Source organism: Meleagris gallopavo, chromosome 22 (genome assembly GCF_905368555.1).
Source record: "Meleagris gallopavo chromosome 22, MGAL_WU_HG_1.1, whole genome shotgun sequence".
NCBI lineage: Eukaryota > Metazoa > Chordata > Aves > Galliformes > Phasianidae > Meleagris > Meleagris gallopavo.
In genome coordinates this window covers 13,920,855-13,991,573 of record NC_139425.1, presented here as the reverse complement: position 1 = coordinate 13,991,573, position 70,719 = coordinate 13,920,855, and the positions used below count along the sequence as shown (strand labels likewise).

The 70,719-nt window shown below is 47.5% G+C and overlaps 3 protein-coding genes across 11 annotated transcripts; 1 reads left to right on the top strand and 2 right to left on the bottom strand.

Moving 5' to 3' along the window:
• Positions 1–21,310: 21,310 nt before the first annotated feature.
• On the bottom strand, positions 21,311–37,713 carry UBE2V1 (ubiquitin conjugating enzyme E2 V1). 4 transcript variants are annotated; one of them, XM_085241889.1, is made up of 4 exons: positions 37,567–37,713; positions 26,664–26,812; positions 23,450–23,575; positions 21,311–23,073 (listed from the first exon to the last, which is right to left on the bottom strand). In XM_085241889.1, the coding sequence occupies exons 2-4, from the start codon at positions 26,706–26,708 to the stop codon at positions 22,927–22,929; spliced, it is 318 nt and encodes a 105-aa protein (XP_085098015.1). In that variant the 5' UTR covers positions 26,709–26,812; positions 37,567–37,713; the 3' UTR covers positions 21,311–22,926. The 4 variants fall into 4 exon arrangements, with proteins under 4 accessions (XP_085098015.1, XP_085098013.1, XP_085098014.1 ...); XM_085241887.1 differs by lacking the exon at positions 37,567–37,713 and adding an exon at positions 35,388–35,543; XM_085241888.1 differs by lacking the exon at positions 37,567–37,713 and adding an exon at positions 35,394–35,490.
• Positions 35,819–57,656, bottom strand: PEDS1 (plasmanylethanolamine desaturase 1). 6 transcript variants are annotated; one of them, XR_014887794.1, is made up of 8 exons: positions 57,331–57,655; positions 54,492–54,611; positions 44,667–44,758; positions 43,451–43,595; positions 42,645–42,857; positions 39,751–40,163; positions 37,567–37,713; positions 35,819–36,256 (listed from the first exon to the last, which is right to left on the bottom strand). XR_014887794.1 is itself a non-coding variant. In XM_085241884.1 (6 exons), exons 1-6 carry the CDS (start codon positions 57,584–57,586, stop codon positions 40,042–40,044), a joined length of 942 nt encoding a protein of 313 aa, XP_085098010.1. In that variant the 5' UTR covers positions 57,587–57,656; the 3' UTR covers positions 38,995–40,041. The 6 variants fall into 6 exon arrangements, 3 of the variants coding, with proteins under 3 accessions (XP_085098010.1, XP_085098009.1, XP_085098011.1); XR_014887795.1 differs by having other exon boundaries at positions 35,819–36,210; XR_014887796.1 differs by having other exon boundaries at positions 35,819–36,126.
• Positions 57,657–64,667: 7,011 nt separating this feature from the next.
• CEBPB (CCAAT enhancer binding protein beta) lies at positions 64,668–66,434 on the top strand. The gene has a single exon (XM_003212165.3). The coding sequence runs from the start codon at positions 64,938–64,940 to the stop codon at positions 65,922–65,924; it is 987 nt and encodes a 328-aa protein (XP_003212213.1). The 5' UTR covers positions 64,668–64,937; the 3' UTR covers positions 65,925–66,434.
• Positions 66,435–70,719: the final 4,285 nt, after the last annotated feature.

The following is a 70,719-nucleotide window of genomic DNA, read 5'->3' as shown; positions in this document are numbered from 1 at the left end:
CCTCCTGTGCTGTGCAGCACCTGCCAAACTCCAGCCCACACCTCCCCACCAACAGCCACAGTCAGGGAAACACATTGCGTGTTCTTCAAGGGAAACTCTCCTGTTTTGCACAAATATTTATTCCACCTGCTTCCTGCCTGTGGCCGCTTGGCCCCAGGGACTCAGCAGGTCACGGGTAGCAGAGTACGGGGAACAGTGCACAAGGGTCTCCATGTGCAGCAGGCCTGCAGTCTGCACATTTCTTGATGCTGTGTTTTCACTCACAGATGGCTTAGGGTGCAATATCTGGTACGTGTCCCAGTGCCTTTAGGAGAAGGGCAAAGTGTGGGCTTCGGTCTACTCAAAGGCTTTGCTGTTCTTTTGTTCAGATGGTACAGGCACCAAGCAGTGCAGAAGGATGCAGTGCTTCGATCCCACCAGAAACAAGCATGGCACTGCACCCATCTGCATGCTCCAAGCACTGCTGTGGGCTTCAGCATGCCTGTTGCATCCCATAGGGCCAAATCCCTCCAGGGGTGCTTCAGCGCCCACATTCCTGTGCGTCCCCACTCTTGCTGTGCTTTTCCCCTCTCCTTGGCACCGCTGAGAGCAATATGCTGTACTGCAGCCCACAAACACCTGCGGCATGTTCCTGCGCTGCCATACAGGGATGCTGGCAGGAAGAGCCCAACTCACACCACAGGTCATGACAACACAGCTCTGCAGATTGGCAGTGCTCTCACCGTTTCCTCGCTGCGGTAGGCTCCTGCTTCCCACACAGGGCAGATTTCACTCCTTGTGCTGCAGTGCTCCTCATAGTGCTTCATACACAGAGACTGACCTACAGCCATGGAGCTGCCTGACCTTCTCATGTCTGCAGCAGTGCCAGCACCGCAATGGCCTTTCCCAGCCTTTCCCTATGCTTCCTAAGGGGCTCTCTTACCCCCTGCATGAGGCTGACTGTCCATCAACATGACCTGCAACTCAGAAAATCCCTTTGTGGGATGTGAAAGCCAGCACAGTCAGCAGGGAGATTCTGCTCCTGGAGATCCCTTTTGTCTCACCTCAAATGAGAAACCAAGCAATGGGCTGTGGGTCTACCACAACTGCTGCAAGTAAACCACACTGTGGGGGAGAAATCAGATCCACAGATGCCCAGTGGACACATCTCTGCAGTGTGGGGGTCCTGTGGGGGAACTAGGCACAGGGACACGTTGGGCATCGTGCACAGCTGGTGCTGGGGGGTGCTGGGGGAGTGCTGGGTCCCCACATTCTGCTGGTTTCCCACATCCCATTTGGTCCCCATGTCCTTCTGGCTCCCCAGGAACTATTGGGTCCCCCCGTCCCACTTGGCTGAGCTCGGCACAGGACTCACTTCCTGCTGAGGCAGCGCATTCACCAGGGGAGGAAAAGTTGCGCTGAGGGGCTGGGGCTGCCCCCACTTCCTTCCCCACGCCCAGCACTGCTTATCGGCAGCTGTGGTTTCCTCCAGTTCCTGTCCGGACTTTGCAAGGTGCAAACCAAGACCCGACGTGGGCACCCACCTGCTCCTCTCACGTGTGAACTCTGCTGTTCCCCCAGCAGAGCACTGGTGTCTCCCTAGGGCAAATGCTCAATGGAAGCATGGTTGAGCCAGGAACATCCCCCTCTGCATCCCCTCATTCTGTTCATCACATGCAGCAGACATGAGAGTGCTCCAGAGAGGGAAGGAACATCCCAAAAATTGCAGGCTGATGTGGGCCAACTCCATGGGCCCCTGCTTGCCCATGTGGGGAATGTGCTTGGCTGAGGGGTCTGCAGGTGACCTCTGTCTATGCCTACTTTGTGGTGTGTTGCTGGGGACTTGCTCAGGAAGACACGCTGCCCAGCACCCTGGTGTCATACCAATGACTTTTCCTGTTTATATCCTGTCCTGAGGATGAATCCGGCTGGAAGCAAGTTCCCGCAGCCGGAGAGCAAAGATAATCCCACAGGAAGTGGAGCAGCAGGATGGGGAGAATGGCTTTGCTGTCACCATCCCTGCCACCCGGTGCTGTTACCAACCCTCTCCCTGCTTTCTGTTTGGCAGCGAATCCCTGCCACCATCACCATTTCCTCTTGCACTGTGAGGTGAGGCTAGATGCTGGGGAGCAGAAGGGATGAGGAGCTCTGTGCAGAGTAGCACAGACGCTTAGCTTGGAGGGAGCCACGTGGTGCCTGGGCTAAATGCTATAACACAAAAGTGTACATCACGGTGCTTAGCGGAAAAACTGAACAAAACTTAACCAGACAATCATGTGGAAATGAAACTTCTAACTTTCTAAAAAAAAATCAGGCACGGGCATCATCACAGCAAAAATCCCCACCAGGAGCCAATGGGCTTTCTCCCAGGGAACATGATCAGAATAGCCACATCCAAGCACTGCACTTTGCTCTGAGCTCACTGGGAAGCTGCTTCCAGCAGCACCTGCAGGACAGGGCTATGGGAAGCCCAGAGCATGCTGAGGTAGCATTTGCATGGGGTGATGGCAAGGAAATGCCCCAGGTTATACTAATCTAGGCGCAGTATGGGGTGGGGGACAGTAGGCTGCTGACACTGCAGGGCTGTATGCTGCAGTTCCCTGTCTGTTTTGCTGTCCCTGGGTTTATCACTGGCTCTTTCTTTCACAAATGGTGGGGTTCTAATTTAACAACCTGGACAGGCAGAGCATGCCATGGCTCACACACATGCAGACTCACGTGAGGTCTCACGTTGGCTGCCCACATGCCCATCTTCCCCTGGCACATTACAGCATCAGGGACTGCTTGGCTCTGCCTGGGGCTTTGTCTTTGGATTCCCAGGAGAGGGAAAAAGACTTATCTGAACTTCTTCAACACTCACTATGTGTTTGCTTTGGTTAATATGTATTGGTTTACTGATCAGATAGGGAGATCAATGGACAGAGTGTTGACAGGTCTATTTTCTGCCCATTTCAAAGCCTCCATCTGAGCAGCAGCACAGGACTCCCCAGCCTTATCAGTAGCCAATTAAAGTACCTAAAATTCAGGCTAAACATTTTAGCATGCTCTTCCATCAGAATTTCTCATCATGGAGGGGACAATGAGAATACTGTTGGTAAAACTGTAGAGACAGAGCCTCGCCCTGGGCATCCCGTGCCAGCTGTGTCTAGGACACCCATGCCACATTCAAGCTGTTGAATGCAGGCTTCTTGCAGCCCAGCTATCCCTTCCTCTTCCCCATCCCCATCATCTGCTCGTCTTCCTCTGACAGAACAGGGAATAATTGGGGCATTGCTCAGTGCACCTGGGCAGTGAGAGCCTGGACAGGTAGAGCAGAGCTGTAAAGCAGGGCAGGCAAAGCAGATTATATAGAGCAGAGCAGGTAACAGAGCAGTAGAGCAAGGCGGGAAAGAAGACAAACACCATAGAAGCGGCTCCTCCCAGCCCAAGACTAGGGTCCTTTCAGGGATTAAGTCCCTCTGTGCTGGATGAAGCAAGTGTTTACTGAAGCTGCTGCTATAAACATCAGCAGCCCATTGGCAAGAGGATCTGTGTGCACCCCAAATGTGCCGATGACCATGGGACCATGGCTCCAGCATTGCACCTGGAACAGCGCAGCCTGGATCCTTCCCCCTTCCCTTTGCACACAGCTCACTGACGTCTCGCAAAAAAAGAAGCGGGTTGATGTGATTTTTCTACAGATGTCTTGGAGTCACAGATAATTCATTGTTCACACCTCTTTCATTAAACTGCTGCCCAGAGGCTGAGTGAGTCTCCATTGGCTGTGCAGGTCATCCAGCTTCTGCGCAGTCACAGGGCCAGGTTGCCATTCTGGGGTAAGGGCAGTGCTGGGGGGGACTTCTCCAAAATCAGGGCCGACGCAAAGCATGGTCAGAGCCTCTCTGCACAAGGTGAGCATTTGGATGAGCTCTATGCTGTGGAGCCTCACAGTGCATTTATCTCAAAACACACTCAACAGGAGGAGCTTGCCACACTTGTGGCCAGCTTTCTGTGCATTTGGCGCTGAAGCTTTGTCTCTAATTCCCACTGAAAGCCTCGCCAGCATGATTTCACTAATTCTGGCATAATTTCACTTTTTCATGCCAGTTTACTACAAACCAGGTTGGCAGTGTGGTTGCCCAGGGCAGCAGAGACCTAAGGCCCCTACAGTGCTGGCACTCTGGGGCTGCTGCCTGGGGCACCTCCCACTCCACATCCCATTTGCACACATTGCATCCCTCAGCATCATCCCTCTCCCAGAAGAGCTTCCCAGCTCTGCCCGCTGCCATTCCCACACTTCGCTCTGAGTTTCCATGCAGGGCAGAGGCACCCTGGAGGACAGCACTATGTTTCCAGCCCAGCTAATGAGAACTCCAAATGTCTTTGGTGGGCTGCTCTCTGCAGGCAGCGCTCAGCAGCGAAGACAACCAGGGCCATTTTAATCATTTCCAGATTTGTGTGGGAGGTCAGGGCCCTGGGGTGCTGCTCCATGTCAGTTTTATAAACACGGCAGTTTTTCCAGATGGTCTCTGGCTCCAGCCTGGCTAGCAGGTTGATTGGGCCAGACCGAAATAACAACAGGTGGAGAACAGGCCACGACTGCCTGACGCTATCTCCTTTTTCCATCTACTCCCCAAATGATTTTTTTTTCCTTTGCAGAAAACTTGCACTGGGCCAGGAAAGGTGCAGGGGCTGAGGCCCCACACCTTCACTGCTGCATGAAAGCAGAACTGCTGCATTCTGGCCCTACTCCATGCTTCCACCCAAGGCTTGTAACTCTGCTGAGACACGATGCACAATGCAGGCTGGGAGGTCCCTCCCACTGCTCTTTGGCTGCAGGCATGGAACATTGCAGCACTCTAGGACGAAAGGCAGGAACCCTCTGTGCTTGGCACAGCCATGGCTCCACACTGCAGCAGTGCCCTTGTACTGCCCAAACACAAAACCCAGTGAAAATGGGAAGCCATGGACACCTGGCTCTAAAAGAGGAGCAGATTACATTGAGCTGGGGCCATCCTGACTCAGTGTCAGAGTTCAGTGCCGCCAACTGAAGGCAGTGCTCGTGGCTGGGAGTCATCTCCCTGCACAGACCCAAAGGATGGAAAAAACACTGCACTGTGTTGGAGGTGGGTTGCAGTGCATCCCACACAGAGGCCTTTTCATATTTCCCATTTGCCTTTGAGTTCAAATTCCAGCACAGGCCAAATCTCCATGTACAGAAGATGAAGTCTTGGCCAGACATTACAAATTGATTGTGGGTGTATGGCATATTTAGCACTGCTGCTGCCAAGGTCAGCGCGTGTCCCTTCAGCACACAAGGACCCTGCACATGGCCCTGTGCTCCAGCTGGCACAAGCTGAGGTCAGGGAAGCTCCCAGGGACCCTCTGCTCCCTGAGATGTTGCCAAGGGCCAAGGGAAGGTGGATGCGTATGGGAATCCCAGGGATGGGACATCATCCACTCCAGCGGGCACCGCCACAGCCCTCATCATGCCCCAAGTAGCCCCCATGATGTGTCAGGGGCAGGGGCAGGCTGCCAACACACACCTTTATTTCTAAACCTGAGCCAAAGCTGAATCAGACCTAGCATGTGGCTGTTCTCAGCCCCAACACTGACATCTTGATTTCTTTCATAGTTTGTGGCCCTTTTTGCTCTGAGCACTCTGACTTTCAGAGAATTGCATGGCCCCTGCTATTAATTACACAGTCCCAAGGTAAATATATCTCTGTCCCTGCCTGCAATTTGTATAAATTGCTCACAATGCTTCAATTTAGCATTTAAGTTCAATTTATTTTCTGTTGATTAATGAAAAAGAGACTTCCCCTGTGACTAATAAAAGGCGCTGGCAGGCAAGGAGCCCCCATCCTGGCAAGCTGCACAGGCTGGTTCAGCTGCATCACATCCAGCACTGTGCACAGCACCATCCATAGCATCATGCACAGCACCATGCACAGTGTGCCAGCCCCAGCTGGATCCCACAGTAGACACTCAGTCCTGACCCCACCTTGCCACTGTGGAAGGAGGGGCAGGAGCTGCAGCACCCGCCTCTGTTTGCACAACCTCCTAAAATGGAAATTATGAGTGCTGGGTGCCGGGGTCTGGACAGCTTTACCCATACAGGCAGGTAGCAGAGCAAAGCTGGAAATGCTCTCAGGTCTGAGACAGGCTGCACCAAGCCCCTCCTTCCTTTGGCCCTTTGTTGAGGGATCCCATTTATGCCATGTCTAAATAGGCCCTAATCCTACAAACACTTCTCCAGAAAAAGGAGCAAGCCTTTCACTAGTTTTTCTGTGCAGCACTGTGTGCACCCGAAGCTTTGAAATAATGAAGACGGCTTTGGCTCTGATAAAGTCCTGCTGCACCTGCAATGTTATCACCCTTTTAGAGTTTGTAAACGTGACCATTCCCAACCCACATGAGGAATCACTGGAGTGTGCTTCCAGACTGGAGGAAATGTGGTTTCAGTGCTTCCCAAGTGCTGTCCCCATGTGATACTGAGGGCTGACACAGTGGCATGCATCTTGCAGAGCTCAGTGTCAGCCCAGCACCCACCTGCTGATGCACCTGGATGCAACTCATGTGCACACAGCATCTGCCCCTGATTTCAGGAGCCCATAACGAATTCTCCCCTCCGAACATTATCTAGCAAATGCTATGCTTTCAGGCATAAAGGCATTGATCATGTGAAATCACTGAGTTTCTTTTGAGGGCTCAGCACTGTTGACGCTGCAGACATGAAGCATGCTCCAGGAGAGTGATGCCTTCTTTCTGGACAGTCTCTCTCCCCAGCACCAATTTTTTATCATTGTTTAAGAAGATGGTGTGCTTCTAAAATTAATGCAGTGAAACCCCACACGTATATACTGGGGGATGGAAATGGGTTTAATCACTGGCAGCTGTGTTTGGAAGTGCCAGGATGGAAAAATATCTCGGAGTAGCATATGAGAGGCGCCACAAGAGCCTGGAGAAGTCCTTCTGGCCCTGACAGCACAGCCATGGCACGTACCTGCATGGACGGACCTGTGTGTGCACAACATGCATGCTGCATTACACATGTGTAAGAACACACGCATGGTTCTGCGTGCACAAACAGCCCTGCGTTGATGCACATGCAATCTTGAGAATCATGTGTGCACTTCCCTCTCTGAATGAGGCAGGGAGGAAAAAAAGGCTGAGGGCTGCAGATGAAAGGGAGCAGAGGAAGGGCATGAGCGGCCCACACACTGAGCGATGCTCATGCCGTTGCCTGCATGTTCCCATGCTGCTTCCAGAGCACAGGCAAGCATCCCTTATTGGCTGCACCTGGCTGCTATTAAGCATTCAATCTTAAAGGGATCACTATCCAGATACAACTAATTTGGAGGAAATTTTTTACACAACAAGCCCCTCTCTATTTGTTTGTTTAGTTTAATATCTAAAACTAACTCTGGCTGGTTTGACACTGAACAGGGCTCTTGGCTGTCCCAGGAACCAGGAGGGGACACAGACATATTTCTCACAAATGCAGGGGAGCTCTCCTTTGGTGGTTTAAAAATAGTATTACAAAGGGTAGCTGCTGGATGCTGGTGGACACTGATGCTGGTGGTGCTGCTGGTGCTAGTGATGCTGGTGGATGCTGGTGATGCTGCTGGTGGCGGTGCTGGTGGATGGCAGTGGTTCTGCTGGTTCTGCTAGTGATTCTGGTGGTGCTGGTGGATGTTGGTTTTGCTGGTGGTGATGGTGGTAGTGGATGCTGGTGGTGGTGCTGCTGGATGTTGGTGATGCTGGTGGATACTGGAAGCCCAGTTCCTGCAAACCCTTATGGAGTCCCCAGAAGCTGCTCTCTGTGTCCCATGTGCCTCTCTTCCATGCCCATGAAGGTAACCTGGCACCCAGACTGACACTGGATGAGGCACCAGGGGAATCTGTAGGACACCTGGAACAGGGATGCATCACTTCCATGTCCCTGGGGCAGCCCCAGCCAGCAGAACGTGCCACAAGCATTTTCTACTCGACCGTTTGAACCATAGTTCTGGCAGTGCAGAACACCAACGATCACCTATGACACTTCCTTCCCCTGTGACTGGGGAGTGCTGCCTTTTTGTTTCAGTACCAAAAAGCCCACATGAAAACCTCACTTTTATTCCATCCTTACAGAGACCCAGCAGCAAAGCCCACAGGCTCCTGCATGACCTCTTCTAAACCCCTTCCTAAGGGCAGCCAAATTGTGAAATGCAAAAAATGAAAGGGAGAGAACCACAACGTTCATCCCTTGGCTGCTGTCTGTGAAGACCCCATCACTGCAGATGCCTACCGTGGAGCCCTCCAGCAGCACCAGCACCAGGGATACAACCTACTCAGTGGGACCTGGCCACCTGCCCTGGGATGACAGTGCAGTGACACGGCTCTGGATGTGGCATCACTCTCCATTTCACATCATCTCAATGCATCAAATCACTGTTTCCCTCCTCACTTCCTCCCCCTGAGAAGAGCCCAGCATGAGAAACTCCCAGTGAGTGGGTGTCTCAGGCTTTACGCAAACGCAGAAACCAAAGGCTTCTTGCAGATTAGATGCTTCCCGTCCCATCAGCCTGGAGAAATTTATCAAGCACTTGCTCACGGGGACCATACACAATGCATCCCACGCATTCCACCACACATCGGCACTTTCAGATGTTTGCTGATGTGCACTAGCTTTTAAGAAGGCTCCAAGGAGCTTTTAATTTAACATTGGCAACTGCCCTGGGAAGAATTTTACAAGTTGGGGGAAATTCATTATCCCAATCAGCATGGGAACAAATGAGAAGCAGGGAATGCATAGATTTCAGTGTTAATATTCCTCTTTTTGGGAATGGTTTCAGGTGCTATTCCCCAGATGATGACATTCTCCTTTCCCAAGAATTTGGCTGTTTTAAACATTTTGTTCACCATTTGCATATTATTCACAGTGACTTCTGCATTCCCATACTGCCGAGCTCATGTGGACAAAGGGACCAGAGGAACAGAGAAGCTTTCTGAGGCTGTAGAGGGGAAATCAGCCATGGGCAGCCACCATTGTTGCTGCTGAGGTCCTCCTGGAGGCCCAACGCCACCGTCCCGCTGCTCAGTGGCCCAGAGAGAATGGGGTTTCCCAGCTCCACCATCTCCCCTCTCACTGGCCCCAGCCCTGATGGAGGGAATTAGCGAGCGGACTTGGCTGGGAACAGCCCCCAGGTTGTTCTCACAGGGAAATGGGGGAAGTCAGATGTAAAGGAAGGACATTACAGAGCTTGCCCTGGAGAATCACCACATCTTTGGGTTGTGGCCTGCGTGACTAATCCTCTTCCCCTCGCCTCACCCCTTTGTCTACAATGCCAAGATTCTTCCAAATGTACCTTCCATTTTGCAATGCTTTTGCTCAGGCCATTATTCAGGCTGAGCTAGCCCTGTTTCCTTGCCAAATGCTGTATTCTCTGTCTGATAAGATAAGCTCCTTAAAGGAGGATTTTTGGGACCCTGACTCACTGGAGAATTTTTTTTCTGTGGGGCAGTCATATGGCCTATAACACACTTAACTATTTGATGAGCTTATCGCTGAAATTCAAATGTCCATCCTTCTTGTCCCATAGGACAGTCCCTTATCTAGGAGCAAGGTCATCTCAATCAGGCGTTAAGTATGGAGAATCTCCCTATCATCTCCACGCCTTCAGCCCAGCTGCATATTCATGATCACTCCTGCTCCTGTCCCAAGACCTTCTGGGCAGCGATGAAGGCGATGCTGGGGAAGCAAACCCACCTGGCCACCACAAAACCCTTCCTGGTGGTTGCACAAACCCAGCTCTCAACGCCTGTAACGTCAGCCTAATCTTACTCCACACTCACTTTGTGCCTGATGCCCCAAACAAAGCACTCTTGGTGCCCCTTTGAAGAAGGCAGCCCCACTGCCCCTGCTCAGGGCCTGTCACTGTGCCCCCCAGTACAGGAAACCCTCATGCTTGGCAGATGGGGTTGGGTTTGATTTCTCTGCTGCAGGAGATCCTCTGTGTCTTGCCCACGGAAGATGCAATCAGCAAAGCCTCATATTTAATTAGCACTGCTTCTTCTCTCCCATATGTTTCCAGTTAGAGGCCCTGCCCGGTGCCAGCAGTGCTGTCCTGCTCAGCTTTGACGGGTGCAGTGTTAAGCCTAGCAGCTGGGCAACATCTCCAGCAGCCCCCAACAACCTGCTGCACCGCTGCTGTCCCCAGACACAGCTGCCAGCATGCCCCTGTGCATGGGCAGGACCCAGCCCCGCTTACAGCTCTGCTGCTTCTGCCTGCATGTGCTTGGCCATGCCTTGAGCAATGCTTCACCAAGGAGCAGCTGCAGGGCATGATCCAGCTGCTCAAAATCCACTCCAGGCTCTGTTTGCCCCCCCTGAAGGCATCATCATTTCTCTTGTCCAGGAACACAAAGATCTCACCCCAAGCAAAAACAGCAAAGGGACCCCTGGGTACACCGACTCCCCCAGGCTCAGCACTGTGGGGACCCTGTACCCATCTCGGGCCCCACAGGTTGACAGGCTTGGTAAGCCCCAACAACTGCAAATGATCAACCCCAGGGGGATTTTTTCCTCCCCTCAGCTCTGGAGTCAATTGTCAGCACTGCTTTTAAAGACACTCTTGTAGGCAGCCTGGCTATGCTTTTCTGCTTTGGAGGAATTCCTCTAAAACAATAATAGTGACATTGTTCCTCACTTTGCTGGCGGTTTTATAGGGCTCACGTTGGAGAAAGGTGACCGTGGCTGCCTTTTGGCCACATGTGTTTACACAAGGAAATGCATGTGGGTTTTGGGGTGGCGCCTGGAGTCAGCAGCCGCTCTCTGTACTCCTGACCCTTACAGAGCTGCTTTCTTGCTTCTGGGTACGTTTACTGCACTCCAGATGTGAGCTGGCTCCAGCAAGGCTGCGGAGCGCCAGGGATCTGGCATCCCCAGACTCATCAGTCCGTGGGGTAGAATGCCATGGTGGTTGTTTTAAAAGCTGTAATGCATTCTTGGTAACACATCATGATTTATTCAGTCCTTGTTTGACAGGGTGCCTTTATCAAAAGCTCATGCGAATCCAGGCTGCGTGGCATGCTCTGGCTGCAGCTCAGTCAGGTTCTGCAGACAGATCAGTGTGGGCTCTGTGGAGCACTGTGCTTTGCGCCCCTCTGTTCTGCAAGCTCCAGGCATCAGCGTCCATGGCTGGACCACTAGGAGGGTGCTCTGAAAGACCAAATCTTGTAACATAGATGGGTGTCACTCAAGTGCCCCAAATGATGGGTTAGCCAGGGGGTGACAGTTCCAAGTTCCACCATCATACCTTACAGAGCCCACATGCTGCTGGCCTCACTCCAGCTCGCAAGTCTATAAATGGAGCAGAGAGAATCAAAATCAGAGTGTGCTTGCGGAAAAATAGGGCACAACTGCTGCTGAACGCGGGTCCTGGGGGAGCGGTGTCATCACCCTGTGAGCTGCCCTGTTACTAAAACCACAGTTGGTTCCACTCTTATGCCCTTTAAGCCACCCAGCGCAGTTACAGGGGGCAGCGGCTGGGAGGCCCCTGGCAGGTTTCCATGCACAGCCCCACAGAGTGCTGTCAGCCCTCGGTCCCACTGCTTTGTGGGGCCATTCTAATGGGCACAGACAGACGCAGGAAACCTTAGCCCTGGATTAGAAATGAGCTTTTGGCTTAAAGATATTTATTTGCCTTTTATCATAATGGGAAAAAATGAAACAGCAGATAGGAGAGGAAGAAAAAAAAATCCAATCTAGGTCAGAATCTCACACTGGCTAGTTCACTTCACAGTTTAAGTAAATAATTCTCATCCCAAAACCCTTCAGGGTCACATAAATGTGCCTCTTTGCATGGAAGAGACTATTTTGATAGTGCCTCTTTGCATGGAAGAGACTATTTTGATAGAAGCTGGGTGCCTGACGGATTTGCAGCTTTCACAAACTGGGAAACTTGGTTTTTCACAGTGAGATATAAAATCCTATCAATTAATCTAACTTTTATTGCACCTCTGGGGCACGAACGTGATGTTATTTAAACAAATGGTTCCCATTACCTTCAATTATTTTATAAATGTTTTTCAATGATTTACAGGCTTCTATTAAATGGACAATATAGTTCTGTACTCCTTGAGGGGCAAACAGTGATCTGAAGACTGGGGCTCACTGATCTTTGTTTTTTTCTCCTCTTCCTTTTACTCACACACTGGGCTGGGGGGGGCAGGCACAGCCCAGGTCACGCTGATGGGGCAGCCCGGCCCACACATCACTGAGGTGAAGCCATGGGGGACCCTCATCCCCTTGTTTCTACCCCAAAGCCATCCCTGCACTGTGACAGCCCTAATCAGGGCTCTGCAGGATGGGTGCTCCCAGCTGCACTGACCTCCCCGCGTCCCAAAGCGATGCATCTGGTCCTTGCAGGGCCTTCATCTCAGAGATTACTTGGGATTTGCAGGATCATTCTGTAATGGACAAATGATACAGTACTCTGTGCACTGGGGAAGGGAAGGGAAGGGAAGGGAAGGGAAGGGAAGGGAAGGGAAGGGAAGGGAAGGGAAGGGAAGGGAAGGGAAGGGAAGGGAAGGGAAGGGAAGGAAGGAAGGGAAGGGAAGGGAAGGGAAGGGAAGGGAAGGAAGGAAGGGAAGGGAAGGGAAGGGAAGGGAAGGGAAGGGAAGGAGGGAAGGGAAGGGAAGGGAAGGGAAGGGAAGGGAAGGAAGGAAGGGAAGGGAAGGGAAGGGAAGGGAAGGGAAGGGAAGGGAAGGGAAGGAGGAAGGGAAGGGAAGGGAAGGAAGGGAAGGGAAGGGAAGGGAAGGGAAGGGAAGGGAAGGGAAGGGAAGGGAAGGGAAGGGAAGGGAAGGGAAGGGAAGGGAAGGGAAGGGAAGGAAGGAAGGGAAGGAAGGAAGGAAGGGAAGGAAGGGAAGGAAAGGAAAGGAAAGGAAAGGAAAGGAAAGGAAAGGAAAGGAAAGGAAAGGAAAGGAAAGGAAAGGAAAGGAAAGGAAAGGAAAGGAAGAAAGGAAAGGAAAGGAAAGGAAAGGAAAGGGGGACTCCTATTTTGCTCCTCTTTCTCCCTGCTTGATGCAGAATGCCCCAGAACTCTCCTGCAGGCCCGCTCTGGACCAAACCTGTGCAGCATGGGGTTGTGAGGGGCCGCCAGGCTGCAGCCCACAGCTCTGAGTCCCACTGTGCCCTGAGCTCTCCAGACCCAGGCATAGGGCTTGTCAGTGCAGGACAGAGTAGATCAGATTGTTCCTTCACAGGTTGGAAGTAACCGGGCTCTGCTGCCGTCAGGAAGTGCTTATCTTGGTGGGGATCAAGCGGGGACGTGGTTTCTGTAACGCTGACCCCAGCCCAGCCCTCATCCATCTCCCGTGCCCCGGTGCTCCCCTGCTAACGCTCAGTGCCACACGTTGACAGACAGGATGGCAATTAAGTCCGCACTCCACTCATTCACTTGAGCCTGTCTACATCTCAAGCAGCTACAGAGATAGGCTCTGTTTACAGAGCCTGCTGTCATTTATTATTTTTCAGGGGTGTTGCAAGGAGCAGGGAGGGGGAACATCACTATGGGAAGATAAACCTGGCAGAAGGGCAGAGACATACGGCCATACATCTGCAGCCCTGGGTGCACAAAGCTGGGCACTCATGCTCTGTGCATGGCCAGGAGCCACAGGAGTGCCCAGGGCAGCCAGCAGAAGGGACAGAGCCACGTGAGGCGGCAAGACCAAGCTGAGGTGGCAGCAGGCAGCCAACGCTTTTTTTCCTGAAAGTCAGACCCACGGTATCAGGCACAGGGTAACATTTTTCTCAGCTGGCCCTGCATTTCTGCCTTGAACTGCAGCCATGTACCTGCTTAGGATTCTGGGTGACTCGAAAGATTATTTTTCTTGGCAAACAATGACTCCATCCAAGTTGTTACACCACTGAAAATAGCTAATAACACTTTACTCAATTAAACAGTGCAAGGCTTAACAATGTAGATTGTCACTTTATCAACTTGCATTGTATTGCTACAGCAACCCAGATGGGAATTCTGCATCCATCCCCCAGCTGGGGCCACGTGTACTTGTGAAGGATGTGAGGTGCTGGGTCTACCCACTTGCAGAGCCAATGAAGCACAGCTTGCAGCACAGGCACTTCCCCTTGAAAGGGTAAGCAGAGCCTCAGGACAGAGCTTCATCCCTATCTTCAGCCCCCCCAGAGTCTCCACCCTGCTTGCTCTCTGTCATCTCCAGCTTTTTATGCTCTTCTCAAACTTAAACCTATCATATTAATAAAATTTATTTACCTGACACCCTGTCTTTTATTTGCTTAAATCACGTTATGTTTGAAAGATAAAAGCACTGCATGAAAATGGCTTGCAGTGGCACCGAGGGGAGTCTTGTCTGAAAGGCTGGTGGGGAGTCAGCATGGTGCTCCAATAGCTGCCTTGGGCTGCGTGCACAGCAGTGGCTCTGAAATCATATTTCACTGCAGCGAGAGAGAGTCTTCATCATGTTTCTTCACATTTAGGCTTGGGTCTGTTTCTCACAGCAAGATTATTAAAAACACTCACACCTGAAATGGTTTCATTGTGTCCATGCATTTGCTCTTTATTATTACAAACAAGTGTGTTGAGGGTCATTAAAAATAAATTGGAAGGAGTAAAAAAATAGTGAAAAGTACAAGGAAACTGAATGACTGAAAACACTCATCTTAGTATCCAGGGCAGAAAGCTCCCTCTTGGATCAATGCCTTAGCTTGTGACATAGAGGGAAAAAACTACTCTGCTTTCTTTTCAACCATGCCACATCCTCCTCCTGCACAGAGATGCAGGGAATGGAAACAGAGAACCAGGTCCCAGCCTGGGCCGGACGCCCTGTGCCTGCATGCACTCGCTGATGCCACAGGAATGGGATTTGTCAGGATTTTCCTTGAAGACATGGCTGGTCTCAAGTTGATCTGACAGATGTCAGAAGCCACCAGCAAGTACCTCCTGTCCCAAAGCCCTGTGGCCAGCAATGACAGACAGCCTACTAACCCCACAGCCATCCCACCTTCAGCAGACTGCACGGATGCAGTGTTGCAGAGTTTAGAAGCAGCCCCAGGGCTCAGGATTTGCTTTTCCTCCCAGCAGGAGACAAAGTTAACCTGAAAGGTAAATGGCTTGGGATGGGCTGCTTCTCACATCCCTCTGGGGGCTTCATCACATCTCCATTAATTAACATTACTAAAAGTGGTTTTGTATTTTTTTTAAAACAGAAACGAAAAAACACAGAGGCTTCTAGCCTCATTCACACCAGCTCACATCAAAACTACAGGTGCTATTCTACACAAGTGCTAAAAACCATGTCCTAGTGAAGTTAAAAGTTAGAACTGTTCCCAAAAGCATGACTCTGACCACTCCATGAGAAGACATGCATGTGAGTTACAGGGACGCCCTCCCCCATTGGGAAGGGCTGGGCTGCTGATGAGCTGGGTCTCAGCTCACTGCCAGGGCATACGAGGAACTGCATGAGTTCTGGCACATTGCACCAGTACTGCTGCCCTACCAGCTGAGCCAGTCATTTCATTAAGACCTTGGCTCAGCATTATCTCCCAGTCATAAATCCACATCAGCTCATTCACCCCAGCAGCCCTCATTACTCCTGGAGCTGCCTCCTTGTCCCAGGCAGGCTGTCCACATCAGGCCAGGGGGTTCCCAACTCTGTGACTTCTGCAGGCACCGATGGCTCCAAAGCTGATGCTCATTCGCCCTTTGACAGGCCGTGGGACCACGGCTGAATTCTTACTGCCGCACAAGAAGAAAGATGTCCCCAGCTTGGCTGTGCTGTGGGCAGACTGACCACAGGTCCAGGAAAACAGGCACTGCTCTGCTCCAGTGAGACACAGGTGTACAAGAACTTTATGCTGATCGCTCCCTCTGGCTGTATCCCATGTCAGTGTGCTGCCTGCTGCAGCTCCATGCTGTAATGGCAGCACACAGCACAGCAGTGACAGCTGGGGACGTGTGGCCAGGGGAGCCGAGGGCAGAGCACAAACACCTCCTGGACTGCAAAGGAGAAGCAGAGGAGCTGTGGGCAGACACTAACAGCACACAAAGGGCTCGTCTCAGTCATTCTGCTCCAAAACCTGGGATCTTCAGGAAGGCTGAAAGAGCACAATTCTGCCCTACAAAATTTCACTGCTTGTAAACAGAGAGAACTGATCTAAACCACAGCATGTGAACTGATTGGGTGCAACTTCTCCCTGAGAAGATGCTTTCAAATTCTCATTTCCAAATCTTTATTATTATTATTATTATTACTATTACAAGTAGTTACACAACAGGAAGTAATCACCCCGTGAAAGTCTATCATGAGGCCACCAGACAGATGGATCCAGAGTGCGGGGCTGGCAGGGCCCATGTAAACAACACAAAACCTTGCAGGGCCACAGAGAGCAGTGTTCTACCTTTTGCATTGGTAGAACAAGGTGGGCAGCAAGAACTCAGCAGATGACTGAAGCTGGCAGTCATCACCCGGCACTCGAGGACAGACAGCTTGGCAGGGACTTGGCACCTTGCGTTTGGTGACAGCATTCTGAAAGGAAGGGAAACAAGGGCAACTGTGGCACTCGCTGCAGAAAGAATGTGGTCCAACTTGTGCCCCAGCTCCAGCCCATGGTGCTGCCCTGCTCCACGGATGTGTCCCTTCGGGCTGATGGGACCTGGGCTCGGTGCAAAATGGCAATGGGTTTGGGAGTAGTGCAGTCCAGGTCTTGGAGAATGAAGCCCTGAAACTCGATGGAAGTAACGAGGACACTAGGAGCTATTCCTTGCACGTTGACAGGAGAGCAGCATCTTCCAGAGCTCATGTTCGAATTGGTGGGTGGAATAGAGAATATTTCAGAAGAATTCCCCATTAAAAACATTTTTAAAAAATATATAATAATTAAAAACATGGCTCTAACCACTGGGTTTAGTGAAATCTTCCCTTCCTGGCAGGCCTGCGCAAGCTGCAAACAAGCTTAAACCTAGTGGACAGGGGCCCTTCAGAAGAAGGAAAGTTGAAAGCGTTTTTGTTGTACTTGTGGGGTGAGGGGAAGAGACAGGACCCAGGATTGTGTTCTGCTGGGAAGCATGACGACATCCACAGAAGGAACACTCTAAGCCTTCTGGCCTAAATTATCTGCTAACGTAAATAATCAAATTCCAGGGACCACACTGCTCTGGCGCCGCTGGACCAGGGGCGGCCCCGCGCTGCAGCAGGTGGCAGCCTGCCTGCCTGCCTGCCTGCCTGCCTGCCTGCCCTGCTCCCCGCCCTGCCCCTGATGCTCTCCAAGGAAGCCAGCATCGCTCTCGGTACTGTGGGAAGTTTTTAATGGCTCGCTCTAGGCAAGGCCTCTAAAATGTTTATGTTAATACTTACATGTTGGACAGCCACTCATTGGGTCTCAGCTGCAAAGCAGTCCAAGCAGCTGAGAAACATCTGGTTGCTAACCCCAGACAAGGCATAATCTGGTAGCCCAGGGATTTAAGAGGTCTCTTCGGAGGGAAAGAAGTTTGACAAATATCTTACTGAGATCTCTGTTCTTCCACAGTTGTTTCTCAAGTCTCAGTCACTGCCGCAGTGTCAGACACAGTCGTTCTTCATCAAGGCCCTATTTACACAGCATCCAAGCCTCAATGATTACAAAAAGATGTAATTAAGCATTACTCGCAATTTCCTGGAACACTTCTGAAGGTGTGGGACTGTGTGTGTGTTTCCCTGACAGGTGCTCCCCCTGCTCCGTGGAGAGAAAGCAGCTGTTTGTCCATTCACAACCACACTGCTCTCCCAGCATGCTCACACCGGTGCTGCCAGCCCTGCTGCCCTTGGCCCATCCAGCTCCAGCACCACTCACACTGCACGGACACGGACATGCAGGAACCTTCCGTGGGCTCCTCCACCTTGAGGCCACAAACCTCCCTTCTCTGCAGATCTGGAGACCAGGATCAGGAAAACTATGAAACACAAAAAGAGCGGAGACAAGGGAAAATGGACTCATTCTGATCAATATGGCTTAGAATATTGCTTCCTTTCTCTTTCTAGAATTCTTGGTTTTCATTTCCCTCAAAAGCAATTTCGGTTTTGGCTATTCCAAGACTGCCTTCGAAGAGCAGAGAGCTAGCGCGACAAGACAACACAAACGAATAAATGTTCAGCAACCGAGTCAGGAAGGGACTTTTAGGCAGATCATTTGACATTTATTCTCCCTTTTTACTACCCTTACACAACAAGGTCTTCTAGACATCCCAGGGCAAAGCCAGCAACAACCCAGCTTGAGAGGCAGCAAATTAGGACAGAACCCACATTTCTGAAAACCCTTTGTAGGCTTTATTGAAAAAGAGATAAGGATGAAAAAAGGTGACAAGATGTCCGACAGATATAAAATCATTAGAAACCACCTTATCTCCTTATCTTCCACCTTGTCTTCTGCTCCTTCTTTCCTGATGTTTGTTGTTGTGTGGTTTTTTTTTTTTGCTTGTTTGTTTGTTTTGTTGCAACAAACATGGGAGACATTGGGAAAACATAAAGGCATAAACACCAACAAAATGGCACTGCAAGGGGAGTGCTGGGAAGAAGATACTCAGTAGACAGTAGAGGCCACAGAAGTCTCTCTCCTAGCACGCTTGCTCTGGTTCAGCAAAGCACTTAAGCATGCACCTAATACACATTTGACTTCATGGAGCTCTTCACAAGCTTGAAAGTTAAGCAGTTTTGGCAATTTGCTACAGCAAGACCAGAGAAATTGAGAAACTGACTCTTGGTCAACAGCAAGGTTAGCTTGCTTTTGAAGAGCATCTTAGCCAAAGATTCATGCCATGTGTCAGTTTCCACTCACTTAGGAAAACTCTAAGCCACCAGAGTAGGTTCCTTACATTCAAATTAACATGTAAAAAAGATTATATACTAAGAATATCATCATTGAGCTTTCTTCAACTCCTTTCAGCTCAAGGTATAGCTTGAAGCAGACACGCTTACAGGTACATGAAGAGCTGGAACTACCTTGTTTCAGTGTAAGCCAATGCCAGCTTAAAATAAAGTAGTGAATTCACTGTGCTGTTCCTTGATGTAGGAAACACTGTCCTGAGGATGAAGCACAACCCCAAGTGCCAGTGGCCAAGTACCACAAATACAAGGTGAGCCACAAACAGCACCACAGCTCTAGGCAAGATACTGCAGAGTCTGATATTTGGAGGAGTAGAGCACATCTGAACACTCTTTACATTATCAGGAAAACTTGAAAAAGTCTCTGGCTTTACTTCCCTTTTTAAAATTGGCATAACAACTTTGCTCCTCTACATCACACCTACCACTGAGATAAAATGTTGGGGCCCATTCCTGGCCCAGCTGCGTGCTCCAGAATTAGAGGCACGGGCACATCCAGCTCTGCTCTCGCCTGCTGCCCCTCATTCCTGTCCAAACCCAGGCTAAAGCTCAGCCACTTGCTTCACACAGAGCTGCTGATGGCATCTTTTGGCTTAAAAGTTATTCCACTAACGATGATGGAAGAAACTTAACTTCTAAATCCTAAGCACTAGGTTAAAAGGTTAAAAGGACTGAAAAAGCACATTTAAGCATATGCTCCCCTTATAAATACACAAAGCTTAATTATATCAGAGCAAGAAGTAAATAAGCTGTCTTTATTAGCAACTCAAATCTCACTACACTGGTGGCATTCCCCTAATGTCGGCACAGTAAAAAAGCCGCTTTCCACAGGTTCTGAAATCAGAAATCGATTCAGGACCAACGCGACGAGCTCCCGACGCGAGCGGAGCTCCCCCGCGGCATGCGGCGCTGCGCAGCGCTATAGCTCCCCCTAGCGGCCGAGCCGGCACTGTGCACAGCCGGAGCGCTGCGGGGCCGCCCGGCGCGTTCTCTGCGGCGCTGCCCCGGGTGAGCCCCGAGGGAAGGGGGGGAGGCAGCGAGGGGCTGCTATGCACTGCCTTCCCCCCCCGAGCGGCCACCTCCAGAACAAGCCCCCAGGAGCAGCATCTATTTCGTGGCCACAGGAGTATTTATTATCGCTCACGCCTTTACTTCAAGAGACACCAGATCGGAGCGCAAGCCAAGGTCAGCGGGGACAGCTGAGCACCCTGCCGTGCATTGCCATAGGAGAAATTCACGCAGGAGGATGCAGATTCACTTCCCACCTCCATGTCCGCAGCGTGAACAAGCCCGGGGCACGTGCTGGCAGGGATGGTCGGTCTCTACCACCACGGAGCTTTGAGGTTGCACACATTTGACAGAACCACAGGACGTGGAATCAATAGCATCTGAGTCTTAGTGTGCTATTTTTCCATGCTGCTCATACTTAGCATGGAACACCAGTGCACAGAGCACCAAAGTGTTCCTGAGTGCACTTCCTACATAAGACAATAAACAGTGAACCACTTTTTTTTGTTTGTTTGTTTCTTTCTTTTAAAGCATCCCCCAGCACTGTATCACAAGGACTACGGCTAGCACAGATCCCAGCGAAGCGTGGCTCAGGTCACAGCAGAACACACCAACCTGTGCAACTTGCAACACAAATCTCAGTTTCGGAGTTTTCAAACCAGTACTTGCATTGTGAAGGCAGGGGAAGCACCAACCACACGCTCCTGAGCAGCACACGGGCATTCTCACAGCAGCTCAGTAAAACAGAGCCATTCAAGAACCACTCTGCAAAGACCATTTTGCCGGTTCCCATTTAACACCTTCAGATACAGAGCAACTTCAAAAACACACAATGCTGACACAGTATTAGTCTCTCTGTCTTCACAGGTGCCGTCTGAGCTACGAGCAGCAAAGACCAGAGGACAGCGCAAGTTTTGCACGTACAGCTCATTCCCTTTTCTGTCCCCACACCCAGAACTCCGCATTTCATCGCAGTACTGAAGTGAATGCGCAACTGAGACCTCCCGGCAATCTTCGCTAGCAGAGACTCTTTGCATCCAAAAAAGCCCAAATTGTGCAGCTCCACCTTTATCCAGATTTACAGAGGTCTGTTTTTCACAGTTCACCACTTGAGAATCAGGTAAAATTTCAGGCTGTGAAGTTCTTCATTAACGTGACAATGCAACCACAGGTGGATTTGATTTCCTCGGGATTAGGGCACAAAAGGTCACTGCAGTACCGGCTCCTCAGGCTCCTCAGCACCACTGGCATTGCCTCTGACAACTCTACGCAGGTCTGTCTGAGGGCTAAATTAAAACTAAAGCTTCTCCTTGGCACAGCAGCAGCAGCAGCTGGATAAAGACAATTGCCTTTCACCGCCTGTTTTCATGCTGTTAACTAAGTGTGATCTGTAGGAAGATACTTCCGACAAATCAAAAGTTCCATAGGGGATCGAAATCTAAACATAAATACAATTAAAGCCTTCTAATATTAATGCACACTTTTTATTATATTAAAATCAGGCAATGGTCTGATACAATAAAAAGGCTGCTTATGGAATACTGTTATGTTAAATCTTAATTACAGAGGATGTTAAATCCTTACAACTAATATTTTCCTCAAAAGAGTTAATGGAAACATCGTTGTTCATGGACTTGATAGCTGCTGCTTTAAAATGTATTTTTCTTTTTTTCTTTTTCTTTTTTTTTCTTTTTTTTTTACACAAACACTTGATCTTTTCATAAAATTTCAGACACACTAGGTTGGTTGCATGTAAGCTTGCATCCACATTGCAGTTAGTGGTCCAAAAGAGTAAAACAGAAAAGGCAGCGATTTGCCAGGATGCAAAGCCAATACCAGTCCTTACTCTGCTGTATGCACCACTTCCCCAGATCTTCACTGAGGGGTTTTCTCTTCCAAGACTCAGAGAATCCTAATGGAATCTATGCTGACTCGATTAGTCTGTCAGACTTTTAGAAGGGCCAACCTGGGTGCTGCACTCAGTTAATCAACGTTCCTGGGTCATTCCAAAGCACCAACAATACAGCTACTGGAATTGGAGTGTGTGTTTTGAACCTATGTGCAGACCTGGCAGCAGCAGATTTTGGCCATCCTGGTAAATTACTGCTCTTTTCACCATGTCAAAAGCCTATCTAACAACATCAGCCGCAGCCAGCTTGGTTGTGTGGCAGCAATGCCAGAGGAACGGGGAAAATCCACATTTGCGAGCAGAACAGATACTCTTGATTCCCAGGCTGGTGAAGACTAAATTTGTTGCAAAACTAAAACAATAAGCAGAAGGGAATATGTCAAGTTATTGCCCCAGTGCTTACCCCTGCCATCCAGGGGTGAGAAGAGACACAGAGAGGGGCAAAAAGAAAGCAGCATCCCCACTAAAAAGAGGGGAAGAGGGAAGAGATTAAAAGAAGCCCGAATCCCTCATCCAATGCTCATGTTACTGGTGAGGGAGATCAGGAAGAGAAATACAATCTATGCCTTGGCCAGAGGAAAGCTTGCCCCAGATTACCAGGGCATTAAAAAAATATAAAACCAAAAATGACCACAGTCACATTCAGCCTTTACTAGAAATAGCACAAAGGGAGGGATGATGGAGGTTAGCACACATCCCCATTAGTAGTCCATTAAGCCCAGTGTCGTACTGGAAGCAAAAACCTTTGTGTCTATTCTAATAAACAGCCCTGAGCTTCAACACTATTGCAAAAGACAGAAAAAGTAAATAAACAACAAAACAACCCAGGCCAGACACACAGCAAGGTGATTGTGGGATGTATGCTTCACAGTTAAGTTAGATGTGCCACACTGGTCTTGACAGTAATCAATTTAAATCGACTTTTCCTGATACCAGAAGTTCAGCTATGTGGACAGTGGTTACACGACAGGATTATTTGTTATAGCACAACTTATATTTCAAATGAAAAAAAATTAGTATCATTTACAGTATCTCAAGAAAAATCTTCTTTGAATGGGAACTTCCTTTCCAGTATTTTGAGGTCTACAAGATGCATCTAGAAAATTTACTACTGTGGAAAATGAAGACAGCTTAAATTGAATAAAGGGGCATGATTATTTTTTTTTTAATTAATTGCTGTAACATTGTCCTTCAGGTGGCTGAGGAAGTTTCATATTTTCTTTAGACATCATTAGACGCCGAAGCTCTTGCAGAACAACTTTGATACTAAAAGAATTCTGCCATTTTGCTAGGACTGATATGGCTCTGGGGTCCACCTAGAACAGACAAAAACACCATTCCTGTCACAACCAGTACTATCAATACAGATAACTCCCACCCTCCAGCCAAAGATCTTTTAAGAAGTCTAAGTGGAAGAAAACAAAGAATGCAAAAGCAAGCAAAAAAAAAAATCAATTATGAAAGCATAATTGATCCATGCATATCTATTTGCAAGCTGCAAATGTACAGGAAAAGTACATTTTGATTCCAGTATTCTCTCGGTTTGTACAGTTCCCTTCTATTCCCCTCTTTCCTTCTACTCTAAGAAATGGCACAAGCAAACAAAAAGTATTAAAGCAAATTGCAAATATAAAGCATTCATTTGAAGCTGCACAGGAAAGTCATGTAAAATGATAAAAAACAAAAACTTACCACTCCATTAGAACTATTTACTCCATTCATATTAATTTTTGTTACAAATCTTACAAATGGAGGTGCTTCTGGATACTTAGGCCCACATTCTATTTTAAGGCTGTATATTCTGTTTTCATAAATTGTCTGGGGGAAAAAAAGCAGGGAGGGAGAACAATTATATCAGGCAGTTCAACAATCACTTGGTTAAAACAGTGGTTATTTCAGGGACCCAGACCACTAAACAGAAGGGCCGTTATTGCATTTTATGCTGGCTCCCTCTGTTTTGGGTTCATTTTACCATATTTGGAGCACTAAATGCTGCTCTTCTGCATATTAAATTCTACTGTTTTTTTAAGCACACATTGAATTTTCACATAAAGAATGAAGCTGGCATTGCTTCCTGTTCACTACCTGAAATGATTTTTCTTATCATCATATAGTTTAGATATCTACTTTTCAACCAATCTTTATAAATCAGTTCTGTTTTTATTAATTCTCTAATCACAAACATGAACTTGAAATCAAAACTATGGCTTTAGTGTAAAGAGCTATCTGAAGTTGGCCAGTCCTAAAGCTGCACTTAAATACTTTCTTTAGTCAATGGCTAACCCAATGCATGAGCTCCCTGAAAGATGAATGCTCCAAAATCTAGTATATTTCAAAGTACACAGATTGTACCAAAAGTAATGCCTCCTATTTATTTTCATGGAATCTACAACAGATACATAAAGCACAGTAACATTATTTGATAGAGCAAATTCTCAGCTATAAAACATTGTTTTTCAACACAGTTCCCACCATTAGCTGATTCGTGGAGATGAGCTGATCAAGGTACTCTTCACTTTGTTGTATGACAGCTGTGCAAGGCCATCTGGAACATGGCTTATCCTTCACGTTGCTGTTGACAATGCTGAAAGGCACCACCATGACTGTGCCAGCACCCACTGGTTGATCTCCATATATGTTCAGCAATCATCAATGAATGTCAATGGGAGCCATTTTTTCCAAATAAGGGAATTCAGTTTCCTCCCTTTGCTCCATAAGCACTTCCATGTCAGACACCACTCTGTCAGACCGCTCCTCTGCTGCCAGCTGTCACACAGCAACAAAATGTAACGGGACATTGGTGGGAAGGCTCAGCCCCTACTGCCACACCACCAACATCCGCCTCTGACATCACAAAATAGGAGGCATTACTTTCGGAGCAGACCTGTACATCCCGATCCCAAATAGCATCAACATTGTCCCGGAGTCTGTTCCAGTCTCCTGACAGAACCAAGTAAACCTCTGTGCACAGAGCGATTAACACACCAAAGTCTGCAGGTTTTTATGGTCCTTGCAGGTAACCACATCACATTAAGACTAGTGAACAGGAAGTCTTCACCATGCACAGTATAAAATAGGTGCAGACAAAGTCAGAATTCTGACAGCACCACTGTTATTGAATAGTTTGTACAAGCAAGAGGAATGACTGGTTGCAAAACCATCTGCACCGAGCCTGGGAAGGAGCAGTATGCTTCCATGTATGGTAGCAGGGACACTCCAGAGCAGCAGCATGGGCCCAGCTCAGCACAAAAGTTCTTTTTTCCAGGATGCCCAGCGTCAGATTCCTCCACCTGCCACAAGCACGATTGTTTTCTACTCAGAAGAAAACAGGATTTTTTGATTTTTTTCCAAAGCCAGTATTTCTCACCCCCTATTAAAAAAAATGATAATAACAGGACTGAGTATGAACAGACCTAAAAGCAGAGGAACCTCCTCACAAATAAGAATGTCTGAAAGTTCCCAGAATCTCCCTTACTGCAGCCTGTGGTTTTCAAACAATTACCTCAACTCAAGAATGGTAAAAAAAAAAATAATAATAATCTGTATTCGTAAGTGTGTCAGAAAGACAAAAGAGGCACAGCTGAATAATTCTTTTGTGATAGTTCTCTAGCCTTGGTTAGCAGTATGACGTGAGCTACAGATTTCTATCATTGCTGACAAGTCAACATATGCCTATTAGCACATATCAGTTTTTATTTGAATTTCTAAATTAGATTTCAAGGTTGTTCAAATTTTGCATAGCATGTAGGTGCACAGTGAGCCTTCCTCACAATCCTAACGTAGGCTCATTAAAGCTCTCTCAGTGTTCTGAAATCAAATGTCATTCTGAGAAACAATTTGGGCATATCATAAACAAATGAAATGATCATGGATGGGTGGATGTTAGAAATGGCAAAAAGAGAAGAACGATTCTGGATGAGATAGAAAATACTGCATGTGTAAAGTGTTATTAATTCCTGTACATCATCATCTTGAGTCAGAAACTGACAAAATGGAAACACACCAGGTGATAGCATGATTGAAGGATTGTAAAGGTTTCCATATTGATAGCACTGGAATTTTTGAGAAGTGATACTGAAGCCAGACACAGAGGATAACACAAACTACTGCAGGAAGGAGAATTACCTACCTGCACTTCATGGCAGGGATAACAAGGAAACCGAACAGAAATACACAGCAAAACTGGGGGACACAGACACCTTCTGTTTTTAGAATACATGCATACATATAATGCACAATCAAGCCCTAATATCTACTGCAGCACAGACCCTCAGCTGAGTAAGGTTTTGGGAGGGAAAGGAGACAGAGAATACACATCAGTGCTATCAAAAAGATTATGACTGCATTACAAGAAGCTACTTTGGGAGAGAACATTCAAAAAAGTAACTGAATTCATTAAAATTCTAGTTTCCTGAGTTAGCTGAAACTGTAAAGGAGCATGTCAGTATTTCTGCAATCAAAACAAACCCACAAACTCAAGAGGATGCAGCAGAAAGAAAACCAGCAGCACTGACAAGTCATCCACATTTTACCTCGGTTAGCTCCATACGTAATCTCACTAGCTGAAGGATTTTAAACCTTACTGTATTCAAGAGCAGAGGATACTAGAATCCTGGAATCTCAAAAGTTAGGCCTTAATGAATCTGTAAATACAAAGCAGACTTGTGACAGAACTAACCAGAGGTGGGTACTAAAAGTATTCCAGATCATAAGCAAAAAGACAGAGAGATACATGAAACCTGTTTGTATACGTAAGTTGACCTTTCAACGTAAGTCACTTACTGAAGAGTTCTGCCACTCATTTGTGTTTTGTTTGTTTCTTATTTCAGCGCTTAGATTAAGAGAAGGAAAAGAGGAAGAAAAAAAGAAGTAACACTGATATTTTAATATTCAAGTGGATGCTTACTCTTGGAGGCCCAATAATCATTCCTGTCCATCTTGTGAGTGTCATATCTTCATCGTCCTCAAGGCCCCAGCTAACTGTTCCATCGCCTACTCCTTTTTGACCTTCTTCAAGTTCTTCCAACAGACGAAAATTACGAGGAACTTTTACTCCTAAAAAACAATCACAACAATATTTTAAATAAAAACTTAAAAATACCACCGTTTCTCAACAGTGTACAGAAAGCCCTGTATTTAGCATGGAGTTTTCCAGTGATACCAAACATGCCGAAAGTCTGACAGGCCAGATGTTAGGGCAGGCAGCAAAACAAAAGGAAACCTCTCCATCCACTCAGAGACACAAACAGTATTACGGAGCTCTATTAGCAGTTGTTTAAATGATCTATAGCATGAAAATGTACGAGATCATACAAAATGAGAAGAGTCAAGTCCCTCATGGTGCCAAGCTCTCACAGCTTTAAAAAATATCACTACAATCAACTAGAACACTTTCACAATGTTAATAGGTTAGCTGGAAGTTCAGTGGGCTTTGTCAGTAGCTGTGCTGTCCTTAGTGCCTCTGATCCCTTATCACCACAGAATTTCAGCACTTCTGAACTGCTAGCACACTGTTCCTTAAAACATACACAGTAAAACAGAGAAACTTTCTTATCCCCACTACATTAATAAAAAACAATGGCACAAGGGCTCACTGAGACACTCGCGGTCACAATGCTGCATTTGTGGTGAAGGTCCTTGATCCCTTCATTATTTGTTCTTCCTCGGGATGCTCATACCTCAGTCACCACAAGCAGATGCACACTCCAGGCCACTGCTTCTACCTCAGACACCCAGGCGGAGCACACGTCTTTCCAGTGGAAACAAAATTATTGCCAGGATACATTTGATGGACTTATTTTCACCTGGCATACAAAAAGTTTGGGATTTGGATTATTTTTTCACCTCAATAATCCAAAATGAACTATGCACCAAAGCTTAATAGTGGAAAATCCTAACGAATGCTCTTCATCCTCACTGATGCAGCACGGCAGCAAAAGAATAAGCAACCTGCCTTGAAGCATCCGAAGTGGACCCAGTGGACCTCTTCTAAGACGTCATCTCATCCAGCATTCACAGCACGTTGCACGCAAAGGACATCAGAAAGAAAGCAAGACAGAGCTCTGAGAACCATCTCCAGAGCTCCCTGAAAACATGGGCAGCCACTGGCAGAGGGCCTAAGGCTTTGTAAAATGTAGTGGCTTTTAAAGTCTGGTGGCTCTGGTGTTCTAAAAATCCCTTCAAAATATATTAATGACCTACACAAATTAAACATCAAAGTCACTCTTGCTCCAGAATTACAGTTGCCACAATTTCATTCACTACAAAAAAAGCAAATTACTGAAGGAATCAGTTTGTTGGCCAGTTCGGTACCACATCTCCAATAATCAAGTTCCAGAATATCTTGGGTAAATGAGATTTAGTGACACAGCTGTAGTGAGGACACAGAGAGGAGCCCAGGTACCCACCAGTCCCACCAGAGCAGCACCAATGCAGGAGGAGCTGCAAGGCACAGTGCAGTGCAGCTCCACACTAGATCATGCTGTGACCGTGACTGCTGAGCAATACAAACCTTTGGCTGTGAAAGAAAATGAATCAGTGCGGCTGTGAGGCCATCACCATGAGGCTGATCCCAAACCCTGAGCAGGAACAGGACCTCTTTGAGATAGCTGCCCTCTCCCTAACACAAAAGCTCCAAATTATGATGCAGCCTGTGAGCCTTCAGCATGGAAAGGTCCAAGTGTGCTCCTCACAACTGGGCTAGGCAGTTCAGGCATCCCATCCTAATTGGAATCCATGGGGACAGATGCCATCACCACCTGCACATGCTACTGCTCTACAGGACCTTCACTGAGCACATCATGCCACCAAACCACATTTCCCTGGGCAACACCACTGTGATGCCCACCAAATGTGATTTGAGTCTCTCTCTGTCAGTGCTCGCTAATACCGTCTCATATTCACCAGAGGTGTGAAGGAAACTCGCTGAAGCTGAGTGAGACCAAAATCACAATCAAGAAGGAATCAGTACCATGGTGACAGCACTTTAAGGAAAGCAGACGCAGTCCATACATCAAAGAAGAAAACCACAAATATTGCCTACCTGCCCCTTCTCTAAGCACCAAGCACACTGCTCAATGAAAGAGACAGGAATCCTGCATGAAAAAAATTAGGTGCTCGTGTAATTAAAAATTCCATTATCCATAATCAGACCAATAGGCAGCTTTACTGCTAAGCACAGCTAGGTCTGGTTTTGCAATGTTACAGGGAGAAAGAGCAGCTTGACCTCAGGGCTCCCCCAGGGCACGACTGCTCAGATGCAGCACACGTCTGATTCTGCCTGAACCACAGCCACCCAATGCAAACAGCATTTCTGAGGTCCCTGACAGGTCCAAGGTTTGCAGAGCGCTCACTGCTTGCACCTCATGCTGGCTCCTATTAGATGGAAAAAGTGAACAGAAATGGTTATTAGTTCCACAGCAACTGCTTTCCAGTAAGCACTGCAGGAACATTAGCTTATTTCCAAATGAATTGTCCTTATGTAAGGCAGAGGAACAGATCAGATGCAGGCTGCTGGTCAGCCCAGGAGGACACACAGAGCTGAAGGCAATGGCCTGGGCCACGCAGAGACAGCTGCCGCATCCTGCTGATTACGACACCTGGGCCGGACTGTAACTGCTGGCTGTATGCAAACATACCATTGTGCTTTTGTCCAGCAGAATTCCTGGAAAGCGATCTGAATTGTTCCATGCACCCACACTATCAGGCAGAGCAGGCTGTGCCAGGGGATGCCCTGATCCACCCCATCATCTCCCACAGTGCTCACAGTGCAGCAGTGGAGATCTCCCAGGCAGTTCCCAAACCAACCTGTTTTTCTGAAAGCCCTTTGTGTAACACAAAAGAAACTCAGTAAAGCCACAGGTACTTAAAAATTAATAAAAAATACTCCCCGCTATGCATTTTTATAGAGCCTTCACTGTGGCTCAAGTAGACTCCCATACAGTGGGAGCATTTATGGCATAAACGCACAATTCCACACAGGTAATGGCTCTACTCGCAGCTTGCCTGATCTTGCAGAAATGCTCCCAGAAACACAACTGAAGAAGCATTACAGAGCAAAAACAGGTATTTACTTCCATTCACAAGAACAAACCTATGAAAGCTGAGCCGCATAACTGCACCAGTAAGGTAAACTCTCAAAACCACACAGGTTTGTACAGTCTCTAAGAAGTTCATTTTTAGTAAATTTGCATACAGGAAGCCTCAAATCCAGACATTAATTCTTTAACTAGTTCATGAAATGTTTTTACGGGAAATTTGAGAATAACACTGAATCACAGGTGAAGTTTTGCAGAAAGTCAAGACGTGAATTTTACTGAACTTAAAGTTGCAGTTAAGGAGCTGCTAGTTTTAGGCGATATCTCTCCAGCCTTCAAATAGAATTAGGAGCTCCAAAACTTCCAGTGCCGCTGCATGGATGGGCACCAATGAGCGTTTGGCACCAAGGCTGTTTGCTGGACCACGGGCTGGGCCAGCTCAGTCACACTGGGACCAGGAGCCCGTGGCCATCAGAACCCACTGCAGTTCTGCACTAAAGAAACAGTTATTCCTGGACACCAGTCAAACGCAGCTTGGGTTTCTAATGCCCTTAAAGCACTAGGAGATTTGCCTTCAGCACCACTTCAGATGCAGTTACACAAATTCATGCATCTACAATTATTTTTAAAACGTTCTTAAGAGTCTGAGGTTTTCTCAAATTTACATTCTTGTGAAGTACACAGTATGTCTTTAACAAGTTAAAAATAACATCTGCTGACAGACTGCTTTTTAATATTTTAATTTTCCCAGCTATAGACAGGAAGCAATTCTGAATTCAGAGACTGTATCACAGTGCAAATAGCGCAGTGAGAGCAGTGAAATGAAGTGGGCAATGCTTCTGAGAGTGGATGCTCCTCCTGAATGTTCCTCCTCAGCACGAGCAGAATGAAATAAAGGCCTCACAGAAATGTCAGTGAATCTCTCTTTCCTTTCTACAATGAAATCTTAAGAATTAAAGCACAAATATTTCATAGAAAACAGCTTAACAAAGCACACTGAAAATGCTCCTCACTAGTGTTGTGGTTTAAACCAGCAGGCAGCTAAGCACCAGACAGTTTTACAATCACCTCCTCCCAACCCAGTGGGATGGGGGGTAAAATTAGGAGAAAATGCAGTAGAACTTGTGGGTTGAGATAAAACTATTTACTGAGAAAAAGACAGTATTTATGACAGATACATACATTTGTACATAACAGGTGATGCACACAAGCAATTGCTCACGACTCCTCCACTGATGCCCTGCTAGCCCCCCAGGCAGCAGAAGAGAGGGCGACGAACTCCCACTGCCTTCTAAACTCCTTCTGCTTGATGTTGTATGATACGGAATATCCCTTTGGCAGGTATAAGTCAGCTGTCCCAAATCTCCCAGCTCCTTGGGGTCTTGGCTCTGTACAGCACTGCTTAGCAGCAACTATCAACATCGCTATGCTATCAACATTTTTTTTCTCCTAGAACTAAAATGTGGCACCATACCTGACATTCTGAAGGGAACAATTCTATCCCAGCTGAAACTAAGACAACTTGCCAGGGGCTCTTAAAAGAATTGCTGCAGGTTTCTTTACACACTCATGGATAATAGGAAACCCCAAATTCTACCCTTTCAAAGCAATTTTAATTTTCTGTACCAGTTCCTCACCTGCATTATTTCAAGGGAACTGAAATCCATTAGCTTTAACTGCCTTTGTCGCTCACATACATTAAAATTCTTTTTGCTGTTTACTTTTGTGCATTTGCTATTCGGTCTTTAATACACTTCTTCCTATGTAATCCTCACCTCTCTGCAGACTGCAGCTATCTGGAAATTTGACAGCTTATCCTTACAGTACTGCAAGTGTAAAAAATAAATAAATCGTTCCTTGTCAAAAAGGTATATAGCTTTTGAAGTGATGTAATATTTAAAACAGCAAAGGGCTTTCAGCAATTGCCACAGAAACTTTCAGGATGCAGAAACCTTTGATTTCCTGAATATTCTTTACAGACACTTCCTCCTCCACACTGCAGACAGGTACTGAAATAGCTTGCGAATTCAGAATAACTTCTTGAGCACCTGAAGTAATTCAGTGTATTCAGTTGCGCAGAAGCTAGAGCCTGGCTATGTCCTTCACTGCTGGAAGCATGTTACTTAAAGAGAGGGCTTCAGAACGCCTGAGGTAGGCAGGTGTTGGCACAGGGCTGAAACCCAACAGCCTGCCAGCAGCAGGAGGGTGGGACACATTCCATCATTTGTATCAGAGCTGAAAAGCAAAAGGTTACCAGCTCAGTTAGTGCTCTAGAGAAGTCATCCTGAAGTCATCCCACAGCTGGGAACACTGTCCGAGCACCCTGCCCTGCTGACACCTCAGCACACCTCATTGGACTCATCAGCTACATGGTTAAAGAATTATTTTATTTTAATATCCTAATGAATTATTTTAAGAATTCAGCTAGAATGTCATTCTTCCAATACATTATATAACCATACCATTACATACAAAAAGATTCAGCTGTCTTATTGTAAGATTCCTGAACTATTTACAATTATTTCCCACTCTATCCTTGCGTGACACAAATAAGCTCTGCCACCAACTTCTTCAGCAACTGCTACTTCAAGTACTCTTATATTCCATCTTATTTAAGAATGCACAGTTTACCTTTCCAGTTTCTTCTTCGTTTCTTTCTCCTTCCCAGGGGTATTTTACTGACAGACTTACAAGGCACTTGGTGGCTGGCAATATTTATTGGGATAACACTGAGCACTGTGTGCAGTACACATGCAAAGGCTCCCATACCCTTCAGTAAACAGTCTCTTCTGCATTCTAATGGCTGTTCTTCTTTTCACCAGCAGGGATTTTATGGTTCTCCAACAATTACAAAGAGAAGTTTCTCATACACCGTACTTTTCTTTCTCAGCAATATTAACCACACAGATTGCCACCATTCACTGAGTGATCTGTCCTATTCTGCTGAGGTTCTCCACATTCCTTTGACCTTGAGTAACTTATATCTGGGCAAATCGTGTTACCACTCTGTTCCTGGGGGCTCTTGGTAAACACAGTGTCTACCACAGCCCTGCAACAGACCTATATGAGAACAGTGAGTTAAATGAGGTCATTACACTTTTTGTCATGACAGAAGTTAGAAAAACAGGATTTCATAGGCCAACATGGCCAGGTTCTGACCCCTTATAATAACCATCTTTCCACTAGAGGATGGCTACACTGGAGCAGCAAGCTGTGGCAGAACACTCAGAGGTACCCACCTGCAGCAGCTCTAGGGGCTCGGCTGCACCGTGCCCATTCCCTGAGCCAGTGGAGCCAACCTGTGCAGCATGCAGCCTGAGAGCCAGGCAAGCACTTACTGCTTGGGTGCTGTGGTCTACTGTGAAACCTTATTAGGATGACTAAAGCCAACTCTTTATTCATATATTAACTGTGAGGAAAAGAGAAAGGAGAAAAATTATCATCTGCAATGCAGAACTCTGTATAAACGATACTGGTGAGCCTAACTTCTTCACATTTTCCCCTCTTTTAATTATTCTTACTGGCTTATTAAATAAAAAGACAAGGCTTACTTGTCTAATTCCCAGGATGGGCCCTGACTTTTTTTCTTTGAATCTGTAGTGCTGTAATCTGTCATTCCTTCCTCTGGGCCAGTAGCTGCTTTCAAAGAATGACTGAATACTTTTCATCCACAACCTCTTCTTAAGCTCTTTCACTGAACTATAAACTTATGATATCAAACACCTCAAGTACTTTGTAAGTAAATATGAATGCATTTAAATGCCACGAAACAAGTGTTAGTAAAACCTGTTCTACAAATGAGTGAAGACATTGTGATGCCTGCATGCAGCCCCACAGTGAATCAGGCACAGTGCAGAAAAAGAAGGTGTCACTTTCTGGCTCTGTGTTACCAATGCCCTCAGCATATTGGTGAGGAGGAACCATGACCTGCATTGTAGAGCCACTACTGCTGTCAGGAACTGGATACTACATTGCTCTCTTTTTCAGAAAGGACAATCTCCACCCATACTTAACGGGTATACCCAGACAAAGCAGGTCGGTGGTAGGTATGGCAGTCTGGGATTCACAACTGGACAAAGCTCCCAGATCCACATTAGGGCAAGCCATGGATCTGTATGCAAAAGTTCCTCAGTCCCAGCCATGGGGCTTACTGCAGAAGTTCACTGTTTCAGCAACACATTTTTTTTGACACATACTGTTTTGCGGTATTTCCTCTTGCCAGCAGCACTTCAGCAAACAGGACCTCAAGAGCAGCTATGCGCAGTGCTTGTCTGATGCTTATGTTTGAGAGGCAAGGAGCTGAGCGCCTGCTTGCCATCTCTCTGGCTCTGTACTGCTTCCAACACTGAAGGCCAGGGAAAGTTCAGGAGGATGTGAGGTAACACAGGAATCCGAAGACACAGTGCAGCTGATGGACAGTGGCTACCAACATACAGCTCATCCCAAAAGCACGGAGGAACTGTGCAGGGCTGGCTCCAGACTCAACTGCTGGAGTTTGGATCTCCATCTCCCCTCCCCCATGACCACCCAGGCAATAACTCATGAAGCTGCACTGGCTTAAAAGCAACAATCACTGGCCTTGCTTTTCCAGACACATACGAAGTGGAAAGTCAGCAGACTGATAGGATTATAGGAGCGGAGAAGTGAGATACTATGGTAGTGGAAATGTGTACCGTCCATGGGCTTTAACCAGGTGCTCCACACCTCACAGCCACCTGCTTCTAAGCACAGAACCATGGTCGCTAGGAATTAACTGCACTGTGATATTTATTCTTGAAGGCTGGAAAGCCACCAGCTGACACCTATCTGTAAGGAAAGTACCTCTAGATATTTCTGCTGTACCTCATGGTGCAGCCATTGGACGATTCTACATTTATCATCAGAGGATGCAATCTGAGCGTGGTGCTGCTAGGGCACGCTGGGCACTGTTTACGAGAGCAGGTGGGTGAGATTGGCAAACAGGAATGAAACTGCATTATTCGGTCTGCAGAGGTTGGCCAGAAAGGATCAGCAAGAAAAGAAACATCGAGGTCCGGTTACTGCCATTTAGTTTGATGCGTAAGTGATAACCACGGGCCGTTTAACCATTCACAGCAGGTGCAGAACGAGGCAGGAAATCAGCATTCAACTTCCTGAGCCCTTTGGAAGCGGCACCCTTGGGCCTAGACCCCCAGCAGCTGCCGCCCACCCCGAGACCGCCGCGTTCCGCCCGCACCCGGAGCTGGGACTCACTGCGGGCCGGGGGCGGCCGGGAGCGGCTTCGGGCTCGGCGGGGCTTCCGCGCGGGGCGTTCCGCGACTCCCTCCACCGAGTCACGCCCGGCCGCAACCCTCGGCCCCGGCCCACCCAGCCGGGCCTCCGCCGCGAGGCCTCGCAGCCCCGGCGAGGCTGCGGTGAAGGGGAAGGAGACGAGCCCGGCCCTGCCGCCCCGCGGCCGGGTACCGCGCCCCTCGGCCCGGCCCCCACTGCCGCCCCCTTCCTCCCTTCCTCTTCGCCGCAGCCCTCGCCCCTCCGCCGGCCGCCTTCCGGCTCGGCCCCGCCGCCTGCTGCCCCGCGGCGAGGGGCGGCCCGGCCCGGCCCCGCCGCTCGCTCACCCGCACCCGTGGTGGCCGCCATCTTGCGCCGCTGCCGCCGGAGCCCCGCCCCCGCCGCCGCGTCAACGCAACGCGGGAAGTGAGGCCTCGCGGTGCGGGCGGGCGCGCTAAAGGCGAGGCGGCGGCGGCGGAGAGCTCTGTGGTGCGCGCGGGAAGCCTCGTCGCGCGGGCGGGCGCACACGAGCTTAGCCGCGTTTTCTATTTGGCGGGATCTGCCCGAGCTGTTTGCGCACCCCCCAGGTCGGCAGCCGGCTTGTCTCGGGGAAAGCAGAGCCCTAACTCCTGCAGAGGCGCTGGAAGCACGGGCTTTCAAGCATTTAACATCCCGTAAGACTCCGATGGAATTAACAATTGCCAAACCACGTTCATTATGGCCAGAACACAGGCAGCATTTAGCTCCTAATGCTCTTAAATTATCCACAATCACTGGGTAATGATCTGGTGTTATGTATTTTCTTCCCAAACGTCTTCCCATTACATTTTCAGCTAAGGAAAATACCAGTGGCGTAACACAGTCATTTCATTTGCTGCCATCCTCTCGTTGCCGTGAAACGCTGACGGCAATCTGTGCTGCACGAGCGGACGGCGCTCCTGTAGCGACCACAGCCGAGGTGAGCAGGCAGCAGCACGCGGTGCTCGAGCACATGATCCAGGCCCTCCCTTCTGCAGCACGGAAGACACGGCACAGACGGCTGTACCCACTGTGCTCCTGAAGGTTGGGAATATCCAGATATGGAATCTGGAAAAGGCGTGGCCAGATGAGACGCAACAGCAGGAGGACCCAGAGTGCTGTGCTCCATCAGCACCATTTTTCCTTGGCTCTCTATAATCAGTGCAGTAAGAAAAAGGAAACAAACAACAACAAAAACCTGGAAGGAAATGAATTAATGAATTCTGTTTTGTCTTACACTACATATTCCCAAAATTTTGTCCTGAGACATCACATAGAAATTTCACAGAAATTATTACGAAGTAAAAGATTTAAAGGCTCATTACTGTCATTCAAACCCTTATTCTATCAACTCCAAAGAGCACAGCTTTTAGCTGCAAACAGCCACGGTACCCTTTCTACCAGTTATTCATTGATGCTGCTTTAAAAATAGCAACACCAGTCTTGCTGGTTAGACTACAATTTAATCCTAAGGCTTTATTTCAGACCGGTGAGAGCAGCAGAGGAAGGGAACACGGCAGAAGCTAGGTGGCACGATTGCTCAGCAAACCTGACCAGGAGCTGGGGGTGCAGATGCCAGGTGCTCCCATTGGAACTGCTGCAGTTCTGGGCCAAGATGGGTGCTCAGTGCAGCCCCACTGCAGCAGTCCCCTCCCCTCTGTGCCAGGTGCGGGAGGGGATAACAGGTATGGGCATACAGCCCAAACCTCCTACTTTGGACCCACTCCATGCAGGGATCGAGGCAGCGTTTTGCCAGGCTGCTGCTGCTGGAGGCTGTTCTGCACCTCCTGCTGCTGTTCTGGGAACTATAGGACACCACGCAGCAAAGTTCCTTGCTTTCGCAGAGCTGATGCTTCCGCTTGTAGACCCCAAACAGCTGTGCTTATAGGGTTGCTCTGCAGCACTAGAGATGCAAAAATGAGGAATCTGCTCCCACTTGGTCCTTGCAGTGCCATGAGCAACATGGTGAGACAGCCACAAAGCCAGGGAAGCCACCAGCCTGGCAACATGCTGCCCTGGAGCCCCAGGGAACAGAGAGCCATCTGCATCTTTTTGAGAAGTGACAGTGAAAGCCTCAGCCACACTGAAGCACAGGCCCTCAGAGGGGCTGGTTCTGTTTTAGCTCTAATCTGTTCCTAATCAACTTAAGGCAAATTCATCTTAAGCCAGATTTACATCTGTTGAGAAGGATCCACGTAGCTTTTTGCTCCAGAATCACCACGTGTATTTGACAGAGGCACCCACTGCTTTAAAAAGGTGAAAGAGCTCCTGGAATCCAGCAGAAAGACCAGAACCACGCCAGCATTCATTTACACTCTGCTAAGGACACTGCTTTACACAACTCCAGTGAACTGAGCAGAAGGGAAGGGAGTAGGACAGGAGAAAGAAAAAACCAAGGACTAGAAAACTCTTAGAATATGAATTATGGGAGCCTCAGGACAGAAGGAGACATGAATTTAGATTTCTGTCAAGATATGAGAGGTAACTATTACTGCTCTTTGTACTCACAGCTTTGTACTCTACACTCCTAGAACTGTAGGAACTTGCACACTGGAAAGGGAGAAGAGGGAGAAGTGTTCTTTGTTCTGGACACAGGATTGTTTGCATCCCCACCACAGCAGTATTCATCACGTTTTAGTTCAACTTCTGTCACACCTGTTACACCAAAGAAATTTAAAATAAGTCTTAGCCACAACTTGTGAATATTACTGGATCTAACTTAACTGATTCAAAGTAACGAACGTCACATCAGCTTGCCCACTCGGAGAACCTACCATTCTTCCCACAAAAATTTATAGTCACATATAGTGACTATGTATCTGTGATATACAACAGTCAGTACCTGGAAATTAGAACTAGCTTTATCATTACGTGTTCTAGGAACTACTTTGACCCAACAGATACGGCACGGAATCAAGCTTCATAAATACCTGGATTGAAGAGAAGCAACATTAATTAGCAAAGAGCTTGACATCCTGTAACAACCTCCCCTAACCAGGCTGGTAGACTCTGGCCACTGCCCCCAGCACTGCATGTTCCTATGCATGGCCTACTTCACCAAGGCTGGTGTTGGAGACCTTGGGTGAGAGCTGCCCTTTTCAACAAGGGCAACACAAAAATCACAGTTATTTTCCTCAATAGCAGTATAAAAGAATACTCCTCCCTTTTCCTCAGTTTCAACTAAATGCTTACCAACGTTCTTTACCATCAAAGCTACATGGAGACCCCAGCACTGACTGTAACAATTGGAGAAGACAATTTCACATAATAGTAAAAATGTTGTCCTTAAGGGTCTGAATCATTTAAGTATATTAAACACATGGTAACTGTAGTACCAACCGTGACTTTATTTGTAGAAGCCAGCTCAGACTTCAGCATTCATCAGTTCTAACTGAAGGAGAGTTGCCAAGTCCCAACCCTTCAATGTGTTGTCCATCATTGAAAATTGGTACTTAAAAGCTTACACACACAGCACGATCAAGGTCAGTCTGAACCTATGACTTAAAAGCCCCTTACCATGCACTTCAGGAAAGTACAGTATAAACTCAGTACGGTTTACAACTAGTGAAGAGAACCTTTGGTTTGACCTTCAGTAAGATTTCATTTAGAAGAGAATTAAACAAGAAGCAAACCACATTCACACAATTCACTGCCTGTTGGATGTAAACACTTAATATTGTGCTAAGGGAATTTTTTTCCCCAATTTTATCCTTAGCATCCAATGCCATTGCAGCTAATTGCACTTGTGGAAAGGTGCTGAAGTCTGGTGTAATGTAGTGTTGAGCTCCTAACAAAGCTGAAGAACAAGTGCCCACTTCAACCTAAACAAGGCTTAACAGGCTGCAAAATACTCAGGTGCTTGGAACTGCATTTTGCAACCAAGTGATCAAGTCTGGGCTAAACACTGAGAATGTATGAATGAAGAACAGCAACAAGTCATAACAAATGTGATTAGTATTATCCAATTGCTCTGTTATAAATATATTATATACATTCAAACATCACATTAAAATATTATTCCGTTACACCAGAAGAGATTAAGGCCTTATATTATTTACAGAAACAAGCAAGCACCTTAAAAAAAATATGAACAAGACATCAGTCATTGACGTTTCCCTTCTAACATTACAAGTTTGATACCTTGAGCTCTCGAATACAGCTATTTGCAATGTGCCCAATACTATAACTATTTCAAACATTTATTGTCAGGGTAGGAAACACTTAATGGAAGGCTCAGCAGTGAGCACTCCACACAAACAAATGCAAGCATGTGCTGTGCCCTCCCTCTCCTCAGGCAGTTGTTAAGGTACAACTGAAGGCTTATACAGAAATGGTTTGCCCAATTTCACGTAGACAGTAGAACAATTTTATGTTAAGGGAAACTGAGGACACTTAAGGATTCATGACCCACCGGTGGAGTGGGATTCTCAAAGTTCTGTTCCACATTACATCAGTTAGATTCAACATGATAGCAAAGATGAAGCTGCTGCAAGTTTACCAAACAGAGTGCATTGAACAGTGACGATTTTATAGGCTTCCAGTACTGGCACACTGTTTTCATGCAGTGTTATTTGGACTTGAACATGAAGTGACAAACTGTGGTCACCATTCCCCCCAGAGGTCTTAGGCAACAAGCTATTTTTGAAATGTTAAATAATGTTGATACAACACGTTTACAAAGCCACCACGTACCAATGAAGTAACTGTCCTGCCTTCTGGCTTGCCTGACAGCTTTACAAAATACAGTGATGAAGTATTTTCTAGGATGTAAGCGACTTGGCTAAACAAAAGGTGCTCAGTAAAAGTAATCATCTTCAAGTATTGTTTTAAGAATTAGTTCTTTAAATTAAAGTCTGTTAGCACTTCTTAGTTTGTGCTTTAGAGTCTGTTATCTCTTTGCAGGTCTTGAATTTGGCTGATGGCTTCTTTAAAAAAAAAAAAAAATTGGCAACAAAGGTAAGGATTGCAGATGGCTGGCAAAAGTTATTTAATTTTCTGAGCCCATTTCATGTCATCTGCTCTTGGCTTCTCCCCAGTAAGTCCTTGGATCATGTACTCCAAGCACCTCCAGAATCTGATCTTCTCTAACGGGTAGTTCAGCCAACCTAAGTGGAAGGAGAAAAAAAAATGTTCATCACAGCACCCAACGTATTGCAGTATTCAGTGACGTTCTTTAATTTAAACACAAAGGAAATGTGTATACCTAAGAGGTGGACTACAGCCACTGCAAAGCTGTCAGAAAGAGGCCACCAAGTTTACCTGATGTGTGTTAAAAGCAAGATGTCTGTATTAGCAGCACTTTAGATTCAGCACTGACATTCAAACAAACAAAAGACGCCCACCAATTTCAGCTATTTCTCCTTTAGGTTAGTTTCCCCATGACCAAGAGCCAGTGTGGCTTTTTCCCCATTTTTCTCATTAGTTTGTACAGCAGGACAATAAAGACACATAACACGATACCGAAATGCATTATGAATGCTACCTACACTTTCTAGAAAAACTGAGATCTCAGGAACCTAAACAACGCTAAGAATAAAGTAAAAGTTTTTCCTTACAAAAAGCCTCAAGCATTGATAGTGCCAATATCAACATTCCCTTTTTAAAGTACTTTTATTTTCACCCAGGGAAGGCAAAATGCATTTAAGTTTGCTTAACTGATTGCTATTAAAGGCTGTGGTGGGGAAGCCTTGCTGTAGCACCATGTTGCACTTAACAAAAGCAGAAGGTGAACTCTTCCTGGATTAAAAGGACAGCACTGATAGCAGCATGCACCCAAAAGCACACAGCTCAGCTAACCTCACTTCTGCGTCCAAGTCACCAGGAAGGCTTTAACGGGTTGATATGGGACAGGCTCCTTGTACTTATGTAAAAATGGCAGTAAATGGCATAATGTAACAAAAGTTTAATGCATCTTTCCTAGCTTACAAATTTAGGATAGTTTAAGTGCTTAGTAGAATTGTGAGGCTGAAGTCATACAGGTTTAATAGGCCTCACAATGAATTCAGAAGGGCTTTATCTTGCTTTCTGGGTGTTAATAAGTACATTAGCTAACTTGCTTTTCTGTATTTTGAAGCTGACAAATAACTGACTATAAGTGCACAAAGAGGCAACTTCAATAGGCTTCTATTACAACGTATTATATAGTAATTTTAGGCCTCTGCTTTATTAAGTATTTCAGTAACAAAAAAACCCAAAAACAAACAAACAAAAAAAAGCAACTAGTATCAGCACTCGGAAGTATTGTTTTCCACTGCAAGTTTTCCTACAACCAGGAAAAGACAGATTTACACAGGGTTCTATCAGTTATCTCACACTTAGAGCTATTCTGTAAATACATTATAAATACTTGATGTGTATTTCTGGAAAAAGGAAAAAAAAGCAAAAGAAAACAACAGCAAGGAAAGGCAGAATGAAGAAGTTGTTGCCACAATAGGAACAGTGAGCTAGCAGCAGTGCAGCTAGGGGAAAGAGACAGCAGAAGTGCACAGGTCAGCTCTCAAAGCATACTCCTTGGATGTGGCTGTCTTCTCTTCAATGTGCTCTGCACTTATTAACTAACAAGTGCATTACAGTAACTAGTCATATTTTACACAGTAAATGTTCACTTTAAATAGCACATGGATAGCTTATTTCTGTCCCTTCCATTGTTCATGTCCTAGAAAAGCAATTACGGCTACAGAAACACTGCTCCAGTGGAAGAAAAAAAAAATCAAATATACAATCTATCACGCTGCCTCACATCAGAGAAAAATGGTATGAACACTTATATAAAAGACTTTTTTTTAAATTTTAAACAAGAACAAAGAAGTAACTAGCTCAAGAACCTGAATAGTCCAGCTTCAACTTTCAGTGTTCTACTGTATCACTTCAGGTCATAGTGGGACTGAAAAAACTCATGAGATGCCAAGATTTTTCTGATCATCTGTGAAGTCAAGTTTCTTAGAAATTGTAATTCTGGTCACAAGAACTAGATTTGTTTCCTGACAGAGATTTCAAAACTGACAGAAATTGCTTCCCAAAGCCAACAGCAGAAATAAGAACGACAGCTTATTTCCAGTCATCTGATTAACTTGATAGCTTGTTCAGGACTGCACAACACTGGTGAATATACCAGTCTCTACAGGAGGCATAGCACTGAATACAGACACAGGAACCTACAGCCAATTTCCTCTAAGTCTGTCCTCTCCTCTGCCTCAAATGAGAAAGAATAAATGATGAAAATCCAAAAGTTTTACTTTAGAAATGAAAATTCAAGGCAAGTTGCACTGGCAGATGAAATGATGCTTCAGTGAGCAAAATGCATTGCTAGGATGAGGTTCCCAAGATAATGGGCAATTAGATCTCAATAAGACTGCCTACCTCACTGAACGTTATCTTTTATCCAATCATAAATCTTACTCATTTTTTTTAATGTAACAATAATAACTATGGCTGCAGGAGCTCTTACCAAAACTTACAGCACAGTCAGCTTCAACATGCCTTTTTCTGTATTTAATAGACTGTCACTAAATTACATCTTGCCATGGGAATTATACAAGACTACCAAAAAACCAAAACACTTTGCAGTATGAACCAGATGACAGTACCAGTTGTAATGCAGAAGTATGTCTCATGTGGAGACACATGGTGAATCCTGTGATGTTTCCGAGGCAGGATAACATGCCAGTCCTGTAGAAAGATGACCCAGCGTGGAAGACCAAAATACGTGTGAGACCACTTGTGAATCTGGTTCGTCATGGTTATGAAGATGATAAGGGCAAAGACATAGCACTCCCAAGGACATGTTTCATACAATGCTTCTGCAAAACAAGATTTGTATCTTTTAAATAGTTTTTCATAAAAGGTAAATTTCTACTAGGAAAGTGTGGTCTTGCTCAGCCAGACCTGAAACAGTAGGAAATATCAAGGGCCTCAAAAAAGTTGCTTCAGCAAGTGTCGTAGGAGCCAATGAGCCATAAATAGCTTCCATATATCACAAGAAAGACTGGGATGTGTCAGCATTGCCAAGCTGCAGTAAACAAGAAGTTAAACCCTGAATTTTTATCTATAAAACTAATCATCTTTAATTCTTGCTTGTCTAGCATTCAATTAAAGTACTTCTACACGCAGATGAAACATTTAATGTGGTTTACAGCAAAGAGTTTTCTTGTGTAGTTTGATTTCCTGTTGTAGAAGTTTACTTCTAATACTTCCTTAGAAGACTCCTCGGAGATTTGTTGCTGGGCTAAATAAAACGTTTGCTTCTCCTTCAAGAAAAACAGTTTCCCTCCCCTACTCCTCTAGGGAGGACTGTGTTTCCAACAGCAATTACTTGTCATCTCACATTCATTGATTTCTTCTATCCTCATCAACAAAAATACCAAATCCACGTAAGTCATGGCTAACAGCTTACCTGGAGAAAAGGAAACAAATTTGTATGCCATGTTTGCCAATGGGACCAATGTCATGAAGCAGTTGTCTCCGTTGGTCTCTATGAAATCATGCCTGGTAATTGCTGTAGGGTCAATATGATGTTCTCTAAAGGGTCTGATGAAAGCCTGAGAAAACAAGTTGAGAAAATGTGTCCCAAGATTTATCATGGAAAGAAAAAAAGAAAAACGAGAAATGGCATCTGAATATACAGTCTCATAGAAGAGAGAGCGCAAATGTAGCGAGTAGGAGAGGGACAGTAAAACAAGGATAGTTATTTGCCTCCAACACACACATCATGTGTAGTTCATGCAGAGGCATTCTGATCACTGTGAGCTCTGCTGTTTGTGTAATGCATTTTCCTGCAGCGCTTTTTTTTTCCCCTTGACATATGTACATATGTTCCACAGATACAAGCAGTAATGGACTACTAAATCTGTTGAAGGCAAACAAAATTAAGTTCAAAATCAACAGGCTTAATTTCACTGAACTGGTTCTCTTATTTCTGAATAACTGCAAGGAATATTCCATATGCACTTAAGAAAAAAAAAAAAAGAGAATGTACTAGTACTAGACTGTGAGGAACAATTAATGGTAGTTATAAAAAAGCTATTTTAAAAAACAGGTTACTGTTTATTATGTCAGTACATTTTCCTCTAAGCGTCTGGCATTTGTAGCTTTGTGTGTAACACATCATTCACAACAGCAGCCAGGGGCACCAAGAAGTAGAAAAACCTTTTCCTAGAGCTTCTTCATAATTTCTATAGAACTGCTAAAGAGTTCAGCTGCAGGAACAGGACTCTTGGTGAAACAGGACAGGGAAATTCTGTACTTCCACTTTGGAAGCTCTATACAAGTCTAGTCAGGTTTCTACACTTGTGTGCCACAAGCTATTTCACTGCCACTTGGGAAGGCTTGTGAACACTGGTACTGCAGAACCCTGTACAAAGCTAATCAGGGTGATAAAATGTAACAGCATCACCTCACAGGTGTCATCAGGACAACATACAAGCGTGGTGCTTGGAGCACCGTACCAGCAATATGTTGTGCCGTTAAGAAGAGGAGAGTACAAAGCAGAGGAGTTGGTTACGCCTGCAAGCTGCAAGAAGGGTACCTGTCCAACACAGCTGAGAACACTGGAAGTGTTTCAGAATAGAATTTCATTATTTTTTTAATGTTTAAGGATAAGAATCTCAAACCTTTCCAACGATGGGTAGCTCCACAGATCCCCAGGTGTCTGCCCCCCAATGAAATAATCCTGATAGAAAGTCTGCTGTAATTACGCCTGCAACTTGAATGAAGAGAGACATACAGTAAGATATGCAAAATCATTTTTCTACTGGTACATCCACACTGTCTACTTTTTCACAGATTTATTTGCTTATCTACTTTAACATCATATGTTTACAGCCACGTAAGATCTACCCAACCTGAATACATCTAAGGCCAAGTAACTAGGAACAATGATAAACGAGGTAACGGGTGGACAGTTTTTCACTATAAACAATGAGCTTTGTGCCTGTCCATCTCATAGAGAAGAGCTTGTTAATCTTTGCAATTGCTGGCACACAAAACATTAATAAATTTAAACCATGTCATTTAGATCATTTTCAAATGCACCTTCTCCCTGGATCTACCCACCTTTCTTCATTCACAGTGTTTAACAGATTACTTGCTACAATTATAGCTGCTAAAGCTACTCCAAAAATACTACTACCAGCAGACCCTTCCTCTTCTCCCTTGGCCCCTTGTATCTGCAGGCAAGGAAAACAGAACTACAACATTCCACGTAAGCACCAATTAAGAAATCACTCCACGGCACAGGAAGACTACTGACTAAATAAGATCGGAATGTCAAACAACTCTGGTGACTTTATCACCTGCAGTGCATCAGGCAGAGGCCCAGGTTCATGACTCACTCTATGGGACAGCCTTCACCAGTCAGACTTCCACACCACCTCAGGTACACCATTAAACGCAGTTTGCTAAAATAGGATTTTTCTAGATGCCAATGGCAATAATTTAAAACCTGTGACCAATTAAAGGTAATTTTCAGTTCTTGCATATAAAGTCACATTTCTGCCTTCCTTCTCTGGATAATCCTGGACCTACTATTCAAGTTTTGGGGCAATTCTGACACTTAAGAGTAAGGATATAAGAGATGTAATTTGATCAGAACAGCAGTACATTTTCCAATCAGTCACAGATTTGACAGATGGTGTTCATAGGCACCCAATTGTTCTGCATCTGTAGAAGAAATCCTACTCACAGGTTCCTAAGCCCTTGAGAAATAAAGTCTCCAACGCAGTCTGAGATGCCCTCCTGCATAAATGCTACTGCCAGGATCTTGACACTTCTAAGGAAGAAAATTCAAAAATTGCCCTTGTTTGTAACTTGGAGGCTGGGAGAATGTAACAGACAGTACAGCAATATAGCTGTAGCAGCAGAGAGGAGGAACATTGCCTCAGGACCTGTGTACTCGAGGGATTTAAGATGGTCAGATGCTGCTCATCAAAGAGCACAGACATTCAGAGGTACCACTTGTAGCCTGCATGCCTTGCTCTGAGCAGTTTGTTATAGAGGTTAACCAGATGAACTGTTTGAATCAAATCCAGATTTGAAAGATAAATCAGATTAAGAATCAGAGTCCTTTTTCTCTGCAGTGCCGTCCTTTCAGGTTAATACATACTGCCGAGAGCTGTGCCTGCTCGATTATTCCGAGACCGACTGCTCGGTGCGTGTACACACACCTGGCGGCTCTCTGTGGAGCATTAAAGCTCTGACAGGGAAAGGCAGAACACACCTCTTAGCTGCAGCTCTGGTTAAGCAGAAGTGCTACTCAGATTTCTAAACAGCACTGCATTACATATGCACTTGGGAACACAGTCTGATCTCAGTGCAAATCCCTCAAGAATCATACAGAAAGTTCATGCCAGTTGAGGTGCTGCATACCGAACTTGCAGTCTGCTGTAAAACGAATCACAGCAACAGAAATACAAAGAATGCTCATAGCATGCGTTTCAAAGCATCTTAGTTAGCAATCCCCTCCTCTCATTTGATGGTCAGAGCATAAGCCACAGTCACTTACTCCTGGCATGTCTAGGAGCTCAGGAAGGAGCCCATAACTGCCTGCCTGCCCACACCAAAGCAGCCACAGGGCTGGGGCGGAGCGGCTGGAACTTAGTTCTTCAGTTTCCCCTACTGATGTTTAGAGAAATCAGTTTGCCTGGGCAGCCTGGTCTAGTGGTTGACAACCCTGCACATAGTAGGGGGGGTTGAAACTAGATGGTCTTTTTCAACCGAGGCCATTCTATGATTCTATGAAACTGCCCACTGTAACAGCCTGTGCAGAACAAACAGCAGAGTTGAGAAAACATCCATAATGCAGGAGACTTATTTGTGCTCTGACTGCATTATTAACTCCTCTTCAGGGGTCTGGGAAGATAGCAGAACTCCTGGCTTTCTCTTCCACTAGCCAGCATTTGTTTCTCTGTCTGAAAACCTCCCTCAAGCGCAACTTCTCCATCATAGAGCAAAGCTTTCTGTGGCAGGCAGGTACACCTCTGCCTGCCAAGAACTTAGGCAAGGCGACTGCAACTCACCTGTAATCCAAATCAGAAGTTATAAGCATTGGTATACCAGTTCCTCTTGCTTTAGCTCCAAGCCATTCTGTTATTTCTCTCCCTCTCACAAACTCAAGGCATCAGTGACACAGGCTGGCAGGAGATATGCCAGGAATTAAAAACAACCAATGTGCATCTCCTTGTAAGTCATACAATTTACACCAACCCTTACCTGGACCTCACCTGATTTTCTAACCCCCCAGCGAGGGCAGTTTGGTCAGCTGCCTCAAGAGTCCATTTTATGAAGTTCTTTTGACGCAAGCAGGATTGCTGAAGAACAGGTTTTTGCTTTTTAGAACATGAAGGAGGACCAGATTGTTCTGTCACTATTGATCAAGTGCTCTTAAGCTTCAGGGCACAGTACCTTCCTCCGGTACACACAGCAGTTTATTTCACATCTGCCTTCTCGTGGTTACATCTTGCTGAGCTTATCCTTCACCTCTACATTCCTTCTGTCTCCTTCACTCTCATTATAAAAAGGGAGAAACAGGCTAACATGGCACCTACTTCACCAAAATGCTTTCTTTCCACATTATAGATTCCTGTTGAACCCACCTGGATTCAACCCAAGCGGCCCAAATTCTGAAAGGAAGAAGCGCCCACCACTATGTTTGTGCATCATCTTATTGCACTGAATACAGCCTGCACTTTATAAGTAAGTTCTGTATGCTTGTTTTATTTCAGACAAACATGAAAGCTACAGTGAGACATGAGCAGCACAGAGGCTTTAGGATCTGCATCCAGCAACCAAAAGAGCAAACAGCCTTGATTTGAGGGAAAGATATCCAAGCAACGCTTTGCTCTACAACAAGTGAACACCATTCTGGCTGAGGTAATCACCCTATTAACCCCCTAGTGCCTTCAGCGCACTGCATTCTCAGAGCACGCAACAACAGCAGGAAGAATAGCTAGAACAGGCAAAACACTGACCGCTTAACTAACAGCTCATATGTTATCTTGATGCCAAATGGTAGAAAGCTGAAAGGAAAGAATGAAGGAAGGGTCTCTGAAGCAGTGAATTACACTACAGCAGCCTGAAAAATCTAACTACTATAAGGTATGTCTCAGCTGTAGCGCAGAAATGGAGTATGAAGAGTTGTATGAAAAGAAGAAAAACACAGTACCACAGCTCACACTTGCATCCTCCTGCAGACTCAGAAGGCATATCAGACATCAAAGAGTTAATCTCAATGTTCTCATACACTTGGCATTATCCCCAGTTATGAAAAAGCAAGGTGTGCCTTGGGAAAAGGCACGGGTGTTCAGTTACCTTCCTCTTGGGGAATCGATCTTGTTGCTCTGTCATCAAGGCTGGGACGGCAAGGTAGGACAGCCCAACAGCCCTGAGCATTAGTTAAGATTTAACTGTAAGGTCAGAAATGCAGGATACAACAGCAGCGTATGCATATGGACTGCACCCAACAGGTTTACACACTGTTAGAAGACAGACCTGTAAAGCACTAGGGAAATACTGCTCTGTACACATTAATTTCTCTACCTCCCATAGTCGAGCCTATCTCAGGTTTGCATCTGAGGAGAGAGTAAGCACGCTGAGAACACAGGGTGATACGGTGCCGCAGTTCAGAAGTCAGCTGCAGAAGCTGCTCAAAGCAGCAGGATTTTTGTGAATCAGGAGAGAACGAAGGTGCACTTCAGCCAGCTACAGGCACCTCAGACTAAGGGAGCACAACAGATACATCAGACTGCGAGAGCGGCTGCTCTCTCCCAGCTGTGACCCTTGGCAGACACCCGTGGGGCATTGCTGAGGAAGGAAGTGCTCGGTGGCGCCAGGGACGTGCCAGGGAATGTGCAGGGCACCACGTTACTCACAGGCACAGGGCGAGGGATGGCAGCATGCTGACACAGGCAGTGCTTGAGTCACGGCTGTTCTGCTCCTGTTGTGGTCTGTTGGGCACCAAGCAATACGCAGGAGCCAAGGCCACAGAAGGCTCACTGCTCCTCAAGTAGCAGAGGGAAGATGCCACAGCCTACACTAAAAGCCTTCTCTTCTAAGAGAGCCATGTACAACTTCCTGCAGCCCAGCAACTCCCAGGCACCAGCAGAAGGAAGTCAGAGCTGCGTGCTTCAGGTACGGTGTGCCACAGACAGAGCTAGTTTGCATGTTTGCAAAAAAAAAAAAAAAAAGTTTTACTTTACTTTATACCATTATATAACATCATTTTTAATCAGTGATTGTAAGGACTGTGTTATAGTACTGAGGGGCAGGGAAGTTTGGCAATGTCACAACAGAGAAATTTTGCACTGTTCAAAAATCAAAATACTGAGGTATCAGTTGTTTGTTGCTTACGTGCTTATAAAAATAAAATGACTCAGTCATCTGCATCCCACACTCAGCAACTTTACTTTGGTGCAGTCAGTTGTAGCTTGGAGCAGGCAGGGCTCTGATGCTATGGCAAGCTGCAACGCTAAGAACATAACCCCTGAGCAGGTATAAAGCACAACATCTTAAGAGCAAGAAGAAAAGAGTTAATCATTCTGGTGAGGTCCAGCTGAGAAAGTCAGAAGAGCTCACAGTGTGAGCAAGCAGACTGGATTTTATATATCTCTAGGGCACAAACTGTGCAGCTTGTGACACTGCCAGAAGATACTAGGAGAGGGAGATCCCCAAGGAATCAGGATGCTATCTGTCCTGGAGACAAGCATCTGCAGAACCTAAGAACCTAATGTTCATCTCATAGAAGCATGCCTTGGCTGAGGATCACTACCCAATAAACTTGACAGGAACTGCAAAATTTTATTTTCATGTCTTCAATCTCAGTGCGTTAGTGCTAAGTAAGAGGATTATTCCTCTATTCCTACATTTCCCCAGTTGATAGAGAGTTTGTGAAACACCTGGCATGTTTAAATAGCAAAATTCTGACAATCCTACCTAAGCCTCAGGTTCTTAAACAAGAAGTACCATTGTGGGTAGTTCTTTAGTAATACCTTAATTGCTTTCTTTCTGAAAATGTATCTCTTTATTAGGGCAGCCCTCCAGCACTGCTGGGTGTTCTGAAGTGAAAGAGGCACCGTTCTGGGTGAATCTGGGCACTGAGACCCACACTGTAAAATCCTCCAGCCAAAGCCCGCTGCAACTTGAAGAAAGCCCCCAACAACACAGGGAGCAAACAGAGCCTTTCCTGTCTCTCAGCCACCGCTGCTGACATAAAGAGCAATAGCACATCCACTGAGCACACAAGCGAGCGGGGAAGCTCAGCTGGAGCTGTGCCACCAGCATCTCCCTGCTGCCAGGAGCATCAGGCAGGGAGAGAGGCTCAGCCCCCCCTTGAGGGAATCGCCCACAGCTGTTCTGCCAGAGAGCAGCTCCACGCAGGGGGAGCTCATCTCTTAATCCAAGCTGGTGCCACGAGCAGCTGCCCAAGCACAGCCAGCAGCTACATCTGTCACTGCACCTCCACAGCTCCCAGGGTTGTCTGCAGCAGGAAGGAACTGGAGCTCCTGCACTGATCTACTCTGAGCACCAGCTGTGCGCAGCCTGGTGTGTTAATGCAAGAAGTAAGACAGAGGTAAGGTGTAGCAGTGCAGGGGGAAGTGCAATGAGACGTCTAGTGGAAGTTTTGCCACTTCCATGGCAACAACTGTGGTGTCTGTCTTCAAAAGAGACTACAGTTTAGGATGCAGAACAGCTGCGTGCAGTTACTGCAGAGGCAGTGACATGCAGGTGTGGCTTATTAGGGCCAGCATTCAAAGGAGAACTTTCCTTTGCTAATGGAGATTTCCACACTCTAATTTCAAAGACATTTTTAATCAAAATTTCAAGCAGAAACTCATTTTAACATACAAAGTAAATCCAAAACACAGAATTACAGCAGAAGATTCTGCCTCTTGCTGTAAGGCAGCAGAACTGAAGCAGCTGACATACATGCAATGCAGCCCACTTCACGGTGTGCTTCTGGCATCAGAGTGGTTTTGCTGCAACGCATGCCAGAGCTTCCATATGTCACAGCCTCCTCACTGGGCTCTGCAGTGCTGCTGACCGAGGCATGGCCTTGCAGCACAGCTACTAAAGCTTGAAAGAAAAAGGTTTCTACTTTGAAAATGAACTGGGTAATTTCTTTCTGCATGCTTCTCCTGGCTAGTGCTCATCAAAATAACAATACACGTTAACAGGTCCCAAAGAATCAATTCCCCATCAATCCCTCCTGTCAACAAAACCTAATTTTATCTTGTGCCATGTCACAAGGTGTTCCTAAAGATATCAGCATATGAGGCACTTTTACGCATACAAAAAGGTGACACAAATGTAACTAATTTCTAAGTCTACCCATTAAAAACATAACATGACTACAGATAGAATTCAAGTAAACCCATTTGGCAAAGAGGCTTCAAAGTCCTATAGAAATGCATGAGGAGGGGGAAAAAAAGAACCAGAATCCATACTGCAGCTTTTGCAATCCATGCTGCAAAGAGCCCCTGTCTCTGGTTGGTATTAACATAGTGCCTATAGATATATCTCATGAATACTGAATAATGTCAGACAACACAAACTTGTCTGAAGGCATAAGAGCTTTCTAGCTTAATGTTATTTGTTTTGGTAGGCTCTTCTACTTACCACACAAATAACACATAAGCCAGCCTTGTCCCCTGGAATTATTCAGCTTCAATGAAGCATCCAAGGCAGTTCCACTATAGTGATGTCCCACTGCAGGGGAAAAGTTCAGCTGCATCTGGAAAGTTGGGAATATTAAACCCTCCTTTGCAGCGAGCCTTCCTAACCACCTACCAGAGGTTACCTGTGCACACATGTGCAAATAATACTGAATCTGAACCTACACAAGTGTCACCTTGCACAAAGAGGGTAACTTTCATAGCTCATCAGCAGGTGAAGACATTCAGAACACAGCACGACTGGATTTGACAGACAAGAAGAGACATCCATCCTCTGCCCATGCTCCTCTTCTGACCTTGTGGAGAAGGGAGCAGTCCCACATCAGCTAAAGCAGCACATAACACAAGGCAATCACCTGGGTTCCTCCTCCTGTTCTTCGAGACAAGCTTTAGTCATCACTGAACGGCCGGTTCTGGAATAGCACCATAAGGCCCCTGCCTGCTTTCTCGCACTCAGCAGCACGGCGATGCACAGCATGCTGTGAGCGCCCTGAGCACCTGCCTGCTCCCAGCACAGCAGTCGGTGCTCTCAGACAGCCAGCGGGAACAGGATCAGACCTTCTGTCCCACTAATTTCCAGATTAAGTTATTCACAGCGCTGCCCACATTGCAGTTGTGTGCTTTTAAAGGCATTAAAAAAAAAAAAAAAAGCTATAGCACAGCCTTTGGTTGTAGACAGAGCCTGAGCTAGGTAAAACGATACAGAATGTTCAAACCACTCCCTGCTTTTTTGTTTGTTCTATTTAAAGAAAGGAAATATTTACATAACAGCACACAGGGCATCCGACAACCCTTCCCAATGGCCCAGGCAGCGTATCAGATCCAGCCCATGCGATCACCGACTGCTTTGGGGTTTCTTCCACAGCTGTAACTTTCAAATACAAAGATCTGATGTCAACTCAGTACAGAGCAAGTTCAAATGTCTTTATTAGCAGAACGTTTGTTCCGTGAGCTCAACTCAAAGGTCAGTATTCTAATCTAAGTGTCAGCAAAGCTTTGGACGAGGACATGTCAAAGTTTGTGACCACCTTCCCTTCCCTGTTGTACTACATGTGGTATTTAGGAAACAGCACATTCAGGCAGATGGGTTTTACCAAACTTAAGAAAAACTAATTATTGCTGTCAACCAGGCACTATCCAAACTTTACCTGAACAAATAATGTCTGTACAGCAAGAACAAGATAACATGTGGTACTTATTATTTTATTGCACTCGTTTTTGTGCATGCTATCAATAATTTCCACACTACTTTATTTGCACAGAATCCAGATTCTGCCGCTTTAATCATTCACTACTACTTAAACAACATTATCAGTGAATTGGCTGCTTTATCAGTTAAACTGGTAACCAGGATATCAGAGAACTTAAGCTTTTATCAATATTAATTTTGAGATGAAAGCCAGTTGCAAACAGATTGCTCTACAGGTTAGCAATCATTACTGATTCCCTCCTGTATCTGCTCTCATTGCAGCGGAGCGGTTCCTCCTGGCTCCCTTCCGTGCTGCTGCCCTGTTGGCCAGGAGCAGGAAGGGAGCTGGCATGATTCCTAGAGGGAGCACACTGCTATCCAAGGAAAAGACAGCAACCTCCCAACAGACAGAAGGCACCGCTGCAAAAATTCACAGCACAGTCAACGGCTTACAGGCTGGTAATAATAATATCACATATTATTGCATTTTGTGTTTTTCTTTTTTTTTTTTTTTAATTGATGGTAATACACAACTGTGATGAACAGGTATTGTTTTTCTAAAACACAACACACCTCACAGTTTACTGAAAAAACTGCTTTCATTATAAAGCACAGAAGCCAAACACCAGTAACCAGCTGTTACAATCAGAAAGATTAACGTGGTGGAAGGGCAGAACAGGAACGTAACAGCAAAGGGACCAGCACAGATCGGATGGTATTTCACAGGAAAAGTAAAGGTGCTCAGCTGTCTCAAAGATCTCGGCTCGCAGAAAGGAGATCCTTCCCCACTTCCCTTAAATGATGTTTAGGAGAGCTGCAGCCAGACTCCGCCACTTCCGCTCACACAGCTGAATTGCCTTCACCTGTGCTCCCAGGGCTGACCAGGTCCTTTCCCCAGGTGCTCAATCAGTGGTTCAGGCTGGGACTCAACAGTTCCCATACACTAGCTTATACAGATTGAACCATCTTTTCAATGACACAACTCAAAAAATCATGTAAACACTGTACACCCCAAACCAGAAGTTAATAGAGCACTGCTTATGCACCAGCAATGCAGGAAGTGCTGCACAATGCCTAACTACTATTCTTCCTTCATTTAAAAAAAAAAAAAATCAGAAGCTTACCCGAAAATAACCAAAGAGAAGCATTGCAGAGCTGACTTCCAATCTTTTCAACTCAAGTCAAAAGCAAAGCAATCACAGATCTACCCACCAGCAAGAACCAATGAACAGTAACGTTTCATCACACCAAAAACCCTCTGTTCATTGCAAGAAAGCCGAGCATTCGCAACTCACACCATATTTGAAGGGTCATTCAAGAAAGACTAGCTCCATACTGCCGAGACACAACAAAGTTAAATACTTCTGCACATCCGAGGCAAAGATATGAAAGTGGAGGCAAACAAGATCAGTCACCTGCAGCTTTTGCAGATGGTATCAGTTTCAGAGTCACTAAGTCAACTACACAAGTGCCATTTTTCTCCCTTCTTAGTGACAATTCAAGAGTAAAAGACTGCACATTTGTTTCCAGCATTACAAGAGACGTTCTTGCCTTGTTCTCGTCAGCAAACTCCTCTTACTTACATATCCCAACAATAATGGAGGGCGTGTGTTCAAGTCGCAAGTAGAAGAGAAGATTGTAAAAGTTGAAACAGATCAGAGAGAAGCATAAGATGACAGAGATCCACTCCTGTAGTCTTTTTCCTGTTGGAAAAGAAAGAAAAAAAAAAGTTTTACTTTTATCCAAGAGGACAAAAAGAAATCTGAAATAATACAGACTATTCTGCTGCCCAGATGACTGCTCCGTTTGTCCGACAGGGAAATGAAACAAACTTATCATTCACGGAGGCATGCATATTTCGTGAAGCAACATTCCTCTTCCCTGAGCCACTGCTGACCCCTTCTCTCGCCCATGCCTACAGTAACAGACACAAACCAGACATCGGCTCACACTGTCCTGCTTTCCTCTTCTCCAAAGGAATGCCTTTTTATTTCCCCACATCACGTTTTATTTTCAAATCTGCACATCACTCAATGTTCAGTGCTGCTGGTACAGTCGAATCTGGGAACAAACGTCTGGCCTCTGATGCTCCACAGTTAAGTCACAGTCTCAGACCTTGTGAACAGGAAAAAGCATCATCCTGCTTGTTGGTGGCCCCAGAATTGCTTTCTGAACATTGAAGGATGTTTCTGGGGCCTATTTATTTAGCCCACAACTGTTGCAGCCTTATCTTTGCCTTCCTGCTCTCAAGCAGAAAGCCACGACTTCCTAGCCACGCTGGTACAGCAAGAGGCTGAATAAGGAAAGAGAAAAAATGGGCATAAATTCTCCCTTGTACCTATCTGTACTACTTAATGCCTCTATAGTTACCTCAAAAACAAACAAAAAAAAACCACACACAGACATCAGGTTTTGGTAACAATTTTTTCATTCAGGCTGAGAGGCTTTCTGCTGCTAATCACTGCTAGATTCTCACAGGACACTGATGCTGAGAGGAAGGCAACACTCAAAGCGAGACCATATGGATTAAGGCATCAGAAACTTTAATACGTAATTGCCAGAGGCAGATCTGGGCTGCAACCCCAACCCAGCCAGGTCAGCACCTACCTCCTCCAGGCCCAGCACAACTGCCTCAGCCCTAACATTAAATTAAGAGACAAGAACAAGTGTATTTCAATATAGCACCAGAGCACAATGCGGGAGATTCTATAAAGAGATCTCTGGAGTAACAAAAGCAAGAGTTAATTAATGCTCACTTCCTGTTTAAGAAAGCCACACCCTCATTAGAGGGCTTAAATGGGTAGCTCCTCGTGGATCAATTAGCAATCTGCAGGGAAGCACCAGGCTCCTTACCAGGGAGCTCCATGGGCTCAGACTGCGCAAACGCTGCTGCCACAGAGTGTGGGATCCCAGGGCTGCCCTACAGACCCCCAGCGCCGATCAGGAGAGCAAGCAGGTGATGGGCAGGAAGCCAGCGCCAAGAGCTCGTGTTTGAAAAGCACTCGCATTTCAGTGCACTTGGAAAGATAGGGATTCGCTTAAAGAAACTGAGGAAGTGCCGGAGAGACACGTTCGCTCTGAACAGCAGTAACTTGTGTCATTAAAAGTTCAGTAGCCCAGCATCGCATGCTTATGCCGAAACACATTCTGATGCTGTGTTATTTATGTAATGACAGGAGAAATCTGCACATCTAAAACACTACTGCAACTCACTGCTGCCAGATAGACACAGTGCTGCACAGACCTCCCAGGAGAACCATTCCGCAGATAAGGACAGCAAGTTGGATTTGGAGGAAAATCTTTTCCACATAAGCGAGAGTACGGGGAACACATTAAGCTGGTGACTGTTCTTCCTGTGAAGCACAGGAATCAATCACCTCCAATAGCTTCTTCTCCCCTGACACATGCTGCAGTAAGCACAGAGACACCTCAAACAATATAGAAAACTGACAGACCCATGAATGCCTTTTTTTTTAAAAAAAAAACAAAACCATTACTTGTCTCTGTGCAAGCAGGAACACCTGCATCTCCATTTAGGGCCCTGAATGCCATGATGAGCTGCTGGAAACTGTGAGCACATAGCATGGAGTGCTGTGACATATCTGCTCCTTCGAGAGCCTTCATCTGTATGTGAAGTCACTGTGAGCCACAGGAACACCTCGTGCTGCTCACACTGCCTGCTGCTGCTTCACTGACCTCTGATACACAGCAAGATTTGGGGAAATGAGCGGAACAAAAGCTCAGCCTGCCCTCCTCTCTGTTCACCTTCCTGAGGAATCGGGCACCTGAAGGCAGTTCACCAAACACCGCTGTATGGAAGCTCCGGTCGGCAGAGCAAACTCACGTATCTGCTTTCGGACGGAAAGTCTTTCTCCGGAGAGCTCATCTGGGCAGATCCCAGCTTAAAGCCTCCCCAGGAGCAGAACCGCAGCTCAGCAGCGTGGAAAGCAGTTTCGCTTCATACCGACAGCTCCCCGACGTCCGAGGTTGGGCTCACAGCGCCCTGCGAGTCTCCGCATACGGATCGCGGCACCAAACGCAGAGCGGGGCCGAACTCAGCACTACCAGGGCCTCACGGAGCAGCATCGCGCGCAGCGAGGAGCGGCCATCGCTCGACGCAACGCCCCGACGGGACCGCGCGAAGACCGCCCGAAGGCGTCAGCAGCGCAGCGCCGTGCCGCAGCCCCGCCCGGGCAGAGGCACCGCACCGCACGGAGCTCCGCGCTCGGCCGCCTCCGAGCGGCGCGGTGCGGCCCGGCGCGCTGATAGCGGGGCTGTCCGAGCCGACGCCGGGCGGGGCCGCGCCGCTCAGCGCCGCGCGTGGGCCCGGTCCGTCCCGGAGGGATCTCGAGCGGAGCGGCGCCCCGCAGAGCCCCCACCGACCCCGTCCCGAGGAGCCGCCGCCGGCCCCGCCGCCCCCACCTGGCGAGTAGAGCTCGGCCAACTCGCGGGCCCCGGCGTGCTGCGCTCCCCAGCGCCGGCTGCCGCCCTCGGGCTCTTCTGAGGCCTCGCCGGCCGGCCCCACCGCCTCCTCCCGCGGCGGCAGACTCTCCATGGCCCGGCCGCGCGGCTCCGGGCCCCGGGGCGGCTGCTCCTCCTCCGTGCCGACGGGCGGCGGCGAGGGACGCCCAGGGCCCGCCGAGGCGCCCGGCGGCAGCGCTACGGCCCGCGGCAGCATCGGGAAATGGGACCGGGCCGCGGGGGGGGCGGCTGGGGAGGAGGAGGGGCGGGGACGGCGGGCGCGGCTGGACACGCCCCCACCGCCGCGCGCCCGTCGTCGGCACCGCCACGCGACCTCCGGGCCAATGGGAAGAGGCGCTCGGCGCGGCGCGGCCGATGGCGTGGGAGGAGGGGCGGGAACACGTCTGGAGGCCGCCGCGGGCGCGTCTGGCGACGGGAGCGCGCGGCGCGGCGGTGCCGCCGTCCCTGCGTCCGGCCGCGCTACTTCCTGTCGCCCCAGGCTCAGGCGGGCCCGCCGGCCGCGCCCCCACGGGGGCTCCGTCTGCGCCGCAGAGCCGGGACGGGGCAGCAGAGCTGCGACGGGAAGACCGCCACGCGGTGACGGCGCCCGCGCGCAGCGGCACCACCCCGCGGTCCCCGCTCCGCCCGTTCCCGGCCGGGGATCGCCCGCCCCCTGGCGGCGCCTCTGCGCGCTGTGTTTGTGGAAGTCCCTCCGCTGCCCGCGGCGGCCGCAGCCGTGCCGGGGCCGCCAGTTACCCGCAGCCCTTCATTTGGTGACGCAGTCCGCGCTCCTTGTGGCGTCCGTTAAAAAGTGCGCACCAGACGCCCGCTGGTCCCCAGCAAACGCTCTCTTCAGCACAGAGAATACTAAGGGAAAAAGCCCCACCGATACTGTTAACGTCTATTAGTTTTGTTGTAATTTTTTTTCAAGGTCAAATAGAATAGCATTGAAATTAGCAGTGATACAAATGACTGAGTAGATTCGGTTTAAACAATTAACTTACAGAGGGTGAAATGCTGAAGAGAGGTTTGTTGAGTTTGAAGGTGATGTGTTCGCAGACAACACAACACGGGATGGAACGAAGCAATGGGAATGCACAACCTCGACCTGAGGCGGCTGTGTTGACAGCAAATCACACCTCCGTGGAAAACGCTGTTCTTGGGTTCTCGGGTCACCTGAGCCCCCTCCAGAGAGCTGGAAGTGCCCTGAACTGCACGGGCCCTACAAACCCACCTGCTCAGGAATGGCTCTACATTGTCCCGTAACAGTGTGCCGAAATTACCACGCTTCTGATGCCAGCTAAAGCATGCAGCGTGTCTTCCAGAGTCTGCCTTCCTGCTCGGAGGATCACAAGTTAATTAATAACGAAACGGAATCGTATGCTCAAATTAGCTCCGCTTTATGAAAAGGGCGTCGCGCCGCGCGGAGGGGCTGCGCTCGCCGAGATCCAGGCGCTGCCGGCAGGTGGCGCCATGAGCCCGGGCACGGTCTGAGCCGCCCGTGGCACCGCCTAGCGGCGTTGGCGTGGAAGGGCAGCGTGGCGCGGCGGCTGTTTGCCAGCTAGTTGTGGCAGACATCACCAAAACAGCATGGCTTTACATTCACATTCTTCGTAAGCATCGTTATTATTTATTTATTTTTTTCCTCAACAGTATGCTGGGGAGCGGCAGGTGCAGAGCTGACTGTCTCCTCTGCTGCGGTTAAGGGATGGCAATGATTTCAGTGCATGTAGCACCCAGAAGTCCTGCTGCTTCACTGCCCAGAGGTGTCACAAGAAGCATTTTGACTCTACTCTACGCACTTCCCCTTCCCCATCTGTACCTGAGGCCAGCCTACGGAAGGATTTGGAGACATTTTTGAACATAGACCTGTGCTACGCCAGCTCCTTCGTGCAGCACTGCGCAAGGCTCACAGTTCAGAACATCCAGAAGTCATACTTGCTCCTCTCCCCTCTTACCCATTCTTATGCAATTCTTCCTGATCCGCGAGACAAGAAGCAGAAGCTGGCTGCCGTTCCTTCGCTGGACTCTCTGTGGCATGGGAAAGTATCAGTGGGTGGGAGAGCTGGAACAGCCACTCCTGGGGCTCCTTCCAAAGCCATACACATAACGACAGGGAGATGACGGGGACCAGAAGGGACATGTGGGGAGGGTGGTACACCGTGGCTATCCCACCCAGTGCCTGGGCATCGCAGCCAGCTGCCAGATGACACAGACCCAGGAGCTGTTCTCACATTCCAGTGCTCACCACCAACATGTCCTAACTGCTTCCCATGGTGCTCAGTGCAGGATGAGAGCAGCGGAATAAAAAGTAATCGTAAAGCCAAGCATGCAGTCTTTAAAGCTTTTACAGAAGAATCTTGTAACTCTTTACCGTGGCCCATTCTCCTGCCAAGCTCTCTAAAACTGCCTTCAGTTTCTGTTGTCCCTGGCAGTACGCAGCACTAAGTTCCAGCCATCTGGCCCCAGCTTCAGGACCACTGAAGAGTTCTTCTTGTTTAGAAATTTCCAAAATCAATAACTACTGGGCTATTCCTGGAAACTCCTGACACCTGTCAGGGTTCCTTAAAAGGTCAGAATCCTGTTCTCCCAACCATTTTTATGATAGCCTAGACACTCCAGAAAAAAAAGTAATAACTCTTGTCCTATAACAAATTCATCAAGCTAGGAGATACAGTTACATAGGAAATGCCAGATGACTATGGAGAACTTCTGGAACGCTAGTGGGCAGCAACTTCTCTCTCTGTTTCTCAATGGTTTTCATAAAACTGCTCAGAAATAAAGCCCATATCTTCCTGGCCAGATGGCTTCAGTGTGCCCTTTGCAACACGGGGCTGGAGCCTCCAGCTTCTGCTTTTCCAGGGGCATTTGTGTGCACTCAGACACTCTCTCCTTTTCTTTCGTTTGTAGCTTTCATTGCAACATTGCTCCATTTAAATTTGCTCCGACCTCCAATTTTCACTCTGGAAAATTTTCTGTGCAGCAGGGGAAGGTATTTTGCTCACACAGTCCCCACTGGCTGGAGGCAAGGGTGCCATCTCCAGGTGTCGCCTCTGCAGCACTGGGTAGGGCAAAGAGCAACTCGGAGATAAAGGGGGGATTGAGCAACCTGGCACTGCAAAGGCCAAGCGTGCTAGGTCAGAGGTGAGCAGAAAATCAGCAGACAGCCAACAAACACCTGAGCATCCCCATGTCACAAGGGAACGAGGGGTGAGGGAGCTCTCCAGGAGGGGGAGGGCTCTGGTCTGTAACAGAGGAACTCAAGGAGGCCAGGAGACGGCCTGCAACTCGCATGGGAGGTCCCTGACACAGGGGACTGCAATGCAAAGTATCACAGCTGCAGTTTAAGAGAGGAAATAGTGTGAATAGTTTGAGTTTTTTGATGTTATTACTTTTTAATGTTATAATGAGGCAAAGTCTCAAGTCTGGTCTAAGAGCTGGGAGAGATGGAAGGAGAGCCAATCTCTCTCTGAGTTGACACACTGTCCCTGCCAACCTCACTCTGTCCCTGCCTGACATTTCATGAATGCTGTGGATTTTATTGTTTATTTATTTTTAACAGTGCAGAACAACGTGTGGAAAGCAATAGATTGGAATCCAGCCTCTGCCAGGTACAGCCCACAAGTTGGTGCTGGTGTAAGACGCATGGCTGTATGAAGAGGGACCTGGGGTTGGGAACAGGGAGAAAACAGAGCACACAACCTGCTCAGAAATAAATTTCAGTTTTACTTCTCTATTTCACAGCCTTCATTGCAACATTGCTCCACTCATGTCAAACTTTCAGGCAAGGTCACATCTCGCCCCAGGGTCCTCCGTAGCAGCCCTGTGCTCCCCCAGCCTGCCCACACACAGACACTGCTGCTCTATTCTCCTCTCCAGCTCACCTCCAGCACACTACCAGCAGCGCCTTGTTCAGTGATGCAACTGTTGACTTCTGGCATTATCTTCTTTAATCTTTGCCCCTCTTCTACCTCTCCATGCTTTGCATTAGGCTGCAGTGAAAAGCTGTGTCCACACAGTGCTTAGCGTGATGCACCTCTGATCTCACTGATCTGCCAGGAGATACTGCAAGGCAAACAACACGCAAGACAAGTCTTCAGCAAGAAGCATCTAAAATTATAGACAGCCTTTTTCCAGAGTACAAACTCTCAGCCCACAGATCTTCTTACAAAAGCTTCAGTGTTTGATCCGTGACCATTACATTAACAGCATCTCCCCAAAGCTAGTGTCCTTCCAGGACAGCTACTATAGACCTGCAGTGTGGGAATCGGAGAGCCTGCTAGAAATCCTGGAAAAGAAGACAATTTCCAGGAATAATATGTCTCTGTAATGTCTTATCATAGGTTTGAGCCTGCAGCTGGAAAGCTGTGTCTTTCTACTGTATAAGAGGAAAAATGGAGAGCAGAATTTAATTTGTGACAGAAGAGAGTGGTGAAGATGAGAGTCTTCCTTCCACTTTTTCCCCCCTTCCCATATTCTTGTCTTACCCCTCCACTATCAGTATTCTTTCACATATGAATAAGGAGGAATCTGGATTTTATTTCATAATTTTATTTTATTTTATTTTTATTTTTTTTGCTTGGGAATGTAGATGTTCTCACTAAGTAATTTGTGAATAATGCTGTTTCCTTTCCCTAACTGAAAAATTAAATCATGAAAACACCAAAAAGAAGGCACTTTTCAGAGAAATGCTGCCTTTCTGCTGAAATTTGCTGCCAGGAGAACTGTTGTGGAACCAATTGCTGCTGCCCCTGAGTTTTTCATTGTGTGATCCCTTCACCGGGAACACCCGCATCTCTTTTCCTATCTCCCTATGGAAAAGAGTTTCCAGGACGATTTGCAGCCTCTGTACATCAGGCCAGGCAGGCCAGGCTGTGGCACTGACAGGGATGGAGCTTGGTGTGCCAAGACCTCCACCCAACTCTCCATGATGGGAGCTTCGCTCTACACCTGTTTCCATTTCAAAAGCCCCATTTCTGGCCATGCATTTGTTATGACAAGTGCAGAAACAATTTTAAAGAGAGCAGAGTTAGCTCAAAACCTGCTTGCTGAATGTTAGGGCTTTGTGTGAGTGGTTAGTCCCGCCAACAAGGTTCCCATGAGAAGCTGAGAGCTCCATGAGAGTGGATGCTGGGATTTGAGGTGAGCTGGAGGAAGTTTAAAGAGATCCCAGCAGAGCAGGAAGGTGAGGGGGGAGCAGGGAAGGAGGGGACCAGCTGGGCATCCAACCTCAATTACCACTCCAGCTGACGTGTGATCCCAGTGACTATGGGATTACTCAGCACTGGCCTGGAAAAGGAGGCGTGGGCCACAACATCTCTGATACAATCTATTTCACATGACAGTTGCACAGATATTTTATTTTGTTAGGGAAGATCAGCCTGGGTGGGAGCACAGCTTTTGGATGCTGAGCAGCAGAGAATAGGGCAGAAATTTGGAGAGGGCAAATTCAGATCTCTGAGAATATCTTAAAAAAAATGCCCAAGAAATGTAACTGATGTGTTGTATGGCCCCGGTTCAGCCAATGGCTGTGGCAAGCCGGAGACCTGTCAGGGTAATGCCAAGAAACACCAGAGCCATTTCAGCAGGTGGCCGTGGCAGGAGACCTTCTGCTTGTGGGCTCCTGAGATGTTCGGAGGGAGGAAGCACATGAGGGTGAATTTCAAGAGCTCAGTTGCAAGGGCCAGTTAGGGCAGCTGCTGGATGCAACTGCCAGATCAGAACTCAGGATAAGGACACAGCACAAGAGAGAAAACAGCCAGGAGAACAAGCCCTGGCTCACTGAGACCTGCCAGTATTTGCACCCAATACAGATGTTTGTATTTATGAAGGTATGGGCTCCAACCTCCAGACCCAGACCTCTGGCCAGGCCCAGCTCCAATTTAATCTCCAGTACATTCACCAAAGATTAACTTGGAGATAAAGACAGAACTAGAAATATTTGAAGCCCAAAAACCTGTTGGGGTACTTCTGTTATGGAAAGCAAAACCCTCCTGAAATGTGCAAAGGAAATGTGAACGCAAAAATACAAGAAAGAAAAAGTCCGGTGATCCACTGACACATTTCTGAATTCTTCCTCTTTTCAAAGTTCTGAGGTTTGAACATTGTGAACAGTTGACTGTTTGAATCGTATAATGCAATACCTGTTCCTCTGGCTTAACGTTACCATATTTCCCACACCGCAGGATTGCTTCACATTATTCTAAGAGGCAGTGTCATTTTCCCTGCAGTGCTGGGTCTTCTTTACTGAGGCGAAGGACACTCCTACTTCCTTTAATTATATGTTTTGTTTTAAATTAAGTCCTTTATTCTGGGGATGAATCACCAGCTTGTAGACAGGTAAATGTGGGAGTAAGAGAGTGAAAATATAAGTTTGATTCCCAAGGTGGGTGTCTTTAATTAAAACGGACATCGAGATTCAGTCTTCCTTCCCAAACTTACCCCGCGATTCTGAAAATGCCTGGATTCCATGGTTCTGAGCACGTATCTCACTCTCTTTCAGGAATTTAAGCGCGGTCCCCTCTGGCTACAGAGCGCAGATTCCCTGTCGCCTTTGTACTCTGACAGTTGCGCCGTATCGTGCAAAGTAAATACACCAAGGCAAACTTCAGTCACCCTCCCCGCATGCAGAGATGGGGAGCGGAGCTCGGCGGCTGCTCGGCTCTGACTGCTCGCGGCCGTCAGAAGGCAGCCGGGAGCGCGCTGTGCTCCAAGCTGCGCTCACTTGGCTCTCCGCTTGCTCTTGTAAAATGGTTCTGCACACGTCTGTACGGGACGGTTCTGCCTGCCAATGCGGTTTACTCAATCAGGCACTGGACGGAGAATAAGAGGATCTGTCTCCTATTTGCAGCTTTTCCCCTGCTTTGGCAAAGGAGCTTGGAAAAACGCCTTCTGCCTCGATTTCCCCAGGGGTAAAACGGGACCCAGACAGGTTTTGCACCCACTTCTGCGCGGCACACGCAGGCTCACAGCGCCAGCCCTTCCTCTCAGACGCAAAAGGCCCGACCTTGCGCCGGCAAAGCCGCGTCCCGGTCCCGCAGCCGCTCCGGGCCGAGCGGTGCCCGCGTTCCCCGCAGCCGAGGGACCGGGCGGGACGTGAGATCCCGGCGGCCTCGCTGCCGGCGGCGGTGGCTCCGTGCGGTCCCGTTCCCGCGTCCTGCAGAGCGGCCCCGGGGCCCGCACCGCACCCGCAGCCGACGGCGTCCCGGGGGCCGGAGCGGCAGCTCCGAAGCGTGCAGCGTGGCATGCGGCCAGGCGGTGACGCGCCTGTTGCTATGGGATCCACCGCCCCTATAAATAACCGAGCGAAGGAACTTTCCTAAGTCAGAGACTTGAGGACACGGGCCCCGCAACCAGATGGTCCGCAGGAGAGCCGCCAGCTCCAGCCGCAGCTCCGGGAGCGGGAGAGCCCCGCCGCGCCGCACGGACTGAGCCGCCCGGGCGGGAAGCGCAGCGGGGCCGTGCCCAGCGCCGGGCTCGGGAGACCCCCACCCGACGGCGGCCGCTCGATCCTGTGCCGGGGGGGCCCCCCGCGCCGTCTTCTCCTCCCCGCATCCCCCTTTGCTTTCATGCAACGCCTGGTGGCCTGGGACGCAGCATGCCTCCCCATTCAGCCGCCCGCCTTTAAATCCATGGAAGTGGCTAATTTCTATTACGAGGCGGACTGTCTGGCTGCTCTCAACAAGCTGCACCCGCGGGCGGCCGGGGGCCGCTCCATGACCGAGCTTACCGTAGGAGACCACGAGAGAGCCATTGACTTCAGCCCCTATCTGGACCCCTTAGCAGCATCCCAGCAGCCGGCGCAGCCGCCGCCTCCCGCAGCAGCAGCAGGGGGCAACTTTGAGCCTGCCTGCAGTAGCGGCGGCCAAGATTTCCTTTCCGATCTCTTCGCCGAGGACTATAAAGGCAGCGGCGGCGGCAAGAAGCCCGACTACACCTACATCAGCCTCGCCCGGCACGGCCACCCGTGCGGCAGCCAGAGCCACAAGCCAGGGGGGCTGCCGGGCTGCTTCCCGCCCCAGATCGTGGAGACCAAAGTGGAGCCGGTCTTCGAGACCCTGGACTCTTGCAAAGGGCCCCGTAAGGAAGAAGGGGGAGCGGGGCCGGGACCGGGGGGCATGTCCTCGCCCTACGGCAGCACCGTGCGCTCCTATCTGGGCTACCAGTCGGTGCCGAGCGGCAGCAGCGGGAACCTGTCCACCTCGTCCTCCTCCAGCCCCCCCGGCACCCCGAACCCCTCCGAGTCCTCTAAGTCGGCCGCCGGCGCCGGGGGCTACTCGGGGCCGCCGGCGGGCAAGAACAAGCCCAAGAAGTGCGTGGACAAGCACAGCGACGAGTACAAGCTGCGCCGGGAGCGGAACAACATCGCGGTGCGCAAGAGCCGCGACAAAGCCAAAATGCGCAACCTGGAGACGCAGCACAAAGTCTTGGAACTGACGGCCGAGAACGAGAGGCTGCAGAAGAAGGTGGAGCAGCTCTCCCGGGAGCTGAGCACCCTCAGGAACTTGTTCAAACAGCTGCCCGAGCCCCTGCTCGCCTCCTCGCCCCGCTGCTGACCTCCGCGCCGGGCCGCGGGGCGAGCTGAGCGCTGCCCCCCCACGCCCTCCTCCCGGGGCCGGGCTGCGTTTTCGGTTTCGTTGGGGGTTTCGTTGCTGTTGTTGTTGTTTGTTGTTGTTTCGGTCTCTATTTGCTTCCCCCCCCTCCCCCCGGGGCCAGGGGGCGGCGGGCGGCGCGGGGGGGGTGGGGTGGGGAAGGTGGGGGGGAGGCCGCGGCTCCGGGGCTCTGCTGGGCGCTGGGGTTATTTAAAACGGCGAGAGGAGAGCGAGGGTGAAGTGATGCAATCCTTTAAGCATGGCTGGGAATGCTGTGTACATGATGCAATCTCGTGTAACTGTCAGTCATGGATTGAGTAATCTGTTAAAGATGTTCCTACAGTTTTTTTTATTATAAAGAATAATCTATTTCTATAAGAAAATACATATGTATATTTTGGGATCTATGCATTCTTGCTACATTTGAAGCATTAATGAACGATTTTAATAAACTTTATGACTAGGTTAAAAAAAGTAGCTTGTTTTATTTTGAGGGTACGTTTCGAGTCAGATGAAACGCAGGGCTGACATTCCAGCTGGATCTGGCTCGGTGCTGCCAGCAGGGATAGGACTCGCGTTGGTCTTTTGGCTTTCTCTGTGACTCGGAGAAAAACAGAAACAAAAACCCCAGGAGAAACCCAGCAAAGAGCAGAGCTGGAGGCTTCAGCCAGTCCTCATTGTCTCATTTTGGTTCCTCTAATCACTTGCTTGAGCTGCCGCTTGGGTATTGTCTGGGAAGAGGTGTTTGTTTGGGGTGGTGTTTCTTGCATTTCTTGCTGTTCCCAACGTGCAGAGCAAGGTGTGCTGTCCAAACCATGACTGATCTGGTGAAGTAACTGCAAGGCTGAAGTGGGAGGGAGGAAGAAAAAGTGAGGGAGGAAGCTTTCACTTAATTTTTTTTCTTTTTCTTCAAGGAGTTTCTGCTCTCTGAATTATGATTCAGCGTGTCTTGTGTTTGTAGTTTACAGGAATAAACATGAGAAAGTAGTGCTTCTGTTGGATGTCGGTAATGTGGTCCCTGCTCGGAAGCTCTCGCGAAAGCCGCCAGGTGAGAGGCACACCAACAACCCCTTCCCTTTCCTCTTGAGATGTTCTTCTCAAACCTGTAGCTGGAGTTTCTCTGTTGAGAGGTGTTTGTTTCTGTGTGTCTGTTAGCTGGGGGAAAGCAGCAGGTGAGTGGGGATGGGAGCAGGCCCTGTTGGGCTATAGATCGGGCTGGAGCTTTGTTCTGCCTGCTGATGGAAAGCTGTGCGGAAAGCTGCTCCCATGCCCTGCGTGCTGCTGCCAGAGCTCTGCGAGCGGCTCACAGTCCCAGGCTGGTTATGTGCAGGGAGCTGAGAGAAGGACTGGGTCTTACTCAGCGTGTTCCATTTTCCTCTTAGGCCAACTTTAAGCACCATGTTTTAAAATCCAGATTCCCGGTGCCCCAGAATAGGAACTCCTTAATCGTCTGTGCTGAGCTGAATCCAGAGGAGCTTTTCTGTACCAAGAGAGTATTTGAATTTGCTGCAGGCAGGGCAGGATTCCAGGACAAACCCTGAGTCTGTCACTTATTTCTAGTGTTCCTTTCAGCAAAGCATGTTTCCTACTGAAAGAGCTGCTGTGCATTTTTGACACTTGAGATCCTATCTTTCCCTGGCAGGTAGAACTCCCAGAGCTCTCAGGGAGATCCGCTGTGCTCTGCTCCCGTCGTGCTCCTATGGAGCTGTGCAGCAGCGAGCAGGCAAGCGTTAGACCCGATACAGATTTCCACTGTTTGCTTTTTAATTTGTGCACTGCAGTTAAGTTGGTTTTATGAGACCCTATGAATAGATTTTCTTGGGTGAGCAAGCTCCTGCATGACTCAAATTCTCGCAGGCAAGATAGACGTTAGATCTTGTCTTGGCTGTCCCTTGTGACGCTGATTTCTCCAGCCTCCCGTGGCTGTTTATTCTACTATTCTTCTAGTTACGAAACTTATCCACATCGTTAGATCCCATTTTCGTGTTGTGCTGTAGGCCATGTAATGTTACCCACACTTACGAGCAGCGTTCCCAGTCAGAGCTGAGTGCTGCTGAGGGTAGAATTGCTGGAGGACTGGAGATGTCCTCAGACACATTTCTGTATTTCTTTCTTGCTAAATGACAGAGCTCCCAACAAAAGTTCAGTTTATGAGGGCTGGGAGGCAGAGTAGATTGAAAGATAAGATGTACTAAAGGTATTTATATTTGTTTGAGTAATAATCCAGTTTCGGAGCTCTGTCAGGCACGAGTGAGCTAATTCCTGTCCTTAAACTGCTTCAGGAGTTGGGGCAGTGTTGCTGCTGCGATTTAAAGAACATTTAAATTACTGCTGTATTCCGGTGTATCTCTTTATTTGGATGAAAGATTCTTCATTGAGGGGGAAACTCGTGCAGCAGCAAGTTTTTGTCAGACAGATGCAGATAGACAGGATAACTGATGAGCACTGATGTTACACCAATCTCAGAAGGAACTGGAAAGAGTCAGAATAAGGATTTCTGAATACTTCGTTCTTAATCTTATATTGCCTATGGAACTAACATTTTCAGAGCTTTCTAGCTCAATGCATGGAGGCCATGAGATACCCTACTTAATGAACAAAGATATGAAAAAGCCCCCAGAATTAAAACATTTCCTAAGAAAAAAAAGAAGAAGAAGAAGAAGAAAATAATTTGGAAATTAACCTGAGCACTAATTCTAGTACTAAAGCAGACAAAAGATTTAAAATACCTTTTATAATCACAGTGGTGGAATTGGAAAATCCCTGTCCAAACAGTGGCTCTGCTCCAAATGAGAGAGCTTCCCATTGCAAATAAGATCCTGTTAACTGAAAGCAGTACCAGGTGCACCCCAGTTGACTCCTCACTCAGGTCTCTTTTGCTCATTTTCCTAAAGTGACTCTGTACAATGCATAGTAAGACTTCACAGCTTAGACGCAGGGAAACCGTGCATGGAAGTTAAGGCACTTACTCCAGGAGTTTGTTTTTAATTTATGGAGGCTTATAAAAATCATTTGGTTTGGGCTTTTTATTCCCTTTCAAATTATTTACGACACCGACTGATTGCTGCAGGTCTTCCTCATTACTGCTGAAATCAGCATTCTTTTCTATGCAGAAACTGTGCTGCCAGATCAAATCTCCAGCACTGACTTCCCATTTCCAAAGCATCTGATGCTTTGCTTACATCCACTGCAGAAATCATATGTATCACTTGAAACTGAAAGAACTAAAAACACCATTACAATTTTGGCAGCAGTTCTTCTGTTAACAGACTTGCTGGTCACTGCCTACCTGCCCAGGCACATACAGGGATGCTGTGTGGTGGTGCTCTGACCCTCGTACCACTGCTGCCCCTCAGAAGGTGCAGGACAATTACTTCAGTTTCTATACAATTTTTTTCTCTTCTGTCAAAAAAAATGGTTCAAATTGCACACATGGTCCAAAGCTGATTGGAATGGGGGACTCAATCGCAATTGGTTACATTATATTTTTTAATTCATTCCTGCAATAGCCTTTATATATCAAAATTACAATCTGGAAAACGGCTGTGTGAAGTGTTTACCTTTACAATTTCATTGCTAGAACAATTGTTATTGATGTGGATGTGTGTGAAAACATAAAGTTATTCTCATACTATGTAGTTTTCAAGCCCTGTTTCATTAACTGTGATAAGAATAAAAGTCAGTGCAACTTAGTATCTGCTTTAATAAAGACAAAATGTATATGAGGTCAAATTACACATCTTCTCTTGCTATTTATAATACCACTGAAGCAATAATAAGTATTGGCTTGCATTTTCTGACATTCACAGCAACACAAGGGAGTCTAAACCACCGCTGCACCAGGGCAGCAGAGTGCTACACTCAGTCTGTTTGGGTCACAGGTGGTTATCTGGGGATGGGGTCATGATTAACATCTTCTTTTGTGTTTAACCATGCACATGCTTAGCAGTCAGAACTTTAGGGCAAAACTTACGTATTAATGTGAAGTACGAAGAAAAAATTAAATCTATGCATGAACATTGCAAAGGTCCTAATACAATCAAAGAATCGAAACAAAAGTAGGAATTTAGTTAACTCCTCCCAAAGATCCAATTCTGTTCTATTTCTGAATACATTTTTAAATTGCTCGTGAAAGTCAGAATAGAAGCATGAGGCCAAAACTATATGTTAACTGTGTGAGGGAATTGGTTCTTCTTTTGAGAGAGACTTCTTGAGCCGATGTAATTATTTGCTGGAACCGAAAACATACTCTGAGAGCTTAATGTTTTCAACACAGAGCTAAACTGTGGTACAAATTCTGAACTCGGATAACATCCTGAGGTTTTCTGAGCTTCTGATGCTTCCACGGGGACTGAGGGCAGTGTTGGCCCAGCCCGCTCCGTGGGCAGCATGTAAGAGCCTAGAAGGATCAGGTATGGCCTTTGACTGACGTCAGGATCATGTAAGATTTCTGATCCAGAACTACATGAAATTCCGAGAGAGTTTCTCTTTGCAGTGATCCCGGATGGAGCCACTGCAGCATTTCATTGGTGAGCCTCAGTAAAGAGCTCTCAGGGTCAGCACAGCTCTAACTCTGATTTGGAAGATTTTATCTACTGGGAACTAAAACCCCTCCGTGACCATTTTCCCTCCTGTTAAACTGTTTGAATGTTTTGTTTTGAATAAGGTCTCCCTTCCACTCCTGAAAATGTAGGTGGCTGGAACTGGATCTATGTGAAAAACAACAGGGTTGAATTCAACACTGGATAAATGGGTTAAT

Bases quoted from the DNA above. Each gene is read 5' to 3' on its own strand.
- PEDS1 (XM_085241883.1), bottom strand. From the start codon at position 57,586: ATGCTGCCGCGGGCCGTAGCGCTGCCGCCGGGCGCCTCGGCGGGCCCT. The intron at 43,596-44,666 runs GTTTGAGATTCT...TTGTTTTCTCAG, and splicing joins AGCTACCCATCGTTGGAAAG to GCTTTCATCAGACCCTTTAG. The intron at 42,858-43,450 runs GTAAGCTGTTAG...CTTGTTTTGCAG, and splicing joins ATTTGTTTCCTTTTCTCCAG to AAGCATTGTATGAAACATGT.
- CEBPB (XM_003212165.3), top strand. From the start codon at position 64,938: ATGCAACGCCTGGTGGCCTGGGACGCAGCATGCCTCCCCATTCAGCCG.
- UBE2V1 (XM_085241887.1), bottom strand. From the start codon at position 35,409: ATGGCGGCCACCACGGGTGCGG. The intron at 26,813-35,387 runs GTGAGCGAGCGG...ATTGTTTTTTAG, and splicing joins GGCGGCCACCACGGGTGCGG to GAGTAAAAGTTCCTCGTAAT. The intron at 23,074-23,449 runs GTAAGTTTTTGT...TGTCTGTTCTAG, and splicing joins TAAATAGTTCTAATGGAGTG to GTGGACCCCAGAGCCATATC.